General features: G+C 42.4%; 1 protein-coding gene across 5 annotated transcripts; it reads right to left on the bottom strand.

The window, feature by feature from the left end:
• Positions 1-262: 262 nt before the first annotated feature.
• Positions 263-48,797, bottom strand: DCAF1 (DDB1 and CUL4 associated factor 1). 5 transcript variants are annotated; one of them, XM_088061728.1, is made up of 24 exons: positions 47,869-48,797; positions 42,112-42,229; positions 37,444-37,520; positions 37,115-37,188; positions 36,047-36,160; positions 34,141-34,278; positions 32,778-33,281; positions 31,496-31,597; positions 30,152-30,310; positions 28,703-28,882; positions 27,289-27,498; positions 25,887-26,056; positions 24,586-24,710; positions 22,225-23,485; positions 21,104-21,302; positions 20,340-20,422; positions 19,495-19,579; positions 17,859-18,092; positions 17,235-17,328; positions 16,689-16,793; positions 15,896-15,969; positions 14,863-14,967; positions 4,740-4,995; positions 263-1,241 (listed from the first exon to the last, which is right to left on the bottom strand). In XM_088061728.1, the coding sequence occupies exons 2-24, from the start codon at positions 42,219-42,221 to the stop codon at positions 1,183-1,185; spliced, it is 4,518 nt and encodes a 1,505-aa protein (XP_087917854.1). In that variant the 5' UTR covers positions 42,222-42,229; positions 47,869-48,797; the 3' UTR covers positions 263-1,182. The 5 variants fall into 5 exon arrangements, 4 of the variants coding, with proteins under 4 accessions (XP_087917854.1, XP_087917855.1, XP_005522247.2 ...); XM_088061729.1 differs by having other exon boundaries at positions 48,073-48,797; XM_005522190.3 differs by lacking the exon at positions 47,869-48,797 and adding an exon at positions 47,329-47,421.
• Between the last annotated feature and the right edge of the window lie 4,206 nt (positions 48,798-53,003).

The raw sequence follows: 53,003 nt of genomic DNA, 5'->3' as shown, positions 1-53,003 counted from the left end.
ACACTCACTGTGGTGAAGATGCCACTGAGAATTCCAGGCAACCCAAGGGATCAGACTGGAACCCACAGCTGCTGTGCCATGGCCATCATGCTGCACCCCTTTTTGTGTTTCCTTTGCCCTTCCTTAGGTAGGTTCCAGCTCCACCTGGCTGCTCTCAGCCAAGCCCTGGAGGCACATGGAGCACTGCTTTTGCATAGCTACGATTCACAGCCATACACACAGATGGGATTTGTATTTAATTTTTTAATAAATACACTTTACATTAAAGAAAAAGGCCTTCAATTTGCAGTTTCCACACAGAGGGCAAGAGGGAAAAAAAAAAAAAAAAAAGAAAGAAATATTAAAAAACTTGAACCACAAAAGGTAGAGGGGAGAAAAAGGGCTCTAACTTCAATCCCAGATTCCCATGTCTTCAGGAATACCAGGCTCTGACTAGGCCCAGCCAGGATTTCAGCCTCCCACTATAGCTGGTACCACAGCACAAATTGACAAACACCCCAGGGGCTCTTCCCTAGAGGACAAAAGCATCTGGAACACACTGGTGCATTAGCAGGTGTTAACACCTGTAGTTCTTCTCTTTTAAAAATAAAATCATATTTAAAATAAAAATATTCTCACTCCTCAACAATATTAGAAACCATGATCCTCTTATTTCACTTAGTAGTTGCATAAATTTTAATTTCTTTTAATTTTAAACAATTTTTCTCCCCAAACCTACCCCATGGTAACAAGGTACTACAGAAATACAAAGGTCTCCCCTCTTTACTAGAACACTTGCCTTTTTTTTTTTTTCTTTTTTTTTTCTTTTTTTTTTATAAAACTATTTCTGTTCTTTAGGAAAGAACTTTATACAAAGAAAATATATTGTGAAATATCTTCAGAAGTTTCCTTGAAGAGTCATCTCAGCCTAAAATGAAAAATTAAAAAAAAAAAGAAAAAAAAAGAAAAAAAAAAAAAAAAGAAAGAAAAAAAGGCAGAGAGAAATGAGGCCTAACCCCAGGTCTCTTTATTGAGACTTAGCCTCGAGCCTCCAACTGACTCAAACCAACACAGCGGATCGGCAGGAGATCCTCAGGTTTTCCCATGAAAAGCAGGGCTGGGGTGCTCAGTTGGTTTCCAATTTGGTCTCTGGTCGGGAAGGGAGCGTCTCCTCCTGCCCACACCCCGCCCATCAGCCGCTCCTCACTCGTTCAGGGACAGGATGATGTCGTCCTCCAGGTCAGAGTTATCCGAGCTGTCGGCTGCAAAGGAGACACGTGGGTTATGTCTGGTTTGTGACACAGGCACTCGCCCAGGCACAGGAAATGGTCACCCCTGCCCGAGGCTACAGCTCCCCAGCACAGACAGAGCCAGCACCATCAGTGCTCCAAACCACTAAAAAGCAGCCAAGAAATCTGCACCAGGGCCTTCCTTCCCTGCTTACAACAGAGGCTCAAGGAGAGCAGCTTTAACAAGTGCAGTTATGAGCTGGCAGGTTTTTCCCCTGGCAAGGTGGGGAGGACACCAGCAAATATCTGCCTGCACAACTTCCTGTGCACAACAAAGGGCAACAGCTCTTCACAGCAGGGGCTGGACAGATGTGGCAGTCATTCCTCACAGCTGTACAGCTCCACCAGCCTGGCCTCTGTGTGATCTGCACAAGGTAATTCCTCATGCAGCGAGTTGGACCCCACTGAGGTGGAAGCAAACCCCACACTCCCAACCTCACTCTAGTAACTCAGAGGTTTCTGTAACGAATTTAACTACAGGTCACTTCCTAAAGGTGACCTGAAAACTGTGCTTTTCCTGGTTTTCTTCATTGTGGTACAGAACAAAGACATGAAGGGATTTACCAGAAGCAGTCACACACACATACACACACTTGCTTTTAATCTTAAAGCATAAGACCTCTCCTCCCTCAATTGTGCAAGAGGGAAGTGGTAGTAGCTCTGGCAGCAAGAGGGCTCCTGCCTTACCTTAGAGGTGATGTTGGCTCTTTTTCTTATGCGAATTCATTGGATGCAGCAGATAACTGGGTGTTAAAAATAGTTAAAAAGAAAAAAAAAAAAAAAAGACACCAAGACTTCCACTTAGCCACCTCAGTAATAGTGGATCTCTAAAATGCCTGTTAGGGTAAGAAAGACCTTCTGGAAGGTTCATCCCTTCTCAGATGCTATCCTTAGGAAAAAAAATAAATCACAGGCAAGCAGAGAGGGTACAAACCCTTTCCCCCAACCCTCCTCCCTGAAGATCAGCCAGCTGCCTTTCCACTGTGATCAGCAAGGGATGCTCCGTATCACCATCCATCAGACTGAGCCCAAGCTGAGGGGTCATCAGTGCTCCCAGAACAGCCACAGCCATGCTGGGGAGTTAGAAAACACCAGCCAGGGCTGCAGCAGCTACACTTACACAGTAAGAGGGAAAGAAGCACAAGCGAGATAAAAATCCAGAAACTCTGAAGAAGAGAAGCTGGAAAAGTTGGAGTTTGGGGGGGGAGAGGTTTTGTTGTTTTGGTTTTTTGTTTTTTTTTAAATGCAGAGGAAAGCTTTGAGAAAGGGTCTCCTCACTATTCCCCAGTTCACCACACAACCTTCCAGTTCTGAGCTCTATGTCTGCAAGTAAATCTGATGGCAGTTAACTGCTTGGCATAGTTATTTTGCACAGACCTGCATGGAAGTTGCCATTTTAGATTAGGGAAGAAAACAGGAATCAGAATCAAGAGTCAGCTATGCTGCTGGTGAGAATTCTATGTATTTCTTCAATCCTATGTCACATGTGCATTTCAAAAATTACACCCACCTGGCCCAGCAACAATCTCTTGAAAGACCTGCACAATGCATGAACTGCTTTGACAAACAGATCTAATGTCCCCAAAGTGGTAACAAAGGGGGAGGAAGACAAATTCATACTTAAAAGGTTCTCCGTGGATTATTTTAAAAAAGGAATTAGAACCTCTTCTAAAGCACGAGAGACCAATGCCACTCATTCTCCTGAATTATTTTGCTTTGGAAACACTCACTATATTATGGAGGTTCACCCACAATACAGCAAGAATCTACAGTAGGGAACACTCTAAATGCACCCCATGCCAGTACTTGCTACACTGGCAGTGCCAGTACAACTTCTAATTCTGGAACAAGCATAAGCAGAGGAAAATTTTAATTGCTCTTTGCTGAGTGGGAAACAGAATGAAGTCAAATGAAATCGCAGAGAAGCTGCCACAGAACCCCACTCATCAAACCCATCAAGGACCATGCAGGCAGCAGCCTGGCAGAGCTTCACTCCCTGCTCTGAGTTCCCAAAATTGCTGCTAAGCAACCTAACAGCCACAGGATGGGCTGGCTGCAGCTCCGCAGCCATACAGATCAAAGTTCTGCTCAAGTAGCTCTATCCACAAATGATGTACAGATAACACAGTGCTCTGCAGAGCATGCCTAGAATTCCTGTCAAGTAGCCCCTGGTTTGTTCCAGGAAGAGTTACTGAAATGGCCTGAACATCCTAGCCATTCTGCCCCTTGGATAATTCAAGGTACAGCACCTCAGGTGTTCTCTGAAGAGCTTCTGGCCCTGCATTCCCTAAGGAAAAACAGTGGAGTTGTGTCACAAAGATCCTGTCATCTACTAGGACACAGAGTTTCCCTGTAACCCCAAAATGTTGCACCGCAAGATACTATTAATGACTGAGCTGTGAAAATATCCTATATGGCCCTACAGTATAAACCTGTTTCCTTCTAGAGAACAGCAGAGTGACTGAATAGTATGCCACAGAATAACTCTGGCAACCTCATGTGGCCAAGTCCTTAAAAATGACTGAGCTACATTACCACAGAAGTATCAGCCTGCCAGCTTCATCCTCCAGCTCATTGGCAGGGAAGACTGATGTGAGAGCTGAGATGGGAATCAATCTATCACTGCAGGACTTCAAACACCTTGCACACTCTAATTACTCATCTTTACCAACCTTTTAACTTAAGGTAAACATATTATGTCCATTTATAGAGCTTGAAAATTAAAAATAACTAAGTGGTTTGGCTACACATACTCAAAAATTGTGCTGCAAAAAAGGAACAGAGTCTGGTGTCACATAATCCCAAGACTGATGCTATCTTCTTTCTTGTGAAGTATTTTTCCGAATGTTATTGCTACATAAGAAGTTCAGACCTTTCTATACGCACATACACACACACTGTGTATTTTCAAATCACTGTATTTCTGGAATGCCAGAAAAAGAGAACGATTTAAATTGCATCCCAAAAGTTATGTTAGCTTCAGAATAATCTAATAAAGGAAGTGAAGTTAGAAATGCCATGTTAGCTTTGCACTTTAAGCAATTACAAAAGAGAAAGAACAGCACCAAGGATGAAAAGTGCTTCTCTGTCCTTATGGGCTCACATGAGGCAGAGAAGACAGGTGAGGTAAGAGTTAGACCTGTGTCCCCTTGAAGGGCAGGGCAGGCAATCAATCACAAAAAGCTTCTTCACATGGAGTTCTCTCTCTCTCTCACACACGCACACACACACCTGGGAGCACTTGAAGAAAGGAGATACCTCCTTGTCCAGAATGCACAGTTGTTCTCACTTATGAGCTGTTTTTAGTGTGGATTACTAAGAGAAGCCCCAGGTGAACAAACATGATGATAGCCTGTCACTCATACCAACCACGGACAAGTCAGTTAAATCATTTCAGGGGAAATTTAGATGTTGCCTCTTTGTCGGGACCTCAAGCAGTGGACAAGGTCACCAAGGTGGGCACACACTTACTATCTCCAAGAATCAGCTCAACTTCCTCATCAGCATCAGAATCTTCATCTTCACCCTCATCTCCCTCTTCCAGGAGGTTGGCAATCTCCTCATCATCGGAGGGAGAAAAGTCATTTTCTCCATCCTCACCAGCATTCTCGTTGTTCTCATCCTCCTCCAGTTCAGCCTCCAGCAGCTGGTCTGTATCTAGTTCATCAAGATCATCTGTGTCATCATCATCTTCATCATCATCTTCTTCCTCTTGCTCCTCTTCCTCCTATAAAGACAGCAAAAACAGTCCATTGCAGACATTAAGATAAATGTAAAATGGAATAACAGTAACTAAAGAAAACCTATAGTTTTCACTTCTCCCCATATCCAGCCATCAGCCATTATAAACACTCTGCCATCACCCATCTAAGCACTCTCTCCAAAGCTTCAGAATATCACACATGCCAGATCACCTGCAGGCCTGCAAAATCTTAATTGCAAAATGCTGGTGTAAACAGGTACCACTGGCTCAATCTCCTTTCCAGGACTGGCCACCAACACGTGTCACCACGATGCACCCCTGAGAAGGACATGCAGTAAAACCTGTTAATCTGTGCCTTTGCTGCTAGTCTTGTGCACACTGCTTTAGTTTCAGCAGGACCAAAACCTCCGCTTGACATCAAACCACATGCACTGTCAGCCTTTATCACTGCCATCTAGATGAGGTATAAAATGCAGGGAAAGACACTTCTAGCCTAAGCCAATCCCTGAATCACTCAGCTTCAGATAACAGAACTGTTTACGGCAGCTCAGAAACCTCATCTTTGGTATTTACCTGTGGATCAAGATCTTTATCAAACCATAAGAATTTGCATTCAGTAAAGCAACTGAATTCTTCATTGTACAGATGAAATCCAGAAATCTATGTGTAGTGGATGAGACTGAGTGGGAAGCAGCTGGAACAGTTCTACCCTTCTTCCAGACAAACTGCCATCACAAGCCAGGCTCCAGAGCATTCCAGGACTGAAAGAAAAGCTTCAATCCACCTGCACATCTCCTCAGTCCCAGCCTGTTTCTTTAACAGCATACTTTCAACTCATTCAGTCCTAATTGCCCCTTTGTTTTGGGAGGAGACACATTTTGCAAAATTAGGAAGCAATTAAGATAGATATCTAACAACCCACTTCAAGAGTTCCTTTGGTCTTCAAGCTCACCACACTCCCACTGTTTAGACTGCTGCATTTTCAGATCTAAAGGGACAGAGGAAAGTCCTTTACTGTCATCTCACCAACCTACTTTTTCTTCAGTCAGTGCTATAAAAAAAACACACCCACACAAATCCAACATCTGTCACAGGCAAAAGAAACAAGGAAAGCCAAAAAGCCAAAAGAGTAAATTGTATTGTTTCTTCACTTACAAAAGGCAACCAAGTCTTCACTGCTGACCAGAAGTGCCATGTTCTTAAATGCAGATTACAGTATAAAAGCAATGGTTTGCTACATACAGTTTCCTTTATGAAAGAGTTTAAATATAAAATTAAAACCAAACTGTTTTAAAGCCTGTGCTTATTTTAAGAAATTACTACTTTACTTGGAGTCAATGAGTCCTCAAATAAACAGACATAATTGTATACACACTGGGAGAGGAAATATCTTCCTTGCAGTTCAGTTTTAAACTGCAGTGCCATACTGGGTATAATTTTCCATAAAACATACTGAATCGAGTATAAAAGCTGTGTCTTAATAATTTGTATTTCTTTTTGTTCTATGCAGTATGTGCAGAGAGACCAATGTCTTAAATTTTATTGCTCTAGTCAGAATTGAAAAGCTTATTAAAAACTGAAAAGGCAGGAGAGTTTATTTTTCTTTTTCAGTGTCTAAACAATTTTGAAGCAGGAAAGAGTTATCGATTTATTCTAAAGTCTTGGAACTATTAAACCAAGTTTCTCAGTATTTGGAGATAGAGACACACCTGTAGATATTAGGGAAAAAGTATGTTGTCTACAAGATCTGTTTAAAGTCCATGTAGGTAAAACCTGAACGATTCTGAAATGAGTTAGGTCCCCTCTGTTCTACACCTGTGTAATTTCTGAAAGTATTTTTTCCCTAAATATCTAGTCCACAAGGACTCAAAATGTCAAAACTACTAAATTTGATTGTTTCATATATAATGTATTTCTTGGATACTGAATTACTGTTTCATCAGCATTCTAATTCAAGCTTAAGGCAAGGCATTTATACCAATATCACCCTTCAAATACAGGATGAAATGAAATACATTGTATAGAGCTAACAATCCTTTTTGGCTGACAAGAGTAAGAGCCAAATTACACAGAAAGGTTGTATACTGAGCTGCAAATTAACTTGGAAGGGTTATATTAACCAGTGAAGAAAAAATAATTTGTGAAAATACAAACAGAAAATTAAATGCTTCCACTTTTACAGTTTAAATTACTTAATCTGAAGTTGGTGATTAGGGTCAGGCCACATTAATTTAAAAACCACCTAAGAATAGTAAGATGAGATGAAAATTGTACCTGTCCTTGGTAAAAGAAAATAGTGCGAAACTCATGCTACAAGAAGTCACACGTGCATGTGAGTGTGACACGCACAGTGACATCCTTACAGAGCTGGAGGGTGACACATCACAGGGCTCAAGGGAGCATCTTCATCAGTGAGGAGGAAACCTGTACCTTGTCATTTTTCACAGAACCCAAACACCACTTGGACACTGTGAAGCTTCTGCTAAGCTACAGGCAAATGAATTCTGCCTCAGCTTCTGAGCCAAGGCAAGCCCAAGCTTTGCAGGCCCAGTGCAGCATATCTGGCTGGAGCAGATGGCAACACGTAGAGCCTGGGACAGCTCTCCAAACAAAGCACCCAGAGCTTCTGCTCCCAAACCCAACCCCTGGGACACACAGCTGAGAAAGGGCTGAGGGAGTGCCAGCTGCAGTCTAACACCACCACATGTAAGTGATATCCAGGCTGTTCATGAGGACCCAGGATGAATCCTCATGAGACATCACAACTGTCTCATGTAAGGGATCCCTACACGGAGAGAAAATGGGACACCTTCCCCAGGGACTCAAACAAGCACTCTGAGTAAGGGCAGAGAAAAAAAAACCCTTGTGTCATGTCACAAGGAAAGACAAATCAGCTATTCCAAACCATATCCAGGTTTGTGCAGGGAAAATTTAGAGATGTAATAGTACAAGAAAACCTGGACATAAACTTACAGAATCAGAAAAGCTGATTACACAGCAAAGATACGTAATCTTTGATAATCTTGAGATCATCTCAAAGCAAATTACTGGTGACTTTACTATCAGTTTGCTTCCAAAAAGCAGAGTAGACTTGGCTCAATTAATTTACCATTCGTAACCCCCAAAGGAAAAAACTAAACAATACTCCCAGCAGAATGGCAGATATTGGGATGGCTGCACTGGAACAAAAAAACCTGCTTGACTAATTCTTCATACTGACAGTTTTTACAGCCCTTTCAGAGCTTAGTAAATATACCCTTACCCTTTGCACTTGTTCAAGCATTATGTGTTTTCTGCCACGTTGTTCTTTGATGCTTGTTGGCATGAACTTCCTAATCTTTCATCATCATCATTAACTTTCTTACCATTCCCCTTTACCAGTCATCTTGCACATACAAAATTAATAAATTTGTCTTTTTTGGGTAGCAAAGCTTATTGATACTTGACATACTCACTGGCTACTTTTAGCCAAGTCAAATTATCTACTGGTAACATCTGATTCCAGCAGTAGTTTATTACATATAGGTTTGTTTTCTCTTTAAAGAAATTAATGTTTCCCATAGTATCATAATTTTGGTTAATTTATATGCTTTTGCAAGAAACAGCCTACTGATTCACTTCACCCTCCTTCCCCAGGTTTCTCGTAGACCAAATTTGTAACTTCAGTAATTTGATCCCTTCCAGATTATCAGCATTATTTTAACTACTCCCTATTGCCAAGCCTGGGAAAGGGCTTTGCTTCCATAAAAAAGGACATATGATCATTGTTCAAATACAAGTGTCCTGAAGTCTGTTTTACCCAGAGGATTAAGTCTCTCTTTGCTCTAGTAATTTATCTGTCTTTCTCCAGACAACCCCCTTGTCATACCTTCTGACAATTGTACTCTTTGCTGAGTACCATGTTGGTACTTTCTGGGTTTTTGCTATGTAATTCTCAAGAGTGACAATGTCTGGTTTTCACCCCCTCAACTTCTTAATACTTCTGGACAATGGGTAGTGGAAAAAGCTTAAGTATAGCCAACAGACTGGTCAAGCATGTATGGATTTTCACACCCTAGATTACCTAGTGCCCATCCTTCCCCTCAGCTAGCAAACCCATAATTCCTGTTACGTACCAGTAAATTAATTCCAAGTATTCATCTCCTTCACACAGCAGGGCTGCACCTACTTTTACCTTCTTGGCTATTTCAGGGTTAGAATTTCTACTTCTTCATAGCCATTAGTCACAGAGCTAAATATGTAGAAGCCTGGGAAGGTGCAGAAGTTACCATATGTAACAAGCAAGGAATCTTACCATAGGCTTCTATGCAGGTGTAGGTATGTGCAGATTTAAAACAGGAAACAGCACACAGCATACAGAATGTCACAGAGGCAAAACATGGAGTGAAGAAATAAAAAGCAGTTAATCTCTTAGTCTGTGTAAGTAGGTTTAGCTTGTCTAACAATGACTACTTACCTGTGATGAATGACAAACCATCCATGAAACAAACAAAAGCCTTAAGGGAATGGGCCTCATGTGGATCTGGAGGTTCAGTTTTTTGACCAAACTCAGGTTTTGCCTATGAAATGTTTGCATTTCAATCTGTCTGCAGCTGATGATAATCAACCTGGCTCCAGTCACTGTCCTCTGAGGAATGTGCTAGCCACCATTTCACAGCTGGTACCTTCCCTAATGCTTGGGATGAAGGGGTTCTAAGGTGATGTTACTATATTGTCTGTGCTGCAGGGCTCAGAGTTAATGTGGGGAGTACAGAACTAGACGCAATCTCTCAATATGCTTCTTTTCCTGTCTCCCACTGATCTCACACTCTCACAAAAATAAATTCATTCCTTTAATTCCATGAAAAGAACAACACTGTATAAAGGAATTTGATAATTTGGCAGGTAAATTAACTTCCTCTCTCAGGACAAGAATTTGTTCCTTTATTTTCTCAAGCCTCTGACAGGCATTTCTCATCATAGCTGAGGCAGCTTTTATTTACTTGGATCCCAACTACTGTGGGAATTCTAGAAAGATGTGTTAGGCAAGAGGAAGGACGTCTTTGATTTATGTCACTGAACAGGCAGAATACGTTTTTATCTCTGCTGAAGCTGTTTTACTCCATAATACTAGGTCTGCTCTTATGGAAACTCCAAATATTAATCTCTTTCCAAGAATTTCCTCTGTTTGCACTGCCTGAGAGCTACTGAAAATAGATTTTGAAACAGTAGAATAGGCTAAAGCAGTCACAGTTATTTACTACTATCTCAAAATGCAGTAAAAAGTATAGGCACTGTTCTTTTAAATATCTGTTTTGGAGGACGCCTGTTCAAAACATGTGTTTTGTTATATAAGGTCTTTGATAGAAACCACTCTTCACTCAGCCTTCCCAGCAGCAACTAAGCTCAAAGATTTCTATGAAGGTGTGCAATAGACACACATTATCATTTGAGACATTTGTCTGAAGATACCCATTAACAGCTGTTATTCTCTAAATCATTTTATCCCCGAGTAAGATCTGACTGTACCTTCAACTGTTACAGGAACAGCTCCTAAAACAAAGTCTTACTTTAGGGTCCCTGGTGACAAAAATCATAAATCATTCTAGTCAGCTTATAGTGGCAGAGCACCACCATGGTCTCATGATTCCCAAATATTTATGCCAATATGGATTAAGGTTTGTGGGGTCTTTCCCCAGCAAGTAAGTATTCACATGAAAAAAACAAACCAACATCAAACAACAGCAATAAAGTACAGTGGAATTGCTGTTGGAATTACTGTTGCAGGCAGACAGGGGGAGAATCCTAAAATAAAACTGGGATCACAAAGACCACATAGAAAGCTGAGGAAAACATTCTCCACCCTGGCTAAACCATATGTTAGAATAGTGATTGTCTTTCAAGTCTTTATTGCCTTATCAACAAAGCTTATTTCCCATCACCTAGAATTTACTAAACCAATGCAAAAAGACAAATTACACACCTACCATCAACCATTTCGAAAGCCCAGAAGCACTGCAGGATAATTAACAGTTCTTCAGGTCTGGCAAAAGAAGTAGAACACACTTTATAGGACAGGGACAGCTAGGTGAAGCAATGTGCTGCTGAAGCCATAAATCTCTCTGAACATGACAAAAACTGAGGACACTACTTGAGCCTTACAGATGCAACATCACCCACACATACCAAAGAGAGAAAAACAGGCCTTAAACAACTAATATGGAAAGAAAAGCTGAAACAGGAAGTAAAAATGCACAGACTGAAAATCCTAAAACCCACTCAGATGATCACCTCATCCAGACTTCAGTTTCACAGTTTTGAGTCTACTCTGTGTTCCCTTGGTTTCAGCTTTTCTGAGCACATAATATTTCTGAAGTCTCCTTTTCTAGCCCATGGCAGCTGCCATGTGCCATTTCCTCCGAAATTCCTTGTCTGCCTCTACAGAAGACAGTAGATAAACAAGTGAAACAGAGGATACTAATCAGCCAAGAAAGAGAAATATGTAAGAACAAAGCAAGCTAACAACCAAAAGGCAGTCCAAGATCTGCACCAGTAACCCAGACACCAAACTTATTTTCACCAAATCTAACTGAAGGAGTATATCAGAACAGAGGCAAATACAGGAGGAAAAAGAGGAAGATCTTGCAGCCAGACTGGAAAATAGGAAACCCTTAACTACTTCTCTGTATGCTGAACACAGTCTTGCAAATACTTGTGAGTAAGACTGCTGGTTATGGATGGACACATTTGGATACTCAGCCAGCAGTAAAATAATTCACCAAAACTCATGGAAGTTCAAGGCAGGAACACTGGTCTTTTTGGAGCAAAACACTCAACCAAAGAGCTTGCAAACAGACTCTTATTAAGCATGTTACATCTTCACTTTCCCTCAGTGCATAGTAAGTACAGACCACAAAGCATCAACATCCATTAGCATTTTTTCTGTTTCACAAGGCTTGACAACCCTGGATTATTTGCCATACCTAGGGAAAGGCAGCCTCCCAGGGATCTCACTGGAAAGGCTGGTACAGAAGCAGGGAAGAACCAGGCCATTCTGGTGCTGTCTTCAAGCATTTTAAACAAGACCACAAACACTCACTGCAGCAGTCTCATGCTACAGCCACTGAGTCCGCTCCATCATTTAATTTGAAGGCAATTTATGTAGCAGATGAGTTGATCTTACAAGGTTGGTCTGAGATAGGAGGAATAACATAGTTGTTTTTTTTCTTAAATTACAGAAGGAACTGAAAGATATCTGTAGGCCAAACATCCCTGCTAGATTCATTTTACAGACTCTGAGTTTTTGCCTTTTGAAAAAGCTGTCATGGAACCATCAGCTGACATTTGTCAGAACTGACATCGTGAGGCATCAAAATTTAAGGTAAAAAAAAAAAGTAAGGCAAAAAAAAAAAAGTAAGGCAGTTATTTTTCTCCATAGTCCTTATCTCTTAGCACAAATTTTAAAGCAATGTCATTGTGCATCACATGACTTCTGAGCAAGGCCTGCCTATCAGCCACCTTTCTATCTGAGTACTTGTTATTTTCTGTACAGGCAAAAAAATGTACCCATGGACCCATGTAGGTCAGATACAAAAATCCAAATATACATCAAGTTAAGGTGTGAAGACGTAGGGGTCAAACAGATTAGTTTCTGTCTCACAAACTTAGACCAAAAATATACTAGATTCATCTTGATTCTTATGGATTTCCCCCCTACCACTACTTTAATGAAAGAACAGAAAGCATCCTGTTTCAGTTAGAAGGGGTTTTAGAGTATCTGTGAGAAGTTCCAACAAGTTTGAAATGTTACACCAATTTTTTCAAAAGCTGAATCACAGAAACTAACTAGGCAAATGAACAGCTACATATGTGTGAGGATGTGCACACAAACAAAAATCCTTCCATCAAGGAACCTCTCAACAGACAAGTGTACCAAAGATTCTGTCTTTATTCAGGAAAACCTCTCTTCATTCTAGCTGAATGCTGGATGTCTCTACAGAGACAGAAGCTGTATTTTGGAAACCTAAGACAAAAACAAACCTGAAGAAAAAGCACAGAACAGCTGTGGGACAAAGAGCAAGGGGCTTAGTTGTGTTTGCCTAGATATATGTCCATTGAATTGAACTTGGGTTCGTAAATGTTGCTTATATTAAGACCAAATCTCTCTTACTAAAGAAACTTGGTTGTAGCTATCCCTAAAACTTGCTGTCTAGGACACAAGTACAGACCCCAGAAACTGAGACCAGTTATGCAATACCAACTAATCACTCTTAACTTGCAAATCGATCCAGGAGCAGCTTTGTTTGAACATTTCATCAGCTTTACAGAAAAGCTCTTAGCACACTTAGATTCGCCTGGGGCCACCTCTCTTTGTAAGACAGAAAGCGTCCCCAGTCACACCTGATGGATGGCAGATCCCTTATCTCTGCTGGGTACCTGGTGTTACAGCCTGGAACCATTGACTGCCTTGCACAAACACAGATCTCCCTTAAGTCAACACTTAGCAGGATTTTGCAAAGCAGTGCCCTGACAGCTACTAGTTAATCATTGTACAATACCAAACTCATTTCTGCTACAAACTATTTTTGGAGATTTTATAAAGAAAATATGAATACTAAAATATAGTGAAAGTGAACAAAAACAGTGGACGTGGAGATAGAAATAGTAAATATTGCCCATGGCAAGCAGTGGATGGCTGAGATGTAGAAAGGAAGGAGAGAGCAATAATCTCTCCTTCCTCTTCATTGCTTCCCAAGAAATTCTATTCTTCTAATCTATCCAATCTAGGGATAGAAACAGCGACCAGTAATTTCAAAAGAATGCCAAGACTTCAAGTGCAACCTTGTAGCACACTCAGTGGCCAGGAAAGCACACTTCACACCCAAACCAGAACTCCTGCTTTATCTTCAGAATTACAGGGAAATCATAACAATTAACTGCAAAGAAAGTTGCTCTTTCCTGAGACCTGCTCTCCAGTCTTCTGAAGTAGAGAGCATGAGTTTTAACCTAGCAACAGGAAGATTCAGAGATAGAAAGGGTAGCACAAATCCAGCTTTCCACACAGTCTGGGAAAAAACCCACCAAAGTATTACCTTCTGGCATTCTTTGGAAAAAGGTGAAGTCAGCTTTTCTCACAGAGATACAAATGCATGATTTACTAGAATGCAGACACCAAAAAGCAAAGAATAATGCATTTTAAGTCTTTTGGGAATTGAAGCATAAGGTTTTTGCCTGTCCAAAAAAAAAAAAACCCAAAACACCTGACACCCACAAAGTTACAAATTGATTCTGTGGAATTTTAATTCTCACTTGACTGTAGTAAGCATTCTGTGCTACTGTGTATTCTACCAGCTGCACCCTGAGGGGCACTTACTGCAGTTCTGAGCTCTTCTGTCAAGTTGCCAGAGATCAAACAGCTGATCAGAGAAGGAAAACCAACACATTCCAGTGCAAACCTACAGCCCTCTTCAAAATTCTTTAAACCTTTTGCTGTGTAGAAGTACTGTGCAGTTTCACTGCATTAGTCACAAGCTGTCTCTTTCACAAATTGGTGATAAATTATGTCCAAATATAAGAATTGGAATTGAAAAAAGGAAAGCCTCAAGTACTACTGTCTATATTGGGGGTTGAAATACTTAAAAAAAAAAAGCAGAACAGAAAGCAAAGCTTCTGATTAAGGCTGAATACTTAAGGAAATTAATAAATAAAATATAAATGTTTGTGTTAATTTACAGTGCACAAAGTTACTGTTCATACAGGTTTTGCACAGATGGTCTTAGTTTACACTGACAGTAATCTATTTCACATTAGGTGAGGCCAAATGAGGCCTCTGTACATTCTGGGTAATAAATGAACACATGTAGAGGGCTTACAGCTACTCTTGAACACACAGATCAATGCCATGCTTCTCACCTGATCTTCTTCTTCATCCTCCTCATCTTCTGCCAGCCGCTGCCGGCCCACTTCATAGAGCCTGCACACCGTGTCCATGTTCATGGCATCCATGCTGCCCTGGTTCTGCAGGCGAGATGCCCACAGGAAGTTAACCCCAGGAACGGAGCTCAGCTGTCATATTCAATGCTACATCTGATCTCAATCACAACAACATTTCCAAAATCCTTCCCCTCCCATTTACCAGCAGCACTACAATTAGCACTAAAATGAGTCTCTTTGGTTTCAAGACTTGTCATGTTCCCTGAAGTAACATTTCCAATGACTCCTATCAAAGAAAATTTTCTTTTGGTTTCTCACAAACCTTGTCATCTCCAACTTCAGTATTTAAACATACACTTGCTCTGCTACAAACTCTTGATTTGCTTTTGTGGTCTGCAGGGATCAGTGGCTCATGGAGAATAAAGCTGACAGGATTCCACATTACTCATTATATGTGCATAATCAGGCTTCAAGAAATTGGATTCTGACAACATATTATGGAGCAAAGAACTGCTCTCTTAACAAACCAGAAGTTTAGCTCAGTAATTTTTGCTTCAAATCCTTAGCTTCTGGGATTTTGCTAGGAAGACAAGTGCAAAAGGAACAGTAACGGTGATTCACAGAAAGGCTCTGTGGGAAGCCCCTGAAAGACTGCATTTCCCAGTTACTTGGTACAGTGCACATTTTAATTTGCAATAGTAGGAAATTATTGCTATAAATAAGAAAAAACCCACATTTTTCTTTATGCTCAAGAGAAGGAAAATACCTGTACATTTTAAAGTGGGAACAGTTTGAAGAAGCGAAGCAGTTGTGTTTGGAAATTTAAGGAATAAGAGGCAGCAGAACAAGACTGTAGGGGTGCAGAATAAAAAGCAAACAGCATCTTTAGCACCATCAAAACACCACCACTGCTTAGGACACGGATTTAACAGCAGGAACTTCAAAAAAGAAACAACAAGCAGTGCATTCAAACTACAGCTACAGAGACCAGGGGGTTTTTTAGCTTCTTTACCTCAATGACAGCCAGATAGCAGTCCTTGCTGTCTGTGCACAAGTCAAAGATATTCCGCTTTACATCTATGGTAGCTGGAAAACATCACAGAACAAACTCAGTGGTTAACTCAATGCTCACTGAAAAAGAAGTGTCTAAAAGCAAATAATACAGTCTTGGGACAAGAGAAAACAGCTGAAACGAGTGAAATGAATATTTGTAGGTAATTCAACCTGTTATAAAGAATAGAAACATTGGAGACCATTGTAAAAAACAGGCATGTAAGCTCTTAACCTGCTCTGCACGGTGCCTCCTCCCTTGATAATACATTTATTGGTTTTCCCAAGCACAGTAAACAACAGATCATCCTTCAGAATAGGTGCAACAAAGGGACTGAGTTGTCACCTATGCCTCCCTTCAACAGCAAAAGCCACATTTGTTTATGTCCACAGCAGCAATTAGCTTAGCTCTACCAGCTAAAAAAAGAGCCCTGTGTGAAATGAGAGCAATGCCATCCTGGCCAAGTGACCTACTACCTCAGATTATGCCTTACTTGGAAAGAAGAGAGGAAATACAGCCAGAACTGTACTTGCTGAACATTTACTTGCTGAACAGGAGCAAGTAAAGCAGTCACACACTGAATAGGATATGATACTTGAAATTATGTCAGTGCTAAACCCAACTCCTGTGCTTCTCCCAGAACAGGATACAGCAGCTTGTTTTCTCACACATACAAAGAGAGAAGTGAATGTTACTATGCAAACTTTCAGAAAACCATCAAAACTCCAGACAAAGCTATTGGCTCCTCTCTTACCTATAGGTTTATAATCAGTTGCATTAAATGTCCTGAAGGAAGAGCCAAAGGGACTTCTCATTCTCTCCTCCAGAAGGTCATCCTCATCATCTGCCTGCAGCATAGCTGAAACAAGGAAAGATTATTCCACAAATCTGCCTTCCATTAGTCACTACTATTAATCAACTTCATATCAAGTGAGACTCTGGCATTAATTTTCTTTATATTTAATAGCTTGGCAAGACCCATTTAATATCTACTCTTCCAGAGATGCCTTTATTGATACTACAGATCATCAAAACTTAATACAGAGAACAAAATTATTTTCTCAAGCATCACTGGATCTGCCATTAATCTCACAAATTAGTTGTGATATTGCTGATGTTACAGAAAACTGTCTTTATCAGCAATATATGTAGCATGACCATCCTGGAAAAAAATCCAGTCCACACATGCCAGTAAGGCCTGGAGTTACACAATCTCTGAAGCTTCGCATTTCACTGAACAAGCATCTCCTGATCTCAAAAGAGGTGACCCAGTAGAGTGATGTAAGGGGAGAAGTCCTACCTCCATACATCACTGTGCCAGTATAGTTGAAGACCACACGACACTGATCCAGTGCAGGTACTGTGTGTAACAAATGGAAAGTTCGGAGGTCCCACTGAAAAAGTGGCTAAGGAACAACAAGCAACTGAAAATTTCTATTTCTTTTTCAGTGAAGTGACAAAGAACTGGCTAATTGAGTTCAAGAAACCTCATTGCCTCTGTCTTGCAAATATGATGGAAGCAGAATTGGACACTGGCACTACAATTCCACGTGTTCAAAATGAGAAAGGTCCTACTCAAAATGCCATTCCCAGTCATGAAAGGTGACTGCAGTACCTTGAAGGCTGATCTTGTTAAGACATGGGAAGAGAGCTGAGGAGCTATGCAGTATATCAGAGAAGAAATTCTCTCTTCCTCTCTCTCTGTTTTAAGTATTTTCTCTAGACTGCATCAGAGGCAGAATCTAGATTTAAATAAGCTACCTAACAGTCCCTGCTCGTCCTTGACTCACAGATAGAAACTCCTGTTGCCACACATAACATGTAACACAGAAGACCATTAATACAAATCTGCAAACAGCTACTTGCTCATCCATATCAGTTCTTAAGGTCCCAGTACTAGTTACCACAGTGGCCCAAAGGATACAATTTCAGTGTTGACTATGACCTCCAGCCCATTGGGATGGAAAACACCACTGATAGTCATGTTGAATTTATCAAACTTGTGGATGGCTTGTGCGGATCTGACATCCCAGAGGACACCATCATTTAGAACAAGGTCATCAGTGGGGTTAAAGGTGGCACAATTCTTCTTGTAGTTGTTGGCAAGATCTGGGTTAAACAGAGTCAACAGCTTGTTGCCAGTCTGAATATCATAGATCTTTTAGATTAAAAAGAAAAAGAAAGATTAGTCACAATTTGAAATATACCTAATTTCCTAAAATCCTCCCAAAAATTCTCCTTCCTAGATTGCTTATCAACTGATTGCTTAGAATCAACCCATTCCCCATTTCACTTTTCCATTTCATGTGACAGCATTCCATAAATAACCCTTCCTCTACCAGCCCTTTAATAGTTTTTCACAGCTGGAACCAAGCCTCACAACAAGTTTTGGCCAATGCTTGGCTTACTGCAGGTTCACTGACACATTTCACTCCAATCAGTATGAATTCCAAATAAAGTAACCCCACTGTGAGGAGTGGACTGGGAAGCTGCAATCACAAGGTACCACTTAGCCAGAAAGTATTTCAGAAATGGAACTGCTTTCAGAGCAGATGGTATTTACAAACATTAAAACTCCAAAGCACACAGTGAGGGGGAAAAAAGCCAGAAACTATAGAAAATGAGTTAAAATTCCTGGCATTTACACAGAAAGGCAAATTTGAGCTTTGGCACAAGAAACTTTTGGAATATAGAAAGAGCTTTATACTAGTACAAAGGGTTTATAATTATCTCCTCAGATAAATCTGATTTCTAACATCCTTCAGAGCTTAGCTCTTGTTCAAATTTACAGAGGAAAATATTCTCTAGAACTGGAAAACAAATCTGTTTACCACATAAACATAATACACAAACTTCCAGCTAAATCCAAGTTAAAAACTGGGCAGGAATGGAGAGTTTACTTTAAACAAATCAGAGTAACATGTGAAATTATGAGTAATTTGAATAAGCTATATTTCATGGAAAATTTTTACGCAAATTCTCTTTTAAGAGAGATGGAACCTGTTACAAATGCAAATCAGCACTGCAAAGCAGCAGAAGCCCTCTGAAGCCTTATCTGTCCAATCTGCAGGAATTCATGCAAAGCACTAAAACAATACTCTCTGAAGAGACAGTGGTAAAGTTCAATTACCCAAAAGTAAGCTGCAAATTTGGGGGGGGGAGGAAGAGAGGACATTTCTAATAGACCATTTCTCACAGCTGTTGACTGAGCTACTGTTGACAGTGGAACTTTATTATTATTAATATTACTGAAAAGCAAAGCTAAGAAAGCAACTTTAGAGGGGAAAAAAATCCAGCATGACCTCTCTCAAATGAATAAAACAAAGCAGAATCTAAAACTGCCCAGGATACTTGCCCAGAGGGCAACACATCCACACTGCTTGTGATGAACAAGTTAACACCCTTGGGAACAAGGAGAAGTTATTTGACGCTTTCAAGACTTTCCCCAGAAGCTCATCAGTTACACAGAGCATCAAAGCACTCACACCAATTAACAGACATCCTATGGAAAATTATATTTCTGGCATAGATTCACAGCCATGAACTTTCCTGGTACTTACATGTGCAATGTCTCCTTTTGTGCCAATGACCCTGTCCTGAGAGTGCTTGCTGAACTCCACGTAGTGGTCATCAGGGAAGGAATGCCTGCAGATACAGTCAGTAAAGAAGTCAAGGAATTGCAGATTCTATGTGACCCAAACAACAGCAACAGTTCTAGCACAGGTTTCAACAACGGAGTAAAGATGTAGAAAATCCTCTCCTTTACCACTGACCACATCATGCAACAGAGCCTGCCATAAATATAACACTGGAGAAGTCAGCAGTGGATGGCATCGTGAACATTGAAAGATGTGCAGCCTGAGGGAATTAAACCTTTCCTCTGAGGAAAGGCCTCTAGGTGACCCTACACAGGTCACTCCAAAACAGTTGTTTACAACTAAAGCAGACAACAATCAAACCTTTTAAAAATGAAGAGTTTTCCACACACTTTTTTATGGGAAGGAATAATTGTAAATACTGCAATGGACTGCAAACTCCTTAAAATCTAAGTCTGACAATTTCACCAGGCAAATCACTATGCTAGTCGAATTCTGAACTGTCTACAGAAAGATTGCCAAGATAATTTAGAAACATGAGAATAAAAACACAAACATGTATCTTTGCCTTCAGGAATAACAGAGATTTTAGTGGTATTTCTTGCATGAAACAGGACTTCAGGTAGAACTTATTTAGAATTTGCTCTGTACCAAAAAAAATAGGGAAATTACCAACATAAGTAAGGGCTCACATTTTATTTTTCACAAGACATTCTGAAGTATGTGCTATTCTGTTTTAGAATTTATTCCTGTATCAAATCGTTCTTCCAACTGCAGCACACCCCACAGCTGAATCAGAGGGTACCTACTTCATATCAAAGACAGACTTCATTCCCCACAATGCAGACAGAGGTTGGCTCCATGTAGCAGATGTCAGCAATAAAGATCCATCCTGGATTTCCAGATTGGAGTCGAGGAAAGGAAAAGAACACCAGGGAAAACAGAGGTTATCATTTTACCTGTACACTTTTAACTTACAAGATCTATTTAGAAACAGTAGAGCAGACTTTTGTGCTTAATACCACTCCTGTAGGGATAAAATCCAAGTATATAATACTATGTATAACAAAGAGCCCTTGGCAGACAAACCTTGCAGGTAACAATAGGAACAATCTATGATGTTAACAGCAGATAAAATCAGGATAATCCATGGCTGAATTCTGATGCCCTGCATGGGGAGTCCATTCTGCTTATAAATCTTTCTTTCTTCCTAGAATCATCCCCTGAAAGGTTTCTTTCTCCAGCAAAGATATATAAACTCTGGTACCTTATCTCACACATAAATAAATGTGTATTTGTCAGTTTAAGCATTTTTCCACTTCCAGACATATATATTAATTTCTTAAGAAGTCACATAGCCACTGTGCATCTTTATTATCTTGGGAAGAAAAAAATCCTAAATGTAGAACTCACAAGAGCAAGAATATGCAGCTCTTGGAAGTACTTCCATGACAGGCACTGCAGGCCAGACAGTAGGTACATTTCAGATGTACATATCTAGATGGGCCCAAACCATACCATGGCTTAGGCATTGAGAACTGCTAAAAGTCAGAACAGGTCTGTGATTCCTTACCCTGGATGGCTCAAGGTGCGTGATAGCAGAGTTATGGCAATTGTAACTGGCCTCTTCCTGTCCACTGAACACATTATAGAGTTTCAGCTGCCCCGTGCAAGTACCCAGCATTAGGAATCGTTCTCTTGCTGAAAATGCACAACAGGTAAAGCCACTCTCATCCTCATTTGCTTCCCTGAACACAGAAATTGGACGGAACCTAGAGAAGGCAAAAATACATGGGTAACCCAAAGGAGAGAAAGAAGCAAAACTGAAATGCTGTGTGATGACATTAAATCCAGCCCTTAAAGATTACACGGGCACAAGTTATAGCTTTCTTCTAGAGTAAGCAAAGTGTCATTTTGAAGACTAGTCCTTCACTATTACAACAGTGTTTGCAATCTTTCAGGGTTTGTTTTCCACTATGTGGTACTTCTGTACTTCTACATCACTCAGCTGAAGCACTTGGACTCCATCTTCAAAGCTGGACTGATGGAAAATCTGTAATGTCAATATCTGGGTAAGAACAGAGAACTAGCAAAAAAAATCCTAACAGTTCTGAAACACTTAGCACAAGAAGATGTCACATGAGCCAAACAATGTCCTGGCATCATAACTTCCCACAGTGACACTGCTTTCAGTGACACTGCTTTCACTGTGAAGATGCTTTCATGAACATGGCACCTTCATTTTCATAAACTTTACATCACCTTCCAGTTTAACCTCAGGAAAGGCCACATAAAAAGAGAACTGATGGTGCTGATGATTCCGTTGCAAGAACAAAATACAGATTTCACTGTCCTGCATCTGTCAGCCAACCATCCTCAAGGCTATTTGCACTCTCACAAAACTGGTGCTACATACTCACCTTCCAAAGGAGAACCAAGAGCTACCAGCTTCATTAGTCAATGTTGCTACTGAAAATAAAGTGTGCTTTGTGTACTAAGGGTCAGCACTAAGGACAAGACAAACAGAACAACTACTAAAAAATGCCTTTCAAGGCTCTCTCTCTGTCACCATGAATGAAAACTCTTTTGACTCCAAGGATACTCCATTGTGGGACTGCACAGCCTGAATCCAGGTAAGGCTTTTTGGCACAGGGTACATCCTGAGAGGGATCATAACATAGTTTTCTTCCTTACCTGCTAAATATAAGGTGTCTATCAAAGCAGCCACCATCCACCCCTCCGTACTTCGGAAAGGCCGCCCTGCGGGTCAGCCGTGAGGTAAAGTTAGTGGGCGCCTGGCGCCTCTGTTTTGGCTCAGGACACTGGTGGGGAGTAAAGAGAGAGAAAGGGGGACAGGTGGCAACAGGGTTCTTGCAGCGGGCATGCTGCTCCCTAAGGTACTCTGTGATTATACTGTCCAGCGTGGGTGGGGAAGGAAGGTGTCTGTCCAGCTGCTTTTTGATAGCTGGGCTCTGGCTGTAGGCGCCATGGTCCGATTTTTGTCGCAACACTCTGATTTTCCTGCCGTTGCAGGGAGACGGCCTCTCCCTGACAAAGCTAATCCTGCCAATCAGAGGAGAGTTGCTGGCGTAAGAAGGGCCTGGAAGGGCTGGTGGACCTTGGGATGCAGACGGCCTTGCCTGAGCATGGACAGAGGTGGCAGTGGAACCTACAGCAGTGTGGCTACTCAAACGGGCCGAGATGCCGTTAGCTATGCGAGGAGTGCGAGGCAGCGTCACCGGAGAGGCAGCGGCCGCAACAGGGGTGAAGGCAGAAGAGTGAGACGCTGCAGTCATGGGCAGGTCAGCCTCTTTTGTAAGGACAGACGCAGTTTCCCCGAGGCCCTTAGAGATGAGATGGTTTCTAATCAGCAGCAGCAGCTCCTTCTCAGGAAAGGTGATCCTCGACTGGGCCACCACATCCGCCTTCTGCAGCCGCGCCAGCGAGACATCCGTGCCGATGAGCAGGGGCTTCCCCGAGACACGCTCGATGAGCTCGGCAGCGTATTTGCAGAACTTCACGTGCTCGCTGCGCTTGTCCTGCAGCACCGGCTCCTTCATCAGCTGCTGGATCTGACAGCTGCTGAACAGGGGCAGCTTGCTGATGATCTGCCGGACGGTGCTGCTGCGCGACAGCCCCACCAGGGCTTTGCAGGCCAGCGCCCGGATCTGATCCGCGTCAGTGATCGGCATCTTCACAGACAGCAACGACAGCAGCACCTTGATGCCGTTGTTGGACTGCACCACATTCCACATCTTGGCTAACGTGTGCTCGCTGCTCTTGGGGGCCTGAGGAAGCTTTCGACGCGGAGTCCCAGAGATGAATTTCCCAATGCTGGAGATCCGGTTATCTGGGCCACACACGCAATTGATGATGATCTGAAGGGCTGATTTCTGAATCTCAGCATCATGGATGAAAAACTCACCCTCAGCAACTCCAAGGATGATACTAATACCTAGTGAGGGAAAGAAGTAGTTTCTTTAGTACTCTATAAAACGTAGCTTACACAAGCTGATCAGGCAAGTACGGGAGGTCTTCCAACAAATTTGAAGAAAATAGGTACTTCCAGAAATTCCTGAAGTTCTGCTAGTCTAAGACATATTCTTCTACCTCCCTGGAAAATATTTTCCTGCACTTCGGGTCCTCCACCTAATCATCAGGAGGTAGTGTCACACAACCTCTTAGATGTGGTGATCAAGCACAGCCCAGCAGTGAAAAATCTAAGGTATCTGGACCGAGCAAGATGCACAGACATGCTCTGATTCTTTACGCATACAGCAACTCTAGTATAAACCACTTACTAACTTACTAACCAAGTAAACACTAAGAGGAAGGAAGGAGACCAAGTCACGGAGGACAAAATAATCATATCACAACTGCCAAAAGGAATCAGGCAAAAAAAGAAACTTTAGGGTGACTTGGGTGACTTTTTCTCCCCACAGAATTCCTGTTAGCTTCATGTCTGCTTCAGAATATCAAAACCCTCACAGAATTAGTGTTTGCCTAGCGACTTTTTGTGCAAAACAAATTATCTTTTGCCTATATCTAGTATTCTGCCTGCCTTTTATTTTCTTAAAAAGAAAAGTGAGGCTCTAGTTAAAGTAGAAGCCTTGGATCTGATCCAGGCACATCTCACTCATTTACATGCTGAACCTGGAGGCAACCAGTTAGAGCGTAACTCACACAGCAATAATTGTTCCTCTCCCTTACTCTCAAATGCCATATTCTCAAGAGACCTAAATTTCTGAGAAACTGAGGAAACCTAATAGTCCCATTACAAAAGTGTATTTGCCTCCACCTGTACTTAATGAGCTCTTGAAAACAAGTGCAAGAGAAAGACCTGCCTCTAAATTTGTAACCGAACCACAGTGCTAATCATGACACAATTTTAACCACAGTGCACTCTCCCATTTATTTGCATCCTTGACAGTAACTCTGAATACATGAATTATTTTAACCTTTGTCTCACTGTAGGTAAGGAACAGCCAGCCAAAACCCACATAGCAGAAGACATACACATAAATGTGTAAGTCATTAGGACCAAATTCAGCTTACCCACAGTGGAAACAGTAGATCCAGCTTCATCTAACACATCCACAGGTTCTGCCAGTTGCAACTGGATTTTAGGAACTACAGTCAGGATGGCCAGTACATCCAAAGCATATCGTACTGTGTCATTCCTGGAAGACAGCAACAGAAGAACTTCTTAGAACTGCATGTACAGAATTGTTTCAATAACATAAAATAGTATTCAATTTACTCCAAGAAATGGAAGGAAATCAGTCACATCTGCTGCATTTGATGGTGCCTTTTGATTTTACAGTGAAAAGGGCTGGTCTCCATAGAAGGCAGTGCTCACATGCACACCACTGCCTGCAGTCTGCCAACATTTATCCCACTTGGCTCACAGGCTCCTAAAAGCACAGTAATTTTGTATTTATAAAAATAAGAATGTTAGGACTTACTAACGAAAGCATTCTAAATTAGGCTTCTGAATCTAATCTAACTCTACATCTTAGCTGGAAAACATTGCTGTCCAAAATACTCTGTCACCAGTTAACTAGGAAGGAAGTTTTTCTGAAGTCAAGGGAAACTGTTTAGCAGCAAACCAGACAACTCTGATAGTAAAAATGACACCAACTTCGGCTCCAGTTTAGGAAAGATGCAGTGTGTGGAAGGTGAAAAGGGCTGTTCAGCAAGAGGTGAGAGAGCAGAAAAATGCAAAAAAGAGGAGATCTACAACCTGTGAGGAAAGGTAGGAGTTAACCCAGGTAGCAATTAGGAAACAGCTGCAGAAGGAAAGAAACAGGAGAACTACCCAGGAGAGTGCAACCTGAGAGTGGGAGGGAGGCAGAGAACTGCAGAAGCAAAACAGATTTCAAAGAATTTCAATTTAAGTTAGGCAAGAAGCTCCTGTAGGCAGCAGAAATAAGGAGGAGGGAGCCCTGGTCCACCTCATTCCAGGATTAAAGATAGGCTAGAAAATGGTCCAAGGAGAGGGTGAAATCAGGACCTTTCTCTCAACAAAAGGTTAAACAAATTTTGAGACTGACAGAAAGAGGCACAGAACTGTAATGAAGCTTTTCTGAGAAATCAGTGTCACAGTAATCAAAGGCCTGAAGCATTTTGGCTCTTCATAAATTTCTCAACCTCCCTCTCCCTGCCTGAAAATTTTAGTCCTGCTTTCCCCAGAGTTAGCTTTGATAAGCACTGTGTGGCCACAGCACAGGCCCTAACAGCACTAACCAGCACGTGGCTGTTTTAAACACCAGCAGGGCAGAAAATCTGTAGGAAATGTAGCGTCCTGCCCAAGAGTCACAAGTGCTGCACTCAGAGTACTACAACAGACAGCTCACCTTGCATAGTATGTCTTCCAGTTGCAGGCAATGGAAATGAGCTGAAGCATGAGCTGGACACAAGACAGCTTCAGAAAAACCTCTGCTGGCTCCCAGTAGAGCTGTGCTGGACCATACTCAATCAGGAACTCCATCATCTCCACAATCTGCTCATGAGTATAGGAGCAGGCCTGCAGGGAAGGGATGTCATTAGATCACAAGGGTTACAAACTTGCACATCAAATCCCCCACTGCTGGAATTTAACCAAACACTGTATGTATAAGATTAGACTACCACTGTCTCTTGCAGATTAAGTATTTACTTTCTGGTTTATTCCCCAGTTATAAAGGAATATAGCAACTGCCACTATAATATACAATAATAAGCTTAAGGATAATATCCTTTAAGTTTCTTTACAGTCTTATAAAGTTAAGGGAAATTTAAGAATAAAAGGTACATTAAAATCATACTCTGCTTTTAAGCTACTAATCTAGTAGTTACTGCACCATCATTCAGTATACATTTATGCAAAAATATTAAAAAGGTTGCTAAGTACTCAATTACAGTTTCTAAGTTTTGACTACAAAACATACTGAACATATTTATTTATACTGAATAATATATACATATACATATGTATTTATACTGAATAAAAAAAATTCCTAGCAAGTTTGCCTTTCAATATTCTTAATTACATGAGAAAGAAACAGTTTATATACATTGCTTTAGTTACTGAAAATAAGCAATTTCTGCAGAAGCAAAAACTCCTTTATATTTTCTTATTTCAGTTCCTCCAGAAAATCATCATAAATTAAATCAGAAACCACAGGTCAATGTAGTTTCTCAAAAACCAGCAGCCATAAAATCCAGTTAAAAAAAAAAACCCAACAAACAAACAAACCAACCCAAAATAACTAACAAAACCAGCTTTGCAAGGAGAAATCGGGGGGGGGGGGTGGGGGAAAGACGCCATGGCCAACACTATGGATTGTTGGATCTCACAGGTAATTTCTAAAAGCAGTGGTGTCCAAAAGGCATTTCAGTTACCATTATCCAATTAAATTTATTGAGTTCTTCAGCATTATGTACCTCTATGTACATACAGATTTTTTCCTTTCAGAGATTCACAGCACAGAAAACCCCACAAGTATCAGAAACAACCTGTCTTTGAGTTTTTCAGAAATGGAAAGGGAACCACAGCACACGAGCAGAAGCCTTAATCAAACGTAATTCAGACAAACCTCAAGGGCTCCTCTGTATTCTCCTATTACAGCACCATTCCACACGACAGGAAAAAAGCACAAATAAAACAATTGCGGCCTGCCTAGTTATTGCACTGGCTTTGAAGCTACGTATGTCTGCAGCTTGGATTCAACTGAGAAATGCAACAACCATGTGAAAAGCTTGCAATGTGCTTCTCACCTTGTAGGGGGGCTGTGGATGGACCAGGATGCCGCCCTCAGTGCGCTGCAGCGACTGCTTCACCTGCTCCAGTTTGATGGCAAGGTGAGCCTCGAAGTACCGGCGCAGGGCCATGCAGGTGTGCTTCCCCGTCTGCCGACTGGCAAAGATCTCATCATCACTCAGGAGGGCTCCTTGGTCTTCCAGGTTTAAGATTTCCAGAGTGCTTATCTTCAGAAAGAAATTGGGTGTGAGGAAAAAAGTTTCAACAGCTCAATCTTCAGGAAAAAAAGCATCTACAACTCTCAGCTGCTCTCGTACCAAACCCAAACATGCTGCCTTTGCTGTACAGGACACAGAAGCACACAGAGCTGACAAAGGCTGTCTGAACAGAAAAGGGTCTCTGCGTGGGTAAACAGCCTAAATTGAACCATGCCCTCTCCTTCACTATCTATGAAGGCAGAAATCACAGAAACACAGAATGAACTAGGCTGGAAAAGACCTTTGAGATCAAGTCCAACCTATGACCTAACCTGACACCTGCTCATCAACTAAACCATGGCACTGAGTGCCACATCCAGTCTTTTTTTAAACGTATCCAGGGACAGTGACTCCACCACCTCCATGGGCAGATGATTCCAGTGCCCAATCACTCTTTTGATGAATTTTTTTCTGACATCCAACCTAAACATGCCCTGGCACAGCTTAAAGCTGTGTCCTCTTGTTCTGTCAGTCATTGCCTGGGAGATGAGACCAACCCCCACCTGACTACAACCACCCTTTGGGTAGCTGTAGAGAACAATAAGATGACCCCTGAACCTCCTTTTTTCCAGCTAAAGAAGTCACAACAGTGTAGGTCTGGAGGCAGTGTTGTGCTGAGTACTATTAGGCATAATATGGCACCACATGGTGTGCTTGCACCCTGCAGCACTGATGTCCCCGAGTTCGACAGGGCCCAAGCTGCAGGAGTGCACAGCAACACCCTGCAGACATTGCAGCTTATCTACATGAACAGTGTCCTTAACTTGTGCCCAGAAGGTACTGTGGTTCCTGCAGCACACACACAGCCATTCCTCTCGGGGAACAAGGCTGCATTTATCCACATCCAACAAGGTGCATGTCTATGTGGAGTGGTAAGAAACATCTGGACTAACACTAAGCCACCACTGTTTGAATGAGTACTGCTTAAACCAGGAGTTGCACCAAAAATGCTCCCAAAGGGTAGAAAGTCTCTAGACAATAATCATAATAATAAAAATAATAAAGATAAAAGAATGCATGTGCGTGTTGCTTAGAAAACTCAACCCACCTTTTCATCTCTTGGGAAGTGAGGAAGAAAAACCCCAAACAAAACAACGAAACTCCACAGTTGCACTTACAGGGTGCAAAACCTGCCACTAAACCCCTGTTCCCTACTTAAAGCCACAGCCCTTACCAGGTTAACCAGACGTCGCAGCCCATCATGCCTGTCAAAGAGCTCCAGGACAGCACGGAAGGAGAAGCAAATGGAGAAGAACATGGTGGCATGGCAGCAGCCCGAGGCATGGGAGCACTCCATCAGCCACAAGGTGTAGTTCACTACATCTGAAAGCACATTATGGGGGTGCATGCACACCTAGAAAGCAAAAGAACATTCTTGAGGAGGATTTCAAATAGATTGCTTAAGAGATTTGGTCTGAGGAGAATGAAGACTCTTTGAGAAGCAGAGGACAAGTATCAGTTATTCCCAGCTTGACTTGGGACATCTGAGACATGAAATAAAAAGTCCCATTTTCAGACCAGCAAAAAAACCTGCTGTTAGACTAATAAAGAATATGATTTGGCAACATAGGACTAGAAATTGGTCCATTCCTAGAGCAAAGCACAATGAATACAGCAGCCTTAGTGTAGTATAATTCCAGATAGTCCTTCTCTGTACCACTCCCATATATCCAAAGAACACTTCACCAGAGGCAGACAAGTTTCCACTGCAGAAACACAAATTCTGCTCAGTGTAACCAAGTATCATATGCTATGCAGAGGTACTAGCAAACTCTAGCAGCACTGAAGCCTAGGGGAATTGAAAGGATTGTCAAATGCAAGCCTAAAGCCTGACTTTTCTCTGGAAGCAGACAACTGAGCTGGTCTTTTCCTGTTCTGACTGTGCCTCCGAGATTTGCAGACCATGTGCTCAGAACTGCACTTTTGCATTTGCCTGTTTACTTCTACTGAGGAGGAACTGGCTCTGTCAGGGTCAGTGACAAGAGGAACTGAAGTGCTGGCACCACCTGCTGTGTGCCAAGTTCGCAGAGTTTTCCATCTCTTCTCTGCTGGTGTTGGATGTACTCAAAGAATACAGCTTCAGACCTGAGGTCTGGCATGGACTACTTGACAAGGGACTGTACCCTGAAGCTGTCGTCCTCTGAAATCCAAAATGTACCACAGACACCTGCTCTACCTGGTATCTGAATATATTTGGGATAACATCTGGCAGAACATCTACATCCATGCATAGAGAAAAACAATCTCAGGTGTAGTAGTCCATCAGAACAGGCAGGAAAGAAAGGCAAATGAGAATGAAGGAGGTTTTTGTTGAGATTTTTTGAGGGAAAGAGGGAAGAATAGAATGAAAAGGGTGATTAAAGTATTGAGGCAAAACCAACATGGTCTTCAGTTAATTCCCTAGGAATTGAAACCCACACCCTTGAAACAAAACACTGTTATCCACATACACACCTTGAAACAATACACTATTATTCATATACCTCCTATGCCTCTGCATATATCAATCATCCATATAAATTTGCTTTTAAGCTTAGGAGATATTTATTCACTGTTTGAACACAGGTAGAAACACTGAGAAACTATAGAATCACTGCAGTTACAGTACAAGAACAACTCTTACCCTCTCCATAGCATCTTGATTGTACGACAAGTAATACAAACACATGGACACTCCTGTTGCTGCCATGGAAGGACGAGGAATCTCCAGCAACTTTTGCACTCCTCCATGAGCAACAAACTCTGTAGCAAACTTGTTGTGCAGCAGCAATGATGCCAAATGCTAAGGAACCATAAAAGCAGATTAGACTAGGATTTTTCAAACTGTCATCAATTCTATAACAGACAGCAGAAAAAGTAACTGTTCTGTGCTTTGTGCACCTTACTTCCTCCTCCCATTATATCTAATCCACAATGTAGTATTTATCCCAACAACAAAACCAAAAGAGGAGCTACCACTTTTTTTTTTTAACACATCTTGCAAAAGAAATACAAGAAAAGCAGAGCAACTCAGAAGTTATTCAACAGGCCACCTTAAGGTCTTTCTATTGTCTTCAAATTCACTCACCTTCTATTATCACTACTATTTAAATTTCCATTCATATTTTGATGACACATTGCTGACACAAGGAATTTTACAAAATGAAGTGTAAAGGCAATTAAAGGGAAGCTTGCAGGTGCAGTGAAGTGTACTGCACACTGCTTTTCTGTATTACCTAGACCTTAAGAAGAAACAGCAAGAGCCACTGTAAACCCCACTCTATTCCCAACTGAAGCAACCCACAGCTACTGTAGGAATACTACTCCTTCAAAATAAATTCTCAGACAAATGACAAAGATACAGTGAGGAAGACTCTGGAGAATCAGAGGCAGAGAAGTTATTGTGAAAGAAGGAAAAGAATCCACAGAAAAGTTTAACTTGTGCTGATGCACTGCAGGTTTGGCTTGACCAAGGTTATTCTGTGTGGCTTTTTACCTTGGGGAGATAACCTTAAAGACTACTCTCACAAAACTAGTATTTCAACCACTGAGCTCAGAGATGTCATGCTGGGGCTTCTGGGAGTTGTTTGTGCTCCTTACCCCTCACAAGTGTCCTTTGAGATGGCAGGCAGTGGAATAACTCAGGAATGCCATCTAAGGGCAGCAGGAACACAATCATTTGATAGAAAAAGGAATTTTTATCGTCTTCAAATAGATGGATGAAAGGTGAACTTAATGGCCCTTCCTGCACAATTAAGATCTTCTTATTCCCTCCTTCCTTTCCTGTTTTTTCATTTGAAGTGCTTGACACTTAAAAAACCAAAACTGCAATGCATTCAAGTTGAGCAAAAGCAATTTCCGACCCCAGGGAATGCTGCAAGACACCAGCCTAAAGAAGATGAGCACTTGCCTTTAATGCATAGCAAACATATATTCCATGTTTTTACAATGTTTATGGTACATTTTATGTATTATGAAAGTAATTTACCTTAAGGGCCTCAAAAGTGAGCAGCACATCATTGGTTCGCTTCAAATCAATGTAGTACATCATCAGCTCCCTTGATCCCAGTTGCATAAAGATGGGTAGCAGCTGAGAAAAATAAAAATGGAACACTAGCTGAACGTTTCATGAGAATTACAAGGTCTCTTTTGGTTTATACTCTCTCAAACCCCCAATTTTCCCCTATTAGCAGATACCTGTTATGAGAGGTCAGAGGTAACCAGCTCCATCCATAGGAAGCAATAAAGGTTAACAGACCTCTTGTAATACATCTGCTGACTGCAGCAAGGTGCATGGCAGCTGCCACACGGAAATCTTAAGACTCTCCTCCAAGTGCGGCTATGGAAGTCCACACAGATACCACCCTGGAGAGAGGCTCCACCTTCCATCTGTGCAAAGACAACTACCCAACAACTGAACAGAAAAAACAGGAGAGCAGGGCAACAAACCAAAACCCTTTGCATCATTCTTTGCAACACCTTTATGCTAGTAATTCCTATTTTTATAGCCTATTATTGCTGGCATATGAAGCAATCCAGTCTGCATGCAGGGTGTCAGGGGGTAATGGTTTCTCTGGCTCTCACAGAAACAAGGCACACATGTGCACACACATAACATCTACCACAAAGCAAAACCGTGTTGCTTTGTTCTGGTACAAATAAAGGAAAGCCAGCAAAAAAAAAAAAAATTATAAATAGAAACACACTTTCATAAATCTGACACAGCCGCATTATTTTGTCCATTCAATTAATATCAGTTTTCAAAAGCATCTGCATGATGTGGGCCCTGCCACTTCTCCTCAGAACTACTACAGAGGTTACACAAACCACTTCATTAAGAACTTCAAGTTGATTATTTCCTCAGACTTTTACCTGCAGGAATCTATCATATGCCCCATAGGAAACAGGAAAAATGGCTGCATTTCAAACAAAGCTTCATGGAAGCAAGCACCAAATTTAGCAGGAACATGGGGAAAAAAAAAAATCCCCATGGTGGTTGGGTCATGCTCCAACTACCAAACCACACATTTCCTAGGTTCAGGTTTCAGTGTTATCCACTGAATATTGAATATTACTTGAAGTAATATTCAAACAAATGATTTCATAAATTTAGAAGTCATCAACAACTCAGGAAAAGTTACCAATCTTAATCATGACAGGAAATATTAGAGAATGATATAACAATTCTGCCACTTTTCCCCCACAATTACACTCAGTTTTATATGGAGAATTAGAGCACAGAGTGCTTCCTCCCACTGTCATATGCTCACCTCTTGGTACTCCCCCAAGGGAGTCAGGTACTGAAGAATCAGCCTCTGCTCTATGGCAGGAGTCAAGGGGTAAAGTGTGTAGTTAGTGCCAATCACCCATGGGGACATTTCTGACCAGCTGCTGTTGGACAGTTCAACAAATATCCGCTCTGGTTCCGAGGCGGAGAAGCCCAGCTTTTGCTTGGCCTTCCGGAAGCCATCTCTTTCATGCTGTTTCCCTGATTTGCTTTTTCTCAGTCCCCCATCATCTAGCTTTGTTGCAGAGTTTACTCTGCTGCTGGTCTTATGACTTGAATCGAGATGAAAGGAGATCTCCATATCACCAGAAACTTCTTCTTGCTCTCCATCTACTGTCATCTCCCCATAATCCATATCCACAGCCTCTTCGTCAAGGGGCAGCAGAGGATCTGATGGCACTTTCCGAGGACTGGGGCGCTTGTTCTCCTGTTTTGTGGTCATTTCAGTGACCTGCAGCTCTCGTAGCCGACGAAGCACCAGAGCCACCTGTTTCACAAAAGCAGCACTCATGAGCACACACTCCTTGCTTTGATCACGCAACTCACCCCAGCCATATTTTTTGTTATCACCATATAACTCCTCTACAGTACAAAGTGCTGAGTATGCTGTGGTATACATTTGCCCGGAGAAATAACAACTTTAAAGTGAGAGAACTCAAACCCATTTTGTTACAGCTACTTTCATTCTAAAATATCAGCACCATGTCTCCTGTGTGAGGAGGAGTGGCTGGAAAGCCATCAGGAGCAGATGAGCTATACTGGTGCTAACAGAACCACATACCACCTTGCAGCATCCTTCCACCATCTAAGCCCAGCCTGAAATAAAGGCAACATTCCCTTTGGAAGCAGAAGCTTTGGTAAATTTCAGTTCCACAAAACCAAAGGTTTTCCAAACCTGTTTAGAGGTTTAGGTTTAATGTTTTCTAAACATTACTTTTAATGATTAGAAGACATGTCATCACAATTTCAGCATAGCTGTCTCCATGCTGACTTACCTTTCATTTTAAAACCTCTGTCTGGTGGGCAAATCACAATGTGCAATAATTACAGATGTAGAACTTCTGAAAACACTTCTTTAAGGAAAGTATGAATATGAGCCTCATTAAAAAGTAAAGTACCTGACTTCTTAGGTTTCCACTGGCATTTTGAATACAACTGCTGTTAACAGAATAATCAGGCTGAATGCCCCAACTCAGTCAGGAAAGGATGGAAACCATGACTCTTACAGAGAGTACTACAACCACTGTAAGACTCATATATTAACCCATGAATGTGAGCTCCCAGAAATAAAAATTACAAAGAGGTAACTATACTCCACAAAGAGAAAGTGATTGAGTGATCATTACCAATTGTGAGTTCTCATCCCTGTAATTTGCAGCAATGTCCTGGTTTTCCATAGCTCCTCCCAGCAGTCCTGTTGCATATGTCCTTAGTGGCTGATCAGCCTCTCGTGCCCACTTAAAGAGATTTTCCACTATGCCTTCCTAGAAGGGAGAAAACAAGAAACCAGTTCTAACAGCTACATTTCATCTTTAACTTCTCAGTCCCAGTGAAAGCACCTGTAGGGAAGAATTCTCTCTAATCTCTAGTAATGACCAGGCTAGATTTCCTATCAAACATGTAATGAATAAAAATAACTGGGACCAAAAAGAAAAGAAAAAGAAAAAAGAAATAAAAAAGAAGAAAATTTTAAAAAATCTAAAGCTTTAAGCTGCATGAAACTATGCCCAAACATCAGATATTTGGATTTGCACACCTGCAAAAAGTGGCCAGTCCAGATACTTCCTAGAAAATGGCAAAACACTACAGGTATGAAATAATCCAAACAAACAAGCCCCACATTCCAGTCAGTTTCACTAAAAGAAATCTCCAGCAATTCAGCAAATTTCAAAGAAGCTGTATTGAATTTACATCAAATAAAATGAAATTTGGCTAAATTCAAAACAGACAATTAAAAAGACAATGGTTTAGAATGAAAGATTAATTTGTTTCCTCTAAATTGTCACTGGATTTGGAAACATCAGCAACAATGGATCATTATCATGACAGAAATCTTGCACATAATTTGAATTATAGGTACAATACAACAAAAGAAAGTGAAAAGTAATAATGAAGAGACACATTTTAACAGGAACTCTCAGCTTACAGATCTTTAGAGTTGCCTGTTATATATTTAAAGACGATTGCATTATTATTTAAACGCTCTTATGTAATTAAAAAAAAAAAATCTTGCTGATGAGCTGTGAAATCCCTTGGTCGCTAGAGGGCCTCTTTGTGAGGAGAACAGCACCTTCTTTCCAAAGCCTCCTATGTACAGGAGTTCTAAGTGCCCAGAACAGAGCTCTAAATATTCTCAAGGCAAAAGGAAAAAAGTCCTTAAGTGCAAAACTTCATTTCATTTCAGTTTACAGAGAGCTTTGGTCCCTGGAAATAGCTATATTCTTCTCAAATGGGGAACTATTGTTTTGGTTTTAAATTGTTTTCTGGCCAAGGCTTCCCAGCCTCAGCTTTTGAACAGATCACAAAGAGCTCAAATTAAATTAAATCTTTGACAAAGGGAGCACATTAATCTTTTCTTTTATCATGCTTTAGAATTCATATGCATGTTTCCAACAGTAGAGAAATTAATTCAGAACTTTTATATAAAGCACTACCGCATTTCCAAACTTCAGAAAAACATTAGTTCTTACACATGAGGAAACTGTGACATGAGTGAAATTCACCTTCTCCTCACTTTCCACACTGTGTGCATTCCTTCAGAACAACGCATTTGTCAACATGCAGAAGTCTGATTCAGCTGTCCATCACAGTTCCAGATAATCCCCACAAAGCTTGTGGATTTTAGACTGCTTAGTTAAAGTATGACTTGCTTATCACTTAGCTCTAGGAAAGCTATCGCTCTGCCAGAGCTGGGGATTACTGGGCAAGTCCTCCATGTTCTATACAGCCTGCTCCATTCACAGGCTTATAAAGTAACAATTCAAATTAATAACAATTCTCAAAACATTACATTAAGTTCCAGCTCCTCTATTTGAATCAGCCACATCACACTTTAAAAAGTTATGAAACACCCAAAATTTGATTAATTGAACAAGCCAAGAGCAAAAAGCCTGAAACCATTAGTAAGATTGGACAGATTTGCTCTCAGACACAGGATTTCAATGGGGCTTTCTACTGGTTCCTCCTTTGGCAAGTCTTGTTGGAGTACAAAATAAAGGAAGCTTAAAACCCAAGCTTTAGTACAGGTGATACCTTTTCCTGAAAGACAACAGCTGTTTCCAGTCCCGGCATGATGTCCAGCAGAAGTCTGCAGGCAGCAGTGTTTAGTGGAGGTTCTCTGCTTGTCATCACATAAGCATTCACTAGCTGCAGAAAATCAGGAACAGCACCGGTTTGAAATTCAACTCTGACCAAACCCAGAGCCATGAAAGCCTTACAGCTCCCACAGCAGCGAAACAATTAAGTAAGGAATGCCAGTCTAAGCCCTGGATCTCAATATGACCAGCCTTTAGGCTGCTCTCTCAATGCCTTAGAAGTTGGGATTACTTCTCAGAGAAGCAGAGAGCCTCTGATCTGCTGTTCACTGACTAAATATCTATCTTGAACTGATTTGTAGAGACAAGTGCCTTGAAAAACTGTAACAGTGCGAACATGAAAAGATAACTAAAAAAATTAACATAAGAAATTGCACATTTTTAATTGCACCTGTATTTGCTTATCACCTGCAGTTTAGGACAGAAAGACATGCAAAGAAATCTGTCAGAATCCTGCCAGCGATGTGTACTGATATAGGTGCTTGCAGGAATGCAAAGGTAACAGAATTCTAGCTATTAAGTCATATTAGAGGTTAGCAATACAAGTGGAAAGACAGACTCTTTGCCTCCTGATTCTCTGCCTGAATCTTCTCAAGCTGACATGTTCTTCTGCTCCTGCAGGCAGCCCAGCAGTTCCAAGCACTCAGAAACAAAGCACTGGAATTAGTGGTATTATTTCCATTATAGAAAGAAATTATGTTTTCAGACTTGTATTAGAGAAGCTCTATTTTCTTTAAAGAGACTGCTAAATCTTGAAAACAGCTAATTCATTTGTTGCTACACACATTCCAACATTCATTCATGAACTCCCCTTTACTTGAGTCACTTTAACAGTGGAAAGTGTGTTGATCTTAAACCCATCTTAAAAACCAGTGTAATGAAAAAGATAATTCTGACACCACTAAAATAAATATTAAACAAGTACCAAGGTCAACCAGCACAGAGGAAATAAAAGCAATAAGGTGGTATGAGGGATTGACAGAGGAAGTTCTCAAAGCAAACCTACCGCATTCATGAAATCATCATTCTTGAAGAGTATCCTCAGTAAGTGACCAAGCATGCACTCTGGGTCTGCCCGACCTGTGGGAAAAACAGGAGAACACTCATCTTCCTACCTCAAGATGCCAACATTAATATTGAACTGCTACCTTCAAACCAACTGTGGGATGCTCTAGTGTCAGCACTACAGAGCACAACTTCCAGGTATAAAAGCAGTGTCAGACCTAGATCAGCAGCTGACACATCCAGGTTAAAAACTGTTTACTTCTGAATATGAGCTACCAGGTGAGCACTGGGACACAGCTGGTGCTGCCAAAAGCACTTAGGACACCTTACCTGGGTGTCGGTCATCAAACGGGTCCGGGTCCCCTTTGCGGTACTCTTCAGTCTCCTTCTCAATCAGCTCGGACATTCTGCAGCAGAAACAACACAAAGTGAGCAGAATTCACACTCCTGGAGCACAGCTCCTTACATGCACAGATCTGTCAGAGCACTCCAAACCACCCCATCAGCTTTCATCCAGCACTCAGTGCTACCAGAGGATTTTTGTCAGTCCACAATAGGGGGAAAACACTAGCCTCTACTATCTCATCTCATTTTTAGCTCTGAAACACACTGAACCTGTAGCAACACCCCAGAGAAACACAAACAGGACACTCTGAAGGGCCAACACCTTTTATTTACTCATGTTAGACTCCCTGTGGTGTTCTACAACACATAGTGTAGAGACTTAGAGTAAATAAAGGGCTTGAGCAGTGCTTCTCACCACTACAGTGTCTTTCTTTGGCAGCAGAGCAAGTCCAGAACAGGTGACTTAGTCCTCCTCCCTGTTCAGTCTGTGCAGGGACAGCTGTTCAAATTCTCTGCATTTTTTTGTTATTTTGCACATTACATTTCAATTGTGTTGTAGAATATTAAATATGTGTTGTAGAATATTAAATACATTTATTAAGTGCTGTGTAACCTCTATTCAGTTATCAACTTTTTACCATGCGTCAACTACCACCACGGATAAGATGAGAAACTCAGCCAGCTCCCTGTTTACAGACCTCCAAAATACATTAAATGCTCCTCTGTACCAGAAAAACAAAATTGTGTTGTTTTAGAGCTATGCCTTGCCCTAAATTGAGAAGCAGCCTCAGCAGACATAGAAATCCTATGCTCTAATTTGTTCAGAATGAACAGTAAGATAATTATTATTTTTGTTTACACAAAATCAAGAAGAGGAAAATTATCTCATGGTCATGCAATAAATAATTCCATAGTCATACACTGTCCTTCTCCATGTAGTGTTACAGCAGAAATATATGCAATTTGAGGTGAAATAAATGAAATAAAGAGCACTTAATTCAATTGAAAAAGCATTAGGAAATTAAATCTCATTTCCTTGATATACAACATGATTCCTTCCCCGCTACAGAGGTCCAGAGTGGGAGGCAGCATCTATGTGCAGCAGCACAGCATTTTAAAACAAGGTCTTAATACCTCAGAGTAGTTATCTAGGCAGAGTTTATCACAGGAGAGGGAAAACTGCTGGAAGGCTGCAGTAATCCCTGGAAAAATATTTGTCTTTCACAGAGGATTTCCCTTGCAGAACACTGCTGACTTCTACTCCATTCCTGTTACCTTCCAGAAAATATCCAGTGTTCCCAGGCATGACTAGAGGCAAAAATGTACAGTCTTGCCTCTGTGAGCTACACTGACTTGCCAGTGTGACAGAGGATGACTCCTGCCAGATTCTAGGAACAGCAAATTAGCTCACTGGGAATGAGCAGAGAACTTTCTTGCTTTCCTTTGATCTGACAATTATCTTTCAACAAACTGTTGATCCTGTGGGGTTCCAATATTTACTTTTATAAGCCTGATTGTGAAGGGATGCAAATTGTGTCCCTTGTTAATAATAGGCAGCACAGCTTGAGCTCTCAAAAAATTCTGGCAAAAGCAAGTTACTTAAATACTCCACTGCCAGCTCCTCATTTTTTTTCCATGAGAACTAATAGCTTGAGGGATGTCTGCTGACAGAAAACTCAGACAAATGGGGAGCTGGGAAGCAGCACTCTCGCCTTGTCAGGTCTTTTGAGGTGATAATCAGCGTTTTGGTGATGTGCCAGAAAGGACAGACAAGCAGCATGGAAAGTGAGCACAACACTCTGGCCAGTGCATCCTGTCTGGGTAGGCAGCCAAACAGCAAGCTAGTGCCCAGTGCTTTCAGGGACAACATTATCACAGGCTCAATGAAAGGCAAACGTGAATCACTAATAATGGAGGTTTTTGAGATAATTATTCACAATTGTTTGACCTAAATAAAAAAAATACAAAATGCATTGCCTCTTGGAAATTGATTTAAAAAAAAAAAAAAAAAAGAAAATCAAGAAAAATCAAGCTTGCTTACAATACTCTTCTTTTAACTAACACATATAAAGGTGTTTTATGACTTAGATTTATCTATCTAGATCAACAGCTTTGTCAATTCTCAACGCAACTGAGTATCAAATAACTACCAAGGCTCATTCCCACCTTTTAACATAGGCACCTGGTACACAGGGCTGTAACAAAACACAATTCACAAAACCACAGAACTTTTATTCAGTTTTCAAGATTTCCTTCATTCACTTGGCATTATACTGGTTCTGCAGCCACTTCCAAGTCTGCAGACAAGATGCAGGATTTACAGGGAGCTATTTACTTCTAGCTAATTTTTTTTCTCTTTACAACTGCCTTTGGAAATTTAGTCAGATCCTCATTTTCACTTGCCACAAACTGAGTTCACCTTGGGAGTAGGGAAGGAAGGGACAGGGGTATTCAGAAAAGTATGTCAAATTTGCAAGGCCCCCAGTGATCTAGATGGCACAAGAAAGCCATCCTAATCCTGCTCTGTGTCATCACCCAGCATTAATGACCAACTTGAGTCTTTGCAGCAGATTGCAACAGTGTAAGATGCTCTAGGATCCCATATCACAATATGGCTGGTTTGTGGAGATGAAGTTACAACATTAAACTGCTGATTTATTCCCTTGAAAAAGGCTCCTGGGATGCAATAAATTATCTGAGTCCCAGGATTTGCCTGATTGGTTGAACATGATTTGCATGCAGTCTATGAAGTAACACTATTGCAGGATCATTTCAATTTACAATATTTTTGAAAACCATGTATATTAAATATGTTGTTTGCTGACAGGCTTTCCAAGCAATTTCCTCAGTTCATACCTTCTAACTCTCAACTGCTTCTAAATTCAGAAAACCAGCTTTTTGGAAGTGACAATTCAGCTGCGGTCTTTTAACTGGTGCTATTACTGTTGCTGTCCTCGTCCTGTTACTGCACTCTCACCTGTGCTACCTCAGCATCACATTCTACAGACCCCCATCCACACAGGAAAGTTTTCTTCTATTTAGCTCACAAGGAGGAAAGAAGCAGAGAAATATCACTCACCAAGAAGCGTGACCACAGCTCCCTCTGCCCTGCAACCAAACCAGTATGCAAGGGTATTGCTCTGCCTCAGGACATTGGCCAGTGCAAGCTCCAGTTACCAGCAAACTCTAAATATCTAAATAGCTAAAATTCTCTCATACAAATACAAATATGGCTCTCATTGATAACTGAGGCACTGTAAATCTAATTTATGATTCTAACTTCTGGCCAAAGCCAGTAGATCCCCTTGCTACCTAGCTTAAATAAATCTGTACTATCTCCACTAAAGCAAAAATACCCAAGCTTTCACCATTCATAACCACTCTTCCTGCTGCACAGAAACCTTGAGAAACAACAGAGTTATTAGACTTGTCTGAGCCTAAATGATGCAGGGAGCTCCAGGAGCTGAGTGGGAGCAAGAAGTGCCAGACTGCTATAAGCACAAAAAAATACATGTTTCGTTCAAATGTCTTTAAATTTCTTAGAATACAGTAAATTTCTGGTTATGCCTACAAGAAAAAACCTTGAAATAGCACACATTTCCTTCAGACAATACACAAAAATATAACAAAACCTGTCTCATGATTTTCAAGAGACACACTAATTTTCAACTGTTTAGGGTTGTATTTCTGTTGCTCATCTCCCTCTCCTGTGCTGCTATTTTTAAAATGCAGTAAGAACAGCAAAAAAGTTGTGGCCAGTGGGTGAGGCTCAGCACAGACCTGAGCAAAGAAACTCCACCAGATTCCTGTTACTTCCACCCAGTGCCAGCTCCAGCTCTGTGCACTGACTTGTCTGACCCAACAAGGCAGAAGAGACATGTGGATTGCTCCTGAGCTGCAGAGCAGTTGAGTCCTGCACACACAAGGCAGGCCATGGATCTGCAAGCAGAGCTGTGAGGAATTGGGGGAATTTCTGCAAATCTCCACTTAAAGGAGGACTAATGTCAGTCTACTCAAATGAAGCCTGGCTTGGGAAACCACAAATGCAACTGATCATTCAAATACTTCTTTTGAACTAGATACTGTCTTATAATTAATGGTGTTACCTAGACTGCCCCAAATAATTTTTTGTTCCAGGGAATATTTTTCTCACAATACAATGCCAGTCGATCATCACACAGCTTAAAAAACAATCCAGTTTTAAAATTTCACTTTAAATATTCCCTATGAGCTTCACTAATATCTTCTCAATATAGCTCCTCCTACTCATCCTACTCTCACCGTTTCATTTAATCTGATCAATGTCACTGCAATCTCAAATGCCTCACACCTTGCTTCCCATCTCAATGAATGTTTTACAAGCTTCAAGAGAAGATACCAAAGTTATTCCAAGCGTTTAATGATGTTCCTGACTTCTACTATTTCAGAGAGTTAAATTCATGTTTCAGAGACAGTTTGTGTAAGATGTCTTTGCAATATTAATTTCTTACTAGAAGTTTTTATTTAAATACCACACTAACAGTTCATTTTCCAGACCAAGAAAATTAATTACAGGTTATCAGGTATGTGAACACCTCAAGAAAAAATATGGTCAAAGCTGCTGTCATGTAACTTCAGATATTCAGCTTTAGGGATTTGCTTAATAGATCTTACCTGGTGAGAATAGGGACCATGTCTTGCCCGCTGCCATGTTCTTTCTCCCATTGCTCAAGCAAAGTAGTGAGCTCAGCCTTGGAGTCCACATGCCCAGATCCTGAAGTCATGGCTTAGCCTAAGGGAGAGGTAACAACCAGAAAAAAAAAAAAAAAAAAAAAAAGAGGGCATAAAAATGAGCAAGAAATCCCACTCTTTTCCTGTATTCATTGAAACAATCTAAATCAAATATTAGAAGTCATTTGAAAGAGGCTGATAATAATCAGAGAAAAGGAGTGAGAAAATAAAGTGACAGAACAGTGCTTTCAAAGGTGAAAGCTTCTTTCTGGTCCTTTGCCTGCAGACTAAAGAACACATGCACCTCTGAACACAAGTCCTGACTGGTGCTCCCCAGTCCTGACCAGGCTGGTTGGAATGCACAGCTCACCACAACTGTGTTCACTGCCGAGCCTTGTACAAGCTCTACCTCAACTCCAGTAGCACACCTGAGCTACCCTTTGTGAAGATTTACTCAAGAACCAACACAGCCAGGGCAGCAAGACTGTGATCAGTGCTATTATCCCAGTTTAATGCCCTGCAGCCAGCGGTGGAAGTGCCAACCAACTCCTCAGGTCCACAGTGCTGAGGAGCAGAGGTAGCCCCTGAGCGCTGTGGGCAGTGGGAGCAGCCCCAGGACAGCCATGATGGGAAAGAGCCAGACACCACCAGCTCAGGGTTTCCACCACTAGCTCAGGGTTTCCAAGAACAGCCAGTGGCTCCAGGAGGAAGGAAGGATGATCACAGGAGGGAGCACTGGAGCAATTACTTCAGATTTATCAACCTTTACTTGCATGACAGCAGTTGACAGAAGATTTATCTTCCCATCCTCAAAAGCAAGAAACTCCTACAGCACTGAGTGACTTGTTGAAGTACCATTTAATGAAGGGAACTATCACTGTAGGTTCTGTTTAAGCCTTCAAATTTCCAGGTGTCAGCTTTTGTCGATCTGATAAAAACCTACTAGAAATATTAACAGCTAAACTAGAACAAAATCTGTCTCAAGATACTGCCATGCCCCTAGTTTCCAACCTGACAGACTGTGATTGCTGTGAAGAGTTGTAACTTCTGGAGGAAGGAATACCCAAACCTGATTTATAAACTGATTTTGTATTGGTGGTGTGGGACAGTACACAAAGCAAAACAGATTTCTTCACATCAAAAAACACACAAAGATTTTCAGCATTCCATTAGCCATAACATAGCCAATATCCATTTGTCATAACTGACCCACAGAAAGAAGTTTTCAAACTAGTGTTAAATACAGAAGCATTTAAGACAGTGACATACACATCAACTCCTGAAATACATGTTCAGGAGTCAGTCAAATGACACTAAAGTCAGCCACAGCACAGATTACATATGCATTTATAGCCCAAGTTGTCTCTGAAAAACATCACATTCATTTAACCGTGTGCTGGACACCTCTAATTGGTTTAAAACTTTTCCTCACTCGAGGAATGGATGAACAATACTACAGTTCTATCTCTTGTTTCATAGGTGCCTCTGAATTTAATGTACTGTGACTGGATAGTTAAATGGGAAACATTTAACTATGGGAAGAAACATTTAACTAATGGGAAGAACACTGGCTGAAGATTAAACTGGCAGAAACTGCACAAAAGTCATTACCCAAAGACCACGAAAAAATAACCCTGTGACTACAAAACACCATTTTGATAAGTACTATATAAAGTGAGCATATGCTAACAAAAAACTACCAAAGAATGAAGAAGGATGAAGTTTCCTAAATCGCAAGTAATTATGATTTTATCTAGGGCATTCATTATTCATTCCTTCTTTTCAGAACTACATCAGGAAATTCAATGCAAATGCATAAATTGCTGAGGAAGAAACACTACCTTAGATGCAGGCAAAACCATAATGAGCTTGTACACACACACACACACCCCCCAAAACACCTTTGAAAATAAAAACTACTCCAAGCTAATAAAGCCCCATTTCCTTTTTCATTAACTGAACATCACTTGCCAGCAGCACTTCAGAGCTTTTAAATATCACAGAAAAACATTCAGACAAATGCACTCTGAGCCTAAGAACACAAATGCTGTACCGGAATCCATATTCAACCATTTCAGACACCCCCACCTTCATTCTGTACTCAAGAGATACAGAAAAAAGGGTCCTGTGACCTCAGAGCTTGTACAGGGCTTGTGCAGGCTCTCCTGCAATCTGGAGAAAAATTTACTTCCTCTAAAAACCCTTAACTGCTCCTGCTGGAAAACAGAAAAGGTCCAGCAATACCTGCAACAGGTCAACCAAGTCCAAGTCAGGAAGACCACAGAACCTGCTAACACTGCCCTCTGGGACACCTTATGCTATACCAAAATCAACTGAAAACTCCCAGCTATCCCTAAAACCTGGAGTAGTGCCTCAATAAAGCACATTATTGGTCTAAATAACTGGTGCTGACAGAGAGTTGTTCTCCTAAAATGAAGTTATAACATAAAAAGGCCACCTTTTCTACTGGGACACAGTAGTGATAGTGACTGTCTTGCCAAGGCATCTCCTCTCTTCCACAGGCTTCCCTCCCAATCTATTCCAGAACATACATTTTAGATGGCATCGCAGAAACTCCTACTGCGCTCACTTTTTTCAAGAATCCATCTCAAATCAAAGTCAAGAGCTCTGCAGAGAGGGCAAGAACATAAATGATATGAACTAACCTGTAACTGTCAGCAACACACCTGGTCTGATGGAGAGGAAATCTGAGAGAACAGCTCTGACTTTCACTACTTCCCTTGAACAAGCTACTGAAAAAATTCCATCTTAAATTGCTCTCCAAGAACAGCAGAACTGATCTGATTTAAATTGGGGGGGACAGGAGGGGGGAACAGGGGGATGTAATTTTTTTATTTTAGTAAGTTTTGAAAATCCCAGCGCACTACAGATTTATACATATACAAAACATCTAATATACATAACATATAAGTAATATACATAATATATACAGAACATCTAATAAGCTAAGGAATGGGATTTTCTCCCAAACAGCACTATTGCCAAAATATCTTTAGAATCAATATTAACAAAACATAAAGCACTTACTTTTACTTTGAAAGACAAATATTTGTAGTCTTAACTACCATGGTGGCCACTGCCACTGAAAACCCACATGTGCCTGTTTCAGCACACCATGGCTGGTGCACATGGTATTGCTTTAATATTAATCACTACTTGTATTCCTGTGTCACAGCAAAGGCTTTATGGGCAGTTCACTCTTCTGAGCTTAGATGTAAGAATTTGACATAAAAGGGAAACCCAAAGAATATTGAGACACAGATTCCTCAAGGTACTCACATGTTTTCGAAACCTCAGACACTTCAGTGCTTGAGTCACCTTAGTGAGACACCTCTGAACAGCAAGGAAATAAAATTCCAGTGACCTCTAACCACAAACCTTGATTCAGTGCCTGGAACAATTCAGCTCCACCTTTCTGTCCATATGGGCCTCAGAGTAACCACAACACTACCACAGCTCATTCCCTTACTGATGCTGTGTTCAGGGAAAAGCTTAGGAGGTTCTGAACACACTCACTTCCCACAGATAAACATCTGAAAGCATGAAACCTCTTAGTGAATAAAAATATACCTGTAAAATCTGAAAACCAACAGTTTGGTTATTTGGAAAATGAATGCAAAAGGCCTAACTTAGCAATTTAAATGGAAAATTAATGAGCTACACAATAAAACAAACAAACAAAAACAAACAAACAAAAAGAAAAAACAAAACCAAAAAAATCTCCTGAAAACCACAATTTTAATAAACATTGCAGGAAGACTGCACATTTAAGTTAATTAATGGACAAAAATTACATGAAGATTTGTAATTCCACATGCATAGGGGCAACTCAAATTCTAATAACTGTGCTTTGAGCCAGCTTAAATAGTCCAGTTTTACATTGTTCCCAAACATGATTTTAAGTATGGCTGAGGACACAGTGTAGAGGAGAAGACCAGCATCATAAAGTAACACCACTAATGACTTGGAATTTAGTTAATTGACCAGCAAAGCTAAGCAGTACATCTGTAGGTCCTTTCATACTTATATTTTAACACAAAGAATTCCTTACTTTAAGAAAAAATAAAATTCTCCCTCTCATCACAAATATCCTTTAAAGAGATGAGCCATCTGACAGCTATTTGTCTAAACCTGTTGAGCCTGAAGTAACCACATGGAATTTAAAGGATCACAAACTGTCAACACTTTAGTTCACTTGTGGAAATAATATACCACCAAATAAGAAAAGCCTCACAATCTCTGGAGCACAAAAACGTGGTTTGGTGTCCTACACTGAGGGAAGTCTTCATTCGTTCAACTTCACTGTTTAACAGGGATCCAAACTGGCTGTTATACTGAACATATCCCTAATGTTGCTTTGAAGTATTGGTTTAAAAACCTGGCTGGTTTTTATGGGGGGGTTTGGTTTTTTTTGGTTTGTTTTTTTTTTTTTTTTAATTAAGGTATTTTAAGGACAGGGAAAACCACAAGGTTATTCCGTTTCCTGGAATTTCTCCTTTTACAAAACAAACTTAGAACTACGCTCTGATCTAGCAGGACAAGCCCAAAAAACAGGAACAAACTTCTGTTGTCTACAAAATAAGAGGAAAAAAAAAGCCCCGCTCCGTTTCATCATCAATTCCTCTTCGCGCGGCTGCAAGGGGAAACACGCGGGCCGCACCTCGCGGGGGCGGCCGCTGACAGCTCCCCCGGGGTCCCGTACTGCCGGGCTCAGCGGGACGCACGGGCGGCCCCAACGTTTAAAGGTCGGCAGAGACCAGAGTGGGGGGAGCGAGGAAGCAGAAAGCCTCCCGCCCGAGCGGGCCCAGCACAGGAGGAAGAGCCGGCGCAGGGGGCGGGTCGGGCGCGGGGGCCCGGGGCGGGCGGGGCGGCGCAGGCCCGGTCCCGCCGGGGGGGACAGGCCAGGCCAGGCCGGGCCGGGCCGGGGCCGCTGGGCCCCCCGCCCCGGGGGCGCCCCCTAGCGCGGGGGCGGACCCGCAGCCGACCCCGCTCCCCTGAGGCGCCCCCCCCACCCCGCGCCGCTGCCGCTGCCCCTGCCCCGCGCGGAGGGCGCGGCCGCCCCCCGGCCCGGCCCGGCCCGGCCCGGCGAGGCTCTAGGAAAGCGGCGGCGGCGCGTCCCGCCCGCCCCGACCCCGGTACCTGCGCGCTGCCCCGCGGTGCCGCCGCCGCCCCCCGCCCCCGCTGCCGGCCCCGCGCACCCCGCGGCGGCCGCGATCGCTGTGGACGGCGCACACTTTTTTGCGTCACCGGGCTGCGTCACGGCGCGCGCGTCACGGCCGTGAGGGAGCGGGGCGGGGGCCACACTCTCGGCCGGCCTGCCGGGAAAGGGAGTTCGCGCGGGGCGCATGCGTCCCCCAGGAGCTGTCGCCGCAGAGGGTGCTGGGAGCTGTAGTTCCTGGTGCGTGCCGCCATTGCCAGCGCCGTGGCTTCGGGCGGAGGGGTCGGCGCTTTACCAGGCGTTCTCCGGAGAAAGGGGCGAGGCTGTTGGCTCCGCGGCACGGTGTGGCACGGAGGAGCCGCCGGGAAGCAGCTGTCGGCCCCGATACCCGCATGCCCGCCCCGATAGCAGCGTGTTGCTGGGCACGCCGCCATCCGCCCTCCAGCCCCACGGCGGGACCATCACCAGCTGCGGCTGCGCTTCCTTTCTTAAGGTCGAATATTGTTCACTGTGTTGTTCACCTGTTAGATCACCTCCAGCTGCACAGCGAGGTGCTTCAGAGGGAGGGCAGCTTGCAGGAGAGCTGGGATGCCGAGCACGCCGGCTTCTGCTCCAGAATGATTCCTCCTATCTCCGACACAGGAAGGAACATCGTCCTGCTTCTTGACACTTAAACGGGGGCTGATTTTGGCAGCTGTAGCTAAACCCCACAGCAGAACACTCACCTCCACCTCTCCTCTGGACCATAACAAAGGAGGCAGAGGAAACTCGGGCTCTCCTGAGTCTCAGAAAAACTTCTCTTCCCACGTTCCCACCCTTCCTACAGCTGCTCCTTATGAGCTCCGGAGAGCTCATCCACTCCCCAGTCTTCTCTATCACTGCAGGAAAAGTTATGCACCTGCCTGTGATGAGAGAGCCTGTGTGCAAAGAAACCCTTCAGCACTGTATAGCCCTATCCCTGTGTGCCTTCCAAATGCGAAGTCTTCTGTTCCTCTGGGATTGTTTGTCTGTTGGTTTCACAGTGGGAATATCCCTGCTCTTGTGTGCTTTTACAGTGGTAATGAACTGTTATTTTGCACGGTCCCTTGCCCTGCTGTATCGAGTTACCCATGGAGAAGATCCACGTACTGTCAGCGAAGTTACCATTTCTGAGGGGAAGGAAGAGCTGGAAAAGTAAACTCCTCACCCAGGTCCTCATGGCTGGTAGGAGAGCACCAAAAGTATCAGACCTACCTGCAGTGTTAATATCCAGGCAAGTTCATCAGTTCTACAGCTGCACCTTCCTCCTCCCCTACAAGGCACCTGGGAGCCTCAAGGCAGGTGAGGAGATTCAGATCCTGGCATGTTGCTGGCACAGGGCACAGCTTGCAGCCACCTCTGGCTCTGGCACAGCTCTGCCACAGCCTCCTCTACAAACTGCCCAAAATGATCAGGCCTCCAACTCCTGCATTTCCACACCTCAAAGATATTTGGGAAGGATTCATTCCAACATTCTTGTTTCCCACAGGGCAAGTGGGAGTCCTACTGGCTCACCTGTCAGGAACAAGACATGAAAGCAATGAAATCCCAGTTTATGCTGCTGGGCTGTAGTAATTGCTGAGGTACTGGCAGGAGCTTTTCTCATAGAAGAATAAATATTAATAAAAAATTAGTAAATAAGGAGAAAGAGGGTCTTCCCTCAAGAAAAAAGCTTCATAAGCACCATTCCTATCTAAGATGCCCCACAGTGTCTGCATTAATCCACTTTCTTGCATTGCAGCTGCATAAATCCCTTCCCCGGGCAGTGTTTGCACAGGTAGAGATTCTGCTACCACACTTACAGCATTTGACTGTCAGTCTTGATTGACTCCAGGATAATGAGTACAACAGTGGGAATCCTGCAGCACTGGATGTAATGAGTAAGCCCCCACCCTCACAACACTTCACCTTAATGATGCAATTGAAGGAAAAAACCCACAAAACAAATGCAAAATATGGCCATGGGTTGCAGAGCAATAAAAATGAGAGGCCAGCAGTGAGCTGGCACCTCTTACCCTGTGGGATCTTGTAGCTGAGAGAGAGGCCTGTGGGGTGCAAGGAAGGGAAGGTTCACGCCCATGGGCTCCCCCACCAGAACATATTCCACAGGATGGCAAACTGATAGTAACCATGACTTATAGCTGAATGACAATTTGAGGTTCCTTGAACAGAGTAACCACTCCTCCCCTTCTGTCACATGCCAGATCATCTCACAATACTGTGGTTTACCAGGAGAGGATAAACCCATTTCATGGGGCCCTAAAAACTTCTAGACTTAAGGACAATTAGCTGTGGGATCAGAGGAGGAAAAGCACTGTAGGTGAAGCCAGGAAGACACATATTGTGTTTCCAAAGGATGCCTTGAGTATAGCTAGGGGTGGAAAAGTGTCTGGGATAATCTCTCACAGCTGCTGGCAAAGGCAGAGAGCCCCATACCCAGGCTACAGGCAGCAGTTTCACCCTCTGCCTGAGCAGACCTTTGCTCTGAGAATAAGATCATTATCAAAAAGCTCACAACATTTCACAACATTCAGAGATGCCTCACCACAGCTGCCCTATGAGGACAGAGGATGGATTCTTTAGGTTTTTAGGGGTGTTAAGTGGCCACCTTGACCTCCAACACAGATCTACAGTGATAAAGTTCGTTGATTTGCTACACTTAACCTTTCATTAATTGCCCCATCCTCTTGTGGGACTCAATTTGCTTGTCACCGTGTATCTCCCTGTAACTGAGCTCCTGTTGAAGAGCAGCTGTGACAGTGGTTACTGACCGAGCAGTATCAGCCTCTGTAGCATAACTTTACTGCATGACTCATAGCATAGGTGAGTAGTGAGCCCTGGGATAGTGTTCAGTGCCCTCCCATCACAGTATCACTCTGCAGCTGCAACTGCACCCAGCACCCAGCTGGAATTCCCAGCAGCATCCAGGGAAGGGTACAATGCCGGGACGTGAAGCTTTGGGAGGGTCTGACCCTGCCCTGCTCAGCTGCTCGTAAACTGCCGGGTGTTCCTTCGGCTCGCCCGTGCCCCGGGGAGGGCAGGAACCGGGCGGGAGGGCAGACGGCTGCGGAGCTGCACCTGGGAACGGAGCAGTCTGCCAGGGCAGCAGGGGAGGTCAGCCGGCTGTGATGCACTTTCTGCCGAGTGCCTTCCCCCTTTCCACCCTGCCAGTCTCTTGTGTGCCTCTGGGGATCTGGGCAGTGGGCAGCAGGCACAAAACCCTGACAAAAAGGCCTCAGTTCCAACCCTAGGACCGTCTATTGCTCACCCAGCCTGGATCTGCCCAAATAGTTCAGAAGTGGTTTTATGAGGTGTGAGGCAGATAAATATCTGCAATAATACCCCTCATGCCTAAAGGGCTTTAAACACTGTGTAGACTCCCCCAGAGCATCTGATTGACATGTGCTGAATTTTCACGTTGTACAAAAATATTGCCTGATGGATTAGATTATGGCCATGGGTGACCTGCAAGCTGGCAGCCAGCACCCCTCAAATGATCTCCTATTTCTTGCCCACATCAGGGAGACTGCAGATAATACGGTAGAAAGAGGTACAAAGGGAGAAAAAAGGTACAAAGGGAAATGAGCAGGGAAGAGCAGTTCAGTGGGATCCCCTCTGCCTGGACAGACTCAGCAGAGCAAAGGGGCTGCAGGCATTGCCACAGGTTACCTGCGTTCCAGGTGACCATGGGCAAATGGGGCCAAAATATGTGCGCTGAGTGTTCCGATAAATGATGTGCGACAAGGGAATAGTTCAATCACTAGGTGGCACACCGGCATCATCACACCACAACAGCGTCCTCTTGGGAGGAAAAACCTCAAAATAGCCCAAAGCAAAAATTAACAAGCAATCATCCGGGGCCGAGGTGCTTAGAGGAGCCATCTGTGTGTTCACACACACAGAGCAAAACCACCCAACAACTGGAGAGAGAGATATCAAATGTAAAAGGGCAGGCAAAATGTGTTCATTCAATCGAATTCTGCCTGTGCTCCTTTGCTATTTCTGAGTGACGGTGGGAAAGGCAGGGGAGGCTCGCTCATCGATGGAATGCAAAGAGGAAATGCACAGAGGGCAGCAGAGGTCCAGGGAATGCAGTTGCCCCCTTTTCTGAGAGGTATACCTGCCCTTATGTGTGGAGAGAGCATTTGGGGTTCCCTCCCAGCAGAAAAGGCCAAGCAAAGCTCAATAAGTTTCTCACAGATACAAAGACACAAGGGACAGTGACAGCAGGCTGATGGCACCTACTGCAAAAGGACTTCGAGGATGGTTGCTTGTGGGAAAAGAGTGATAGGGGAGTGATAGCAACACTTCTGGGGCAGGTTTTCTCTGGCCTGGAGCTAAAATAGCAACACAAACTAAAACCAGCTAAGCTATTTATGAGGTGGGGCCAGGGAGAGACCTACATTTTGGCAGTGGCTGAATTACCATTGTGTCTTGTTTTACTACTATAGATCAGTAGAAGCAGTTCACTCTTCAAAGTCTCAAGGACCTTACCATGGCAAACTACACTAACTCTTCTGGACACCCACAGGATCTGCAGGACTTGCCATCAGGCAGGCTGCTCCCCAGGCTCTCCTGGTGTTTGCATGGACCCAGCAGTGCAGACACAGGCTCCCCAGACAGCTCCCCCTGAGCATTTAGCCCAGACTGAGGAGAGAAGCCAGATCTATATCTAGGAATATGGAAATGCAGAAGAATGTCGTTCATCAGCTCAGATACTAATGAGAACATGAGCAGGCAAAAAGCTCTCTTCCAAACAGGCTGGTGCCAAAACGCTCCATTCAGACACTCAGTGTGATGCCAAGAGCACATAACTGCCTAGCTGAGCATCTGAGTGACAGCACATCTGCGTTTGCAGGCTGAAAGTCAACAAAAAAGTTAAATAGTACAAAGTGATCAGTGTTGCATGAAGTATACACTGACATGAAGTATATACACCTCTTGCTTTCAGCTGCATGGCCCCCAAATTCTGACCATGCTGCTACTGCAGTCTTCCTCAGTGCTTTGGGCTCAGCTTCTCACACACACCCAGCAACTTCAAGCAGATTTTCATACCTCTCCTTTCTCCCAGATTACTGAAAAGTGGGGTTATTGGTGTGTCCTGTGATATATGAGCTATCCAGGGGTATGAAGCTATGAAAGGAAAGAGCCTTTGGGAGACTGGAAATGCACAGATAAACCATGCACAGAGAATATGCAAGGGAGAGCATGAGAAAAGTGTGGGGACTGTTAGTACACAGAAAGTGGAATCATAGCAACAAGACATCATTTCTTGACTAAACTCATTTCTCTAACTGGGAATGTTAAAAGTTCATTTGAGGCACTACACAAAATCCCCTGCTTGTTTTTGTAGTTTAACAAGGGTTTTCCTTTTTTTATCTGTTTTGTTACTATAAGATACAACCAGCAAAGAAAACTCTTCATACAGAAGGAAGTAACAAAAGACTATGCACAGCATGCTGTGAAATGCCTTCAAGACACACATTGGGAATACAAACAAGTTCTTCCTTATGTTTTCCAGCAACAAGGATCTTAGGGATTACTTGTAATTACAGCAGCTTTAAAAAACAAAGACTAAACAGAACCAGGGAAAAGTACAAAAGTACAATTTTAAGACTACTAGCCTTTTTAAGGGGAG

The sequence above is a fragment of the Pseudopodoces humilis genome, chromosome 13, assembly GCF_049639895.1.
Source record: "Pseudopodoces humilis isolate 2021_Gansu_Grassland_sample_001 chromosome 13, ASM4963989v1, whole genome shotgun sequence".
NCBI classification, from domain to species: Eukaryota; Metazoa; Chordata; class Aves; order Passeriformes; family Paridae; genus Pseudopodoces; species Pseudopodoces humilis.
This window is presented reverse-complemented; position numbering and strand designations above follow the sequence as displayed.

Bases quoted from the DNA above. Each gene is read 5' to 3' on its own strand.
- DCAF1 (XM_088061728.1), bottom strand. From the start codon at position 42,221: ATGACTTCAGGATCTGGGCATGTGGACTCCAAGGCTGAGCTCACTACT. The intron at 36,161-37,114 runs GTAGGTTTGCTT...GATTTTCTGCAG, and splicing joins ATGATGATTTCATGAATGCG to CTAGTGAATGCTTATGTGAT. The intron at 17,329-17,858 runs GTATCCTTTGGG...CCACTTTTTCAG, and splicing joins TCATAGTCAACACTGAAATT to TGGGACCTCCGAACTTTCCA.